Consider the following 72,089-nt stretch of genomic DNA (forward strand, 5'->3'; position numbering starts at 1 on the left):
TGGACATTATGGTAAGGGTTAAGTTGTTGCTAGGGTAACTGAGATGGTTGCTAGGTTGACATGCTGGTTGCTAGGGTAATTGAGATAGTTGCTAGGTTGTTACTATATGGTAGATATGGTGGTTGTTATGCTGATTAAAGTGGTTGCTATGCTGGTTGCTATTCCCTATGCTCGTACTTGCATAATGTGGTTCGCTCCTAAAACATAATTCAGAGCTGCATTTGCAGAAATTGGTTTGTCACTATGGTTAGAGGGGTCAAAAGGTCCTGGTTACAGAAGTTTGTCTGCCATCAGGTTTTAAGAGGAAGTTAGTTATCCTGGCCACAAGGATACATTTTGTGTCCGTCAACAGATTTCCGTATCCTCCCTTGTATGAAGTTTAAATGGACCTTAAAAGGACCCTAAACTGTTTCACAGCAAATACATCTGCTAACATAGTCTGGTTGCGTTTTTTGTCTGCTCTGGTGCATCGGACTTTCCTCCTAACACATGTGGAACACATTTGAGATTGCTACTCCTGTATGTACCAGTGCATGTGTGCAGTTTGTTTTGCCCATAAACAGTATCTTAGACAACTTACCAGCTCTGCGCAAGTCACCTCTGTAGGCTGATGCCTTATGCAAGGAGTTCGATCTTCTCAATGACACAGGAGAGGCAATGAAACACGAAAAGAACTCTGGACGGTCTTTTTAACAAAACTCCTAACCAAAAGTTAGGGCTTTGACTTTATTAAGTACAACAAATAAAAATAACGATTTCAAGCCTACGTCTCTGCGAAGTCCGAATTCAAAAGGGGCCGTTCTCTTTTTATACTTTTTCAAGTGGGCTGAACGCTCTACAGGTAGCTCGATCTTATCGCATCCTGCCATGAGCGAATTGGTTCGTTGTCCGTTGGTTTCTCATTGACCCCTTACTGGCCTACAGTTGTTTACTGCTAGTATGCCTTTTTCTTACACTTCAAAACACATTTCATTTAAACATAACACACTTTGATTCTAAAACAAAACCTTTTAAATCTAAGCAAAACACCTTATGTCTTAAGCAAACATTCTTTAAGCAAAAACACTAAGTCTGATTTTTCCCCCTCAGGTTATCTATTATTGCAGCATTCGCACATTTTTATTTGTTTTGGAGCAAGCTGTATTTAAGCAGTTACATGATTAACATGATTTTGATATTATATATGATATTACATGATTATTATACATGATTTTTTTTTGCAAACTATTAGACTTTCCACTGTTCACTTTTTCAGCCCCATCCTACACACTGTAATAATAATAAAAAGAAGCCAACAGATTACAATACAGTGCATTGCTTTACATGCACTGTAATTAGACTATGTAACGCAAAACAACAAATCCACAGGCTATTGCAATGTTTAGGCCTAGTTGTTTCCATTGATTATTTAAAACATTTCCATGAAGAACCCTGATTCCATGTTTCTAGCAGTTTGTCTTACAACCTTTTGATGTGGCAGTATAATCAGAATAAACATAATTTGGTGAAGAGAAAATCAACATTCAATTAATATTTGCGGGGGGTATGAATAATTTTGGGCTCAACTGTATTAAAAAAAAATATTATTGTATCCTCTCAAATGGCCACACTGTTGTCCACATTTGTGGGGTTCAGAAGGGTGTAGGGAAGCTCCAGACTCTTGTTACGCCCCTCAATTTCACCCGACAACTTCTCCAGCTGCTTCTGAAAATCCTTAATGTGATTGCGAGGACCATCCTCATCAAACAGATCTTCTGGGAAACTTCCAAGAGGGTACTGCAGAGAAAGTGTGACAAATATGTGTATTGTCAATGAAAACAACAGACTCAAATAGCCAAAGTGAAGTAAAATAGATACTTAAATGTTTATTTTGGATATTTTCTTTGCCCTTGTTTGAAAGAATACATGTTATTTATAGTTACATGGCTGAAACAACCCTAAAACCTGGGTTTTTCTTATGTAGACCTTCGGCATGGTACCTCTTAAGGTTGTAGTAAATCAATAATAACTAGATGTACTGCAGAGTGGTACAAAATATGGCCGCCGCCCAGTCCAGCACATTTTTTCCACAAAAAAAAATCACGCTGAAAGGCCTATATGATTCTAACTGTCTCACTAAATTGCATTACACTCAATTCTCACTGGTATCTGCTAAACAACAAGTACCAAAACATGATTAGTTCATAGATTTCACATGTAAAATTCATTTTATACAACCCCACACCCATCTTGCCTGTTCATAATTCTGAGGAATTCTTGAATTGTGTGCTAGTGTGCGTGCACACGTTTATGTTTATGTGTGTGTGTGTGTGTGTGTGTGTGTGCGTGCTTGTGTGTTTGTCTGCGTATGTGTGTTTGTGCATGTGCATCAGAGGAGGCTCCTTCATTGAGGAAAGGGAGGAACACCCTCCCTAAAATTTCAGAGAAAAATAACAAATATATAAAGTGAATTACTAATCTGATAAATTACTGTTAATATTACTATTTTTAACACTTTGAATGAACAAAATAGTTCCCCTAGATCAAAATGCCAACAGCACCCCCTATCGCAATTGAAAATTACTGTATGGAGGAGCTTCCTCCTCAAGCCCCTCATTGAAGTCCATTATAAACGCCTCGGACCCCAGCGGCTCGTGAATCACGTCGTTTTCAATGGCCAAGGGAGGAAGCTCCTCCGTACAGTAATTTTCAATTGCGATAGGGGGTGCTGTTTTTAGCGGCAACGGTTCAAGAATGTTATCTGCAGTAAAACTACGAATCTTATGTTAAACGGAAAGCTTGTTTTTTGCTCGTGAAATAAACAGTACAATGGAATCAGAGGACAATCTCAAATCTTTTATACATTCAAATGCACTGCGAATACACTGATAATGTTTATCAAAGCAGGAAGACCAGCTCCAAAAATTCATATTCCAAAACAAGATGGTAAGTGTAGGCTACTGAATGCTACATAGTCAGACAAATAGGCTACTCATGGCTAACTGGTAACGTTAGCACAGAAAACAATCAGCCATAGCCTACTGCTGGCCTGTCATATTAACAGCTTTAAAAACAATAGCATGTTACAAAGACTATGTGTGCAACTTTACCAAACAGTATAGAAGTAAACCCCCTCTCCTTGCCCCGCTCTCTCTCGCGCTCCCTCCCTCTCACTCTCCCTCCCTCTCCTGCTCAATGAACACGCGCGACTTAAATAAAACATTCACAATCGTGAAAGCAAGGACGCATAGAAGACGACTAGTTAAATTACTATTAAATCCGCTTAGCATCATTACCATGCTGCACATATTTGTTTAAAACTCTTGCATTGAAGTTGACTGATCATCTCAATACCAACGTTTCCCAAAAGGGCCTGTCCCAAGGAGAACTAGTATTACCTTGAAACTTAAACACACATGGGGAAACTGAACAGTCCAATCAGTACACTATGATAGGCTAAGCTATATGCTACTTTGTTTACAATATTTCCAGGCTTCAACCAGACAGCTGAATTAAAGAGGTAGAGTTGTAATAAAAAATAGTAGGCCTAGGCTATAGGCTAATCTGCATAAAGTGTGCTGTCATAAATATCAGTCATTCAGAAAAATATTTTTATATCAGGATATAAAATAATAGATAGATTATATTGTAATCCTCTGGTGTTCTAAGGGAGGCTATTAAAATGTTATTTAATAAAATGTTATTTAATAAAATGTCTAGCCCCCCCCCCCCAAAAAAAAAAAAAAAAAAAAGAAAAATCGAGATTCGTATCGAACCGTGGGTCAAAAATCGTGATACAAACCGAATCGTGAGGTTGGTGTATCGTTACAGCCCTAATTCAGAGGGTGTCATAATGATCCTACACTTTCAATTTCGTGCAGTTTTGACCATGTCAGCCAGGGCCCACTTCCCCGAAAGCATCTTAAGCCTAAGAGCGTCGTAAAGTCCCTCTTAAAAACGTCTTAAGATTTGCCGACTGTTTCCCGAAACCATCGTAGCTTAAGAGCATCGTGAAAACACTCGTAGATCTACGAGTGCTCCAGAGTACTCGTTACCGGCTAAGAGCGTCTTAACAGTACTTCTCACTGAGGTCACCAACAGGACATACAGAGGAATTACAACTTAGAATACATAATCAAATTTACGTTCCCATTCTTTATTGTGTTTACCTGTGATGAATCAGATTTTAGCGTGCAAAATACATTTAATGGTCATAATAATGTGATGAAAAGCGGACAAAAATGCAATCAAGTTATGAAACGAGACGTTGCCAGAATAGTTTGACATTATCTTTGCTAAGTGAAGGCTATATTTAATTAGGCCTATGAGGTAAAAAGCAGAGAAAGCAACATGTGGTTTAGTCTGTAGCCTACTGCATCAAAATCTAAGCCTACACATTTCCTCTCTTTCTTACTCGACTTCTTTCTTATCTTCAAACGTGTTCTTAAGTGACACCGCAAAAAATTATTGCATGGTGCAACAATCTAATCTTAAAATAATTACAATTATTATGTCTCTGTGTGGTATATAACCTACTTGGAATGCTTACATGCAGATGTCAAAGTGTTTCTATTTTCGTATTGATGTGAATGAATGTGTAGATCCGAAGTTTAAATGGTAGGCCTATAGCTGTGACGTGCAGTCACCTGACATCACCGTCAAATCAGAGGATATTTCAGAACTATTAACGTGGACAGCTCCCCTTAAGACCATCTTAAGAGCAGTGCACGCGCGTTCACGCTACAAGCATGTTCGGGAAACAGTCGGAAAAACCAAACGAACGATCGTAAGATGAATCGTAGAAAACCCTCTTAAGAGCGTGTCTCCGTCGTTATCGGGGAAGTGGGCCCAGAGATATTGTGATGAAAACACCTAATTTTTTGCTTTTTAATTTTTAACTAGGTGGCGCTATACATGAAATAAGTGGTAATGGAATGGGTTGACATGTCCCCTTAAGACCAACATACAAAAAAAAGGTGTACCTCCTAGGCCCTACAGTTCTCGAGATATTCACAGAAAACTGTCTCCGGCCACCTACAGGCCAGTTGGTGTATAGTAACATAAATTAATTTATTGTGTGGCCCCCCATGAGCGGAATTCCACGAAACTTGGCGTGCATTCAGAGGGTGTCATAATGATCCTACACTTCCAGTTTTGTGCAGTTTTGACTATGTTAGATCACAGATACCTGCGATTACAACACCTCATTTTTACTTTTTTGTGTTTAACTAGGTGGCGCTATACATGAAATGGCGTGGTTATGGAATGGGTTGACATGGCCGCTTGAGATCAACATACAAAAAAAATGGTCCTCCTAAACCTTACGGTTCTTGAGATATTCACAGAAAACTGTGTCTGCCCTACCCTCCTTTCGGGGGGTGCAGTCCAGCGGGGGGGCTACAGATCAAAACGAAAAACGATGGTTCCATGCTATCCATATGGGGTTACATGCCCACCAAGTTTCGTCTACCCCGGTCTTTCAGTGTCCCGGGAATCCTTGACGGAAATTTGGCAATAATGGCACATGAAAGCCATTTAGATTTTGTGTTATATTACTGCATTTTTTTTCCCACATTTTGTTTTATAACAAATGGCAGTCTTAAAACATGTGCCATGTGGAGATGCACATACTCACGTGGTCTGTTGACTTTGTGCTTAGCAGTTTCAGGACTGCCATTCCATTCACTGTTGTGCCCTTATCAGGTAAGGTCTCCAGGATGGTCTTCTCCGTGGTCTGGCCTTTCACCTTCGGAGGGGGCTTTCTGAGGGCAGTGGGAAGGTTGGGCATCCAGGCACCATAGTCAAACTGGGGGAATTTAGATACAAGGTAAAACAACTGTGTCATACATCTGGCCATGTTGTGATATTATGCAAAATTAAGACTGGCCTCTGCACTGTAACACTACAGACCAGTCTAAAATAGCTTTGTGAAACCGGTCCCTTTTCACCAATTCACCAATGTCAAAATGGGGGTGGGGGGCACGGTGACAAAATGTGTCATATGAGTCTGATTCAAAAAGAATTACAGTACATCATTATCTTAAAGAAGGGGTTTTCCATTGTGGCCTCTACTCTACAGATTGTGGATGTTGTGGAGGTTGATATAATGTCTATTTATAGAGACAATAACTGTTCAGAATGCTGTCAATGCTGTGCACGCTCGGCACAGGCCACACAGAGACCAGGGGAACATGAACAGGGCGACCTCAGTTCCCCTGTTAATAGGGTCCTGCTTATGTGTCCATACACAGCTAATGGACTATATTAGCCGGACCGCTCCGTGTTTGGCATAACATATCAGTGTTTCCCATACGTTGACTAATCTGTGGAGGGCCGCCACGAAATGAAAACTGGCCGCCACACAATAATGTTCTATGTTTTACTATTTAACTCTTTAAGTAGGGGCCTTTTTGTGTGTTGGTGTAGAAGCATAATCCTGGTCTCAAAAGTCTCTACAGTCTCTAAGAATTTTCTTTGTTGGTTCAATGGGTGTGTATAAAATGGACTATACATCTGCACAACTAATATTGGATAAAACAACATGTATATTCAATTTCTATGGATTCCTGTGAATATTTCAGTACCCAATATGCTGCATCTACTTATTGCTAGGGATACACACTGCAGCTAGAAGGTGTGTGTGTGTGTGTGTGTGTGTGTGTGTGTGTGTATGAAATAAACAACCACCTTTTGGGAATTGACATTGCATCTCTGTGCTTACCGGATGGCCAATGGCCAGTTGGAAAAAAAGAACTCATTTTATAATCTGAACCAAAGTGATTCACAGACCTTTATAAGAAATTACCTGTCCATTGTTGACAGCAGCATGTTGGACTGATGCAGTGAAAATCACCATGGTAACAAACTTGATGAGATCTTTCACTGTCTGAAAAGACTCAGGTATTCCTAAGGGGAAGAAAAACAGACATGTGAATTACAAATCTGCTAGGTTGATGATGTGTTCACATCTGTGGAACATCGGGACACAGTAAAGTGTTTCTGGCTTGATCCAGGCATGATCCATGCTAAAAAGCAGTTTGTTCATTCCTTCCTTCAATTCCTTATGAAGCTGTATTTTCCAAATGAGGGGCTCCTGCTCCTAGAGCTTTTGTGATATCGACACCGTTCCAACTCTGAAAAGTGCAGCCAGACCTATATTGACCCGTATGTCCGATGTTGAAAAATTAGGTACTGTTGTAATCCTTGGACCAAGCCAAGTTCGTTGCACCCTATTCCACTACCTGCTCCCATTGGTGAACCGCACCTCACTTTACAATTCCTCAGAAATGAATTGTAGTTATTATTTCTATGCAACATATTGACGTCAATTCCATTTTTTCATTAACAAGACTATGTGATTTAAAAAAAAAAAAAGACCTACAAATATCTACAGATATTTCAAAAATAATTGTTTCATAATGCTATGCTCTGTTTTGCCCACATATCTTGTTAAGCTAGCATCAGCCTGGCTGTCTTGTAATACCACGTTGTGCTGTTTAAACTAAAGCAAGTCAACGCAATTGTGCCGTGTGACTGCAATCAAGACACCTCAAAGCCTACAATTCCACACCAGGGATATTATTGCTGCACACACCTGTTTTTTTCCTTCCCAGGAATCCTTCGGTGAAAATCCCACTGATCCATTTCTGCAGTTCTGTGTCTTTCTGCACATCCTCGTCAGATTTGTAGTAATATTGCAAGACTCCTTCAACATACCTAAAAAATGGTCACACACACATACTGTACACACAAAAATAGACAGACAGTAGAATGTGTGATTTACAATCTGCTAGCCTGGTTAGCACGCAGACCTTCTCAATTGGAATTGAGAGTGGGTCTGGACAAGGTTCATTGACGTATGACTTCCAGCAGGGGGCTTAACTAGCAGTGAAATTAAACTTAAAGGATAATTCCGGTATTTAGCACTTTGAGTCCCTTTTCTGGTTTGTTTTGGATGAACTAGAGTGGTGGACACCGAAATTTACACGATGGGTCCTGTCTCGACTTTCTGACTGGTTTTGAATCACCTTTGACTGGCTGGTATATGGGCATGCACAAACATGTCCTTAAAACAACCCTTAACGTTCATTTTTAAAACTGTGCAACTCACCGAGTGATGTTCGTTGATGTTCCAAAACAAGTAGCGTAGCGAAATACAGTTTCTGTCGTGTTTTACAGTATTTGCCATTTTGTAAAATCCCATTGATTTCTGTTGGAAGACTTATTGCTCCTTGATATCACTGCACTACCAGAAACGGAAAGGGGGTCTGTTTACGGTTGTAGTCTTTTCCCCCGCGAGACCTTCTTTTACTGTCTATGCTTCAGACTCAAATATTGAGCGGAAGTTGTGAACGTATGTCTCATAGCTTATCTCGGCTTGTCCCCTGCACTCAGAAATCTGGCGCTAGTTAGCCAATGCTACCAACAGTTTTTCGATGGGGGTGCCTCGGGCATCGGCCTAGCCATGCAAATAAATCACTGTTTTACACCATTTACGAGGCTCAAAGTAGCTGTGGAAATGCATGGATTCCAGTTTCTTTCAGTAGCAGCAACTGGAATCCATGCATTTCCACAGAATTATTTTTGGAATCTGATCCCTTATCATACCTGTTCACTCTTACTCGTCGCTCGACTTATCGTGACTAAATTCAAGATGGCTGCAAACGCTAAACGTGAGGATACTGTCTGTATAAATCGTCTTGTAAGTAAACTACCAGTGCTTTTTCAAAGTTCTCAATGTCTCGTTTTAAGGCCCTCAGAAGCCTATGAAGTACTGTATGGAGCTACTTTGAGCCTCGTAAATGGTGTAAAACAGTGATTTATTTGCATGGTGCCCGAGGCACCCCCGAGGCACCCCCATCGAGCTATGAGACATACGTTCACACTCGGTATCATGTTTCAACACACTTTAGGTCAATATCACACCGGAATTCTCCTTTAACCCTTAGAACCCTAAGCTGTTTTTAGGGCATTTTCACTACCTTTATTCATAAGGATTTATTCTGGTCATAGTAAGTGCCACACACACATATTATATATTGTTTTTTTCAGCAGAGTCTAGGCTATCCAGATACATTTCATGTATTAGTACTAGCATTGATTTTATTTAGATTTTTAAAGAATTAAAATATAAAAAGTGTATTATAAAAATTCTTATATTTTGATCTGTATCTCACCACAGCAAGGTCATAGCTCTACATGCATTTCATGTGCGTGTAGGGCAGACTGTCCCAGTAGTATCAAATGATAGCTGTGTGTCTCCTCTTTCATCTGACATGCGTGGCATATCTATCCGATCACGGGTCCGCAAGTAATTCAAACGAGAGTAATGGGTGTGCAGCGTTGGTTTGAGTACATGGCGTTAATATTTTGCAGTCACTTCTTCTGTTTGTATAAGCCAGAGGGATCTATATACATGGTGCCAATGGATAGCCCTGTGTCTCCTCTTTCATTTGATATGCTTTCCATATCTATGAGATCACGGGTTCGTGAGTAATTCAAACCAGAGTAATGGGTGCGCTGGTGAATGCAGAGAAGTATAGACTGTAAATATGATGGAATTTGATTTAATTTCACGATTTTTTTAAATGTTCATACTTGATCGTACAGACAAGTGCGTAGTCCCACTTCTTCTCTATCATGCAATAAAGGTTTCATCTCGCTGCGATGAACAGTCGCGGAGCAATGTAACAGAGAAGAAAGGGTGTGTTTTTTGACGCACTTTGCATCAATCGGGTTCTAAGGGTTAAGGACATGTTTGTGCATGTCCATAGCCAGCCAGTCAAAGGCAATTCAAAACGAGTCAGAATGTCGAGACAGGACCCATTATGAAAATTTCAGTGTCCACCACTCTAGTTCATCCAAAACTGTAGTATATGGGGCTGGAAAGCCCATACCTGTGTCATGTTCTGACAGCCAATCACTTTGGACTAGGGGTTGTCGTGGGTGCAAGATGTGCTTGCAATAGAGAAACATGGGCACCAACGGCAGGCATCGAAATTGCGCGCGCGCCAGACCAGTGAACAGCAGGAGAAGACATGCGACAGATGTGGCAGAATGCACAAGCCCAGGAACTGTCCCGCATTCAATGTGGAATGTAGAAAATGCGGCAAGAGAAACCATTTTACAGCTGTATGCCTGTCAGCACCTGATGTTGCACCCATTGATACAGAAAGCATGGGTGTGGATGCACTGTTCATTGGTGCTGTCACACAAGCACAGGCTCGTTCTAAAGACAGTGGGTGGCACACAGCGCTCCGTGTCGGGGGGAGGCGAACGGTCAACTTCAAGCTTGACACGGGCTGAAGCCAACGTGCTGCCACACACAGACAGACACTGTACTTGTAGCCTATGGCGGCACCCGCATCAAGCCCAAGGGTATACTCACGTTGCATGTGAAGTCCCAACACAAGCAGGCCCTCCTACACTTCTATGTGACGGATACATCTGACACGCCACTGCTTGGCAGAGCTGCTTGTGTGAGTCTAGATCTCGTTAGAAAAGTGGAGACATTAATACGGCGAAATCCACCTCGGACCAAAGAGGAGCTGCTCCAGCGCTATCCCAAAGTGTTCCAGGGACTAGGTGAATTTCCAGGCATACACCACATCCATGTCGATCCGAAGGTTCCCCCTGTTGTCCATGGGTGTAGGAAAATCCCATTTGCTGTTCTGGATAGGCTGAAAGACACACTGGACATTCAAGAACAGAGAGGTGTGTGTCACAAGATAACAAAGCCAACACCATGGGTGAGCAGCCTTGTTTTAACTGAAAAGAAAAATGGTACCCTACGGGTGTGTTTGGACCCAAGGGACCTCAACAAAGCAGTGCTTCGCCAACACTACTCCATACCCACACCTGAGAATGTACAATGCAAGTTAGCAGGAAAGACTGTGTTCACAATTCTTGATGAAAAGGATGGGTATTGGCAAATAAAGCTTGATGATGAGTCAGCTGACTTGTGCACGTTCAACACCCCCTGGGGCGGTACCAGTTTATGCGCCTGCCGTTTGGAATTAAAAGTGCAAGTGAGATGTTTCAGCAAACCAATACAGACAGCTTTGGTGATATTGCTGGAGTCCACATCATTGCTGATGACATGATCATAGCAGCAGCCACCAAGGAAGAACATGACGACATCCTACAGCAGGTGATGGACAGAGCCGTCAAGCTGAACGTGAAATTCGAGATCCAGTACATGGTGAGTGATGTCAAATACATGGGGCACATCATCAGCGCAGAGGGAGTCAGACCAGATAGCGCCAAAGTGGCGGCAATCGCAGCAATGCCTCCACCTGGAGACAAAAAGGGCCTACAGAGGTTGTTGGGTATGACTCGATATCTTGCCCAGTATATCCCGCACGAAGCCACTCTGACTGCTCCGCTCAGAATGTTGCTAAAAAAAGACATGATGTGGCAATGGCAGCCAGAGCACCAAGCCGCACTTAACAGCCTGAAGGCAGCCATCGCCAACACGCCACTGTTAAAGTTTTTCAACCCACAAGAGGAAGTTAAAATACAAGCTGACTCGTCCAAAGACAGTGAGCAGTACTAATGCAGGGCAAGCGTCCTGTAGCTTTTGCATCCAGAGCCCTCTCTACAGCTGAGCAGAACTATGCTCAGATTGAAAAAGAGCTCCTGGCCATAGTGTTCGCACTGAAAACATTTCACCAATATGTTTACAGCGTCACAGTCAAAGTCCAGTCTGATCATAAGCCTTTGGAGGCTATAGTCACCAAGCCCATTGACAAGGCACCTGCCCGCCTCCAAAGAATGCTACTCCAGATACATAAGTATGACATTCACATCACCTATACCCCAGGCAAGGACATGGCGGTAGCTGACTCACTCTCCAGAGCTTTCCCACCATATGCCGGGCCGGAAGACTGTGAGCTGGGGGAAGAAAGGGTTGTATATGACATCAGTGCAATGACTCAGCTGGATGGGTCTCTCCTGGAGCAACTGAGAGCAGTGACGGAGACAGACAGCGAGATGCAGACGTTGGTGAGTCTTCACAAGCGAGGGTGGCCAGAGAGGAAGAAGTGACTTCCACTAGAGGCAAAGCCATATTGGCATGCGTGGAATGACATCTACATTGCAGATGGCTTGCTAATGGTCAGCCTCTGTATAATAATCCCCAGAGGCCTCAGGGCTGAAATGCTGAGGCGGCTGCACACTGCATATCAGGGCATCCAGCGCTCCTTGGCGCACGCCAGAGCTGTAATGTATTGGCCTGGTCTCACAGAAGATGTCAGAATGATGGTTGAATCATGCCCCTCATGCCAAGAGAATCTACCTGACCAGAAGGAGCCCCTCCTTCCTCACACAGTGCCTGATACACCATGGGCGAAGGTAGCGGCTGACATTTTTGAATTTCAAGGACGCTCCTTCTTACTCATAGTGGATTACTTCTCCAAGTATCTTGAGGTCCTGAAGCTGTCCGACAAAACATCAGGTACTGTCATAGCCAAGTTCAAGGTTTTTTTTGCTAGGCATGGTATACCCACTGAGTTGATTGCAGATCATGTACCCTTTGCCAGTGCTGAGATGGCCCAGTTTGCAAAGAAATGGGGTTTCAAGATAACGCATTCTAGCCCAGCCTACCCACAGTCAAATGGCTTGGCTGAGAGGACCATTCAGTCAGTGAAGAACATGTTGAAAGCCACGACGACACAGACGGGTATTGACCCTCACAGGGCTCTCCTGCATTTCAGAAACACGCCAGTCACGGGACTAAAATACTCAACTGAGTATTTCTCCCTGCCAGCAAGGCTGCCCTGGCACCTGCAATACCTGAGAATGTCCAGCAAAGTCTCCGACAACAGCAGCTTCGCCAAAAGCACAGCTATGACAAGACGGCGGCGCCGCTTCCTCCCTTTGAGGAGGGTGAGAGAGTGTGCATGAAGACAACAAAAGGATGGCAGCTAGAGCCCGACCGATTTATCGGCGGGCCGATATTATCGGCCAATATTAGGCATTTTCCAAACTATCGGTATTGGCATTTACCCGGACTCTTACCCGCAATTTACAGGACTACATCGGATTGGGAGTTGAGAGTGCTAGTAAGAGCGCTTAAACCTCAGGGTGCTAGCATCACTTACTAGCATGTCTCTTAAAGGTAAACTATGCAAGAATTTCACCTTAATATAACCATTATGAAATCAATTTCATAGTAAACAAACTTGTAATAGGGGAATCGTTCACCTAGCATAGCCATACAGCATAGCCTTAGCCATAGACAGTAAAAGATATGGACAGAGCCATCCCATAGACCTCGACCGAGACGGGTGAAGCAAATTTGAACCCATTTCCTGTTGTTCGACATCACTTCTCGTGCATCCTCAGTCCAGGCGAGAGAGAAACGTGGGACGTTAAGCAACGGACTGAAACACAGTAACTCGTCTGGTAGCTATGCTAAATTGATAATGTGCAGAGTGCTGCGAGATCGACGTAGTGCCAACCCATCAAAACATCACTTTATTGTTATTTCCCCCTCAATATTTTCCTAAATATCTTACCCATGGACTTTCCCCCAGACTGCCTTTGAGTTTCTTATCCAGAGAATACAGTTACATTGCTCCTGTGTGATGCTAAGTCGCATGCTCATTACATATGATTGCGTCATGATAGCATTTCTTTCGGAAAAAAAGTTTACCGTAAAACTCCAAATAATAGCCCGGGCTTTTATTTTCCCAAATCGCCAAACTGCACCGGCTAGTATTAGAGACAGGCGTCTATATGAGACAGGCCTTTAATTCCCTTTACACAAAACTTTTCCTCTGCAAAGATGGAAAATATTATCGAATTAATTATTTCAAACACACTGAATGTCTACCTATATGACTAGGCTATCTGATGACAATTACGGATCATCATTCATTTAGTGTTGAGATGTTGTTCATTGAGTGAGATACAGTAAGATCCAAATAGCTGGGATAGCCAGAACAGATGAAACACATTTTAATTAAACGTAATCTACAAAGAGATCGTATCACACTGAAAGCTCATATTTTGTCACAAGCAAATAGCCTATATCGGTCCTTTGTCAAATACAGTTGCATTATCAGCCCTGACCAAAACTGTTCAGGAATTATTTATGCAAAAGTGGAACGTGCTTAATGTTTCATTCTCCCTCCTTTTCGGCAGGAATGAAACAGCATGAGAGAGCATGAACCATACTGTTTCTCCCGTTTTGTATTTGCCAAATTTGACAACAGTCTACATTCAAATCATAGCCTACTTCCAGGCGCACGGGGACATATTTTTGACCAGGGGTGCTGAATAACAAAATAATCATGGATGTCCGACGATTTCTCCCCCAGCATAGCCTATGATTCGAATTTAGACAGCTAAATACGCCATTTCACCGCCGTGTATGAGTAGGTCTAAGAGTGAGAAGTTTTATAATGCCCTGGGCAGCCACATTCCACTGCAATTATGCGCAGCACTTGCCACTCCGACTCATCAATAAAAACTGTGCGCGCACACACCAGTCCCATAGAAGCGCACTTTACATCATTAATCTATTTCAGTAGGTAATAATAGCCAGAGAATGTCCGTAGACGGGCTCTGATATAGCCTAGTCTAAGGTAAATTCCTTTTCTGACTTCTTTCTCTTTATCGCCATGGCATTTAGAATAAAGAATAACGTTCGCGAACCGTTCTGGTTTTGTTGCTAGCATAAAAACAAGCTTACCATCGGCCTATCCGCAAATTAACACAAGGGATAAATTGAACGATGACGAAGTCGGACATATAGGCATAGTTCATATTGGAAAAAAAGTTATACAATTTGGAACTCTAGCTTTTCCCCACCGCAGTCTTTTAATGTCATCTAATCATAACGTGCGCAGTCTGCACCATACTAAGCCCAAATCACACCCAAGATTCGCAACGAGATGAGCAGCAACTTGATGCAACATTCTAAAACCTTGCAACTGTGACCAGACATGTGAATGCTTTGCGACGGCTTGTAACGACGTGCAACATCTAATTCACACTGCTGTAACCTCCTTTCTGTAACGGTTTCGTGTCATTGCGAATCTTTAAACAGACGATCTGACGGGTTTTAGAACATTAAATACAACCCGGAACTAAAAAACAGACCAGGCTTCTACTGGAGACCGGCCTTTAACCCAAACCTGTAGCCACGCCAGACGTTTAAAAGAGACAGGCGTCTCTTAGGACTCGGCGATTATTTGAAGTTTTACGGTATTACGTAAGTGAATTGCGAGGTTATGACGCCAATCGCACAATGTTGTATTTCTCCAAAAATAGTAAAGGTTTATATAAAGCCTTAAAACCCTTTCGATATAACGTTATTTGATGTCAAAGTGACGTCAAAATGAATGGGGTTCAATGGAATGCTAGCTGGAAGTGGTCAACGTCTAGCCTTAGAGCCGCCCATAGTGGCTACACTCTCCGAACGTTCACCTGCCCTCTTGACCGTAACGAGTCACTAAGGAGAGAACCAGCCATGCAACTTCAAGAATAGTCGACCCAAAGACATCCCGCGAGAATCGTGGAACTTTCCCTTGTCGGTAGATATTGCTCTTTGGAGATATTGCTCTTTGGAGTTTTTGCCTGTTGTTAATCCTTCGCCTCCACAAAAAAGCATTTTCATTGTGTACAAGCATTTTCATTGTGTAGGGCCAAGCCACGAGAAGTAGGCTATTTACAACAACAGAGTAAAATATAAATATATTGCAACTCTAGGGAGAGCTCTACAGTCACCAAAATTCCTGAAACTGCATATACCTTTACTACATAGTACCAGCTCGCAACCATTAAACATACTTGTGGAGGATGTTCCACAGTTTTATGCCGTCTTCTCTGTAGTAGTAGTTGGGAACGTCCTCCAGGCCTCTCTCGGAGATGTTGTCAGGCAGACAGAGGCAGCTGTAGGTCAGGGAGGCCGTTGCACGCCTCATCAACTTACTTAAGGCCGGACCACCAATGCCTGAAAACTAGGATTGTACATTATGATCACTAATAAAGCAGAATAATATGGTGATGCTCCAAATGAATTGGCATAAAACAACTAAATGTGTGATTATATAAAGGTCTATCAACAATGAAGGTGAAAATACATGGTAGGCATGCATCTCTACAAACTAAATACAAACACTATATTTTTACTGCGTTGTATGCTTACCATTGTTATCGCTCCATCCTCGGAAATCAGCCGATCACGTGCCAGGATGTTGATGTGTAGTGTATAACGAGTGTGGGGAATGAGGAGCTACAGTTAAAGAAAGAAAGTGAACAGCTGGTCATTACATAGTACATTGATTTTCCATAACATCTCAAATAATTAGAGTGCATGAAAATGCACTGTACTGTTCTTCCTAGGCTTCTTCTTCTTATTAGAGTGCATGAAAATGCACTCTACTGTTCTTCCTAGGCTTCTTCTTCTTCTTCTTCTTCTTCTTCTTATTAGAGTGCATGAAAATGCACTCTACTGTTCTTCCTAGGCTTCTTCTTCTTCTTCTTCTTCTTATTAGAGTGCATGAAAATGCACTCTACTGTTCTTCCTAGGCTTCTTCTTCTTATTATTCTTATTAGAGTGCATGAAAATGCACTCTACTGTTCTTCCTAGGCTTCTTCTTCTTCTTCTTCTTCTTATTACAGTGCATGAAAATGCACTGTACTGTTCTTCCTAGGCTTCTTATTAGAGTGCATGAAAATGCACTCTACTGTTCTTCCTAGGCTTCTTCTTCTTATTAGAGTGCATGAAAATGCACTCTACTGTTCTTCCTAGGCTTCTTCTTCTTCTTCTTCTTATTCTTCTTCTTCTAACGCAGTTAATGCAGCTTCAACCGTTTAACGTAGAAACTTCATTCAAACTGCGTTGCGTAGGTCTTACTTATGACATGTGGGCTTTGTATTTTTCATCTTTGTAACTTTTATACTTTTTAAACTATTAATTAAAAACTACTCAAAATTTCCCCATAGACTTAACATGGGCTGATGACATCACAATGGACTAATTAACTTGATTTGCACCTGGTATCATCTTCCAGCTGCTCATCTAGGCCCCATCAAAGAATCAGTTCAACTGATTGCACCTGTATCAACTGCTTTCTACTGAACTAGACCAACTCTCTCTGTGTCTCTACATTCTACAAGGATATAAGACACATTTCATCCAACTTTCTATCCATTCATCCTCTTCAAACCATTCACTCATCCACCCATTAAACTATCCATCAACATCCATTAAACAATCTGCCTATCAACATCCATTCAACTTTCTGTCTATCAACATCCATTACACTATCTACATTTAACTTTTAAACTATATACTCTGTCTCAGGCTTTAAGCATACAATATGGCTCTATTAAGACTGCCGTTAAGCAATTAGAATCCTAGGCCAGGTGGCCAGGCCACCTGCACCCTATCAGTTTCTCAGGCTAACCTTTTAAACTATCCAGCTATTTGACTGTTCAGTCAGTCCAACTATATTAAACCTCATCTACCTAGTTCAGTCATTCCAACTATATTAAACCTCATCTACCTAGCAAATAATTTAACCTTTTACACTATCCACCTATTTAACCGTTCAGTCATTCCAACTATATTAAACCTCATCTACCTAGTTCAGTCATTCCAACTATATTAAACCTCATCTACCTAGTTGTCATTCCAACTATATTAAACCTCATCTACCTAGCAAATCATTTAACCATTTGAATCCTATGGCAGGTGTTCGGGCCACCTGTTTCAACTGCCATTCTCAGGCTTTAAGCATACAAACTGGCCCTATTAAGACTACACATCCTGTTCAACTGCTTCCTCTGCCAGAAACTGTTTCAAAATAAAAGTCCTCACTACAATATTTCACTGTTAAACAATTTAACCCTTTAAACTACTGAACTTTTTAACTGTTCAGCCATTGTAACTGTTACTTGTCATCAACTATGACTCCTACCCACTGTAGCTAGTTAGCTAAGTTAGCTAAGTAACTTGGTTAGCATAGTTAGCATGCTAGCATGTTAGCATGCTAGCATGCTAGTTAGCATGCTAGTTAGCATTTTTAGCAAAACTACTTAAACGATTAGCTAAGTTAGCTAAGTCACATGGTTAGCATAGTTAGCATGCTAGCATGTTAGCATGCTAGTTAGCATTTTTAGCAAAACTGCTAAAAATGATTAGCTAAGTTAGCTAAGTCACGTGGTTAGCATAGTTAGCATGCTATTTAATATTTTTAACAAAACTGCTAAAAATGATTAGCTAAGTTAGCTAAGTAACTTGGTTAGCATAGTTAGCATGCTAGCGTGTTAGCATGTTAGTTAGCATTTTTAGCAAAACTGCTAAAAATGATTAGCTAAGTAACATGGTTAGCATAGTTAGCATGCTAATGTGTTAGCATGCTAATTAGCATTTTTAACAAAACTGCTAAAAATGATTAGCTAAGTCACATGGTTAGCATAGTTAGCATGCTAACATGTTAGTTAGCATAGTTAGCATAACTACTAAAAATGAAAACATTAGATAAGTTAAGTAACTTGGTTAACATTATTATCTTTGATAACATAGTTAGCATAACTGCTAGCAAACATTAGAGCCATTCCAACTGTCAGTTATCGTCAATTATCTACCTAAATAATTTAACCATTTAAATTATCCACCTATTTAACCGTTCAATCATTCCAACAATATTAAACCTTATCTACCAAGCAAATCATTTAACTATATAAACTATCCACCTATTTAACTGTTCAGTCATTCCAACTATATTAAACCTCATCTACCTAGTTCAGTCATTCCAACTACATTAAACCTCATCTACCTAGCAGCATGAGGCCAGCCGGCTTCTGATTTTCAGCCTTGTAGAGTTGGCAGATAGTACAGACCTTGACGTGATTCCAAACGTCTTTGCGAATGGATGGCCACCAGGCTACCTCAAGGATCCTCAGGAGTGTTTTCAGCCTGCCCAGATGCCCACTCAGAGGATGATCATGGAAGTAGGCCAGAAAGACAGGCACAAGACACTTTGGGACGACCAGCTGATATTTGTCCCCCCCTTCCTTCACAGGCGACCGTCGATACAGGAGGCCTTGCAACTTTGTGAAGCCTATCCTGTCTGGCCTACTAAGGGTGTCTGCCTCTTTGGTTAGGTCTGTGACCTCTGAATCCTCTTCTTGTGCCTTCCCTATTTCAGTCAGGGAAGAGGGCAGATCGGAGGAATCGAAGGCATTCGTCAAAACGCAGACTGCAGCTGAAGAGGGAGGTTTAACAGCTCGGGACAGGGCATCAGGCACGATGTTATGGAGGCCTTTCCTGTACTGGACTTTGAATTTAAACTGTTGGAGTCGCAGGATCCAGCGAGTCAGGCGAGAGGAGGTTTTCGGACAATTGAAGGCCCAGGTCAAGGCGGCATGGTCGGTGTGTATGGTGAACTCCACCCCCTCAAGGTAGTGCCTCCACTTCTCAACCGCCCAGACGACTGCAAGACACTCTTTTTCAGAGGTGGAGTAATTGCACTCTGCACCACGCAACCCCCTGGATGCGTAGGCGATCACCATCTCCCCTTCAGCTGTTTTCTGCACCAGCACAGCCCCCAAACCCACATCACTGGCATCCGTGTGGACTTCAAACGGCAGGGAGGTGTCAGGCTGCATGAGGATAGGTGCGTCCACCAGTGCCTTCTTCAGCTGATCAAAACTGTGCTGACATTCCTCTGACCAGACCCACTCCACATCCTTTCTCTTCAGCCGATTCAATGGGGCAGCCAGGTCTGCAAAATGGTCAATAAACTTGTGATACCACCCCACAAGGCCTAAGAAACGCTGGAGAGTCTTGATGTTAGTGGGTGGTGGATACATGGTCACTGCCAGAGTCTTTTCTGGATTCACCTGCACGCCCTTGTCCGAGACTACATGGCCCAAGAACTTCAACTCCTGCCGGAAAAAGGCACACTTCTTAAGGTTAAAGGGGTGGTTCAGGATTTTGGACATAGGACCTCATTTCCAAGTAAGCAAGTGTGATATTTATCAGTGGAGACCGTTTTCAACACGTTTCATCCAGTCCTTCTAATTGCAGAGTTCGCAGGTGCTAGGCTAGCGCAAGTCAACGGTATGTGCTAGCCTGCCACTAAAAACAGTCTTACCCACTCCACAGTACACCCGAGGCAAATAAATTATAACGCCAGACTATCGATGTAAATGTCTGCATTGATACTGTTATTTCTAACGTTATTCTATCCTTGCATTTCAACGATCGCATTACATTTTGAGGGACTAGTTTCTTACCACGACGGAATTATACTTGCTCCGGGTAGTAGTACTGCGCCGAAAAGTAAACAGTAAAGCGCACTCCAATGGGGATACTTATTCCTTGGTAATATCAGTCCGCTGCTGAGATGCAAAATGACAACTACCAACTTCAGGGACCAAAGTATAACTATTGCAACGCGATGCGAGGGTAGTTGTATTTCTTACACTATTCTATCAACACAGACATTTACATCGATTGTCTGGAATTTGCCTCGGGTGTACTTTGGAGTGGGTAAGACTGTCTTTAGTGGCAGGCTAGCACATACCGTTGACTTGCGCTAGCCTAGCACCTGCGAACTCTGCAATTACAAGGACTGGATGAAACGTGTTGAAAACGGTCTCCACTGATGAATATCACACTTGCTTACTTGGAAATGAGGTCTTATGTCCAAAATCCTGAACCACCCCTTTAAGGGTCAGTCCAGCCTTATGAAGCTTCCCTAGGACGGCGTGCAGATCCCAGAGATGTTGTTCAGGCGTAGGTGAAAAGACTATGACATCGTCAATGTATACACAGCAGATCTTCCCTCTAAGCTCCCCCAGGACCTTCTCCATTAGCCGCTGAAACGTGGCTCCGGCATTCATGAGCCCAAATGGCATACACCTGAACTGGTAGAGGCCCATAGGTGTTATCACGGCCGTCTTGGCCTTACTGTCTGCGGACATGGCGACCTGCCAATAGCCGGATCAGGTCAAGGGTGCTGAAGACTGCTGCACCATGCATAGACTCCAGTAGCTTGTGGATCAGAGGCATGGGGTAGGCATCTGGATGGGTTTTGGCATTGAGACGCCGAAAATCCACACAAAATCGAATGGAACCATCTGGCTTCTTGACTAAGACCACCGGAGCACCCCAGGCAGCCTGTGATGGCTCAATAATGCCATCCTTGAGCATCTGCTCCACATGGTCAGCGATGATCTGCCGCTTGAAGGGCGACACCCTGTATGCCCTGCAGCGGACAGGCACCTCGTCAGTGGTGAAGATCCGGTGTTCCTCAACTCTGGTCTTGCCTAGTGTCCCAGAGCATACCATGGGCCAGGCCTGGAACAGTTCCCTGACCTCTGGAGGGTGGTCTGGAAAAACAGGAGGCGCCACTCCCAATGATGGAAATGGACCCAATGAGCCTGGGCAGGGAACAGCTACATATAGGCTGGCATTGAAACGAGCTTCAGGCTCCTGCCTCAATGTTCCCTCTAGCGGGTGAGACAGAAAAGGATGGAAAGTATAGGCCCTGGGTCCCTTCACTCCATAGGTCTGGTCTCCCATATTGATGATGGTGGAGGTTTTGCTGAGAAAGTCCAAGCCTAGGATGATCGGGAAAGCCAGGTGGTTGTCAGCCATGATGAATGTCTCCAGAGACCATATCACCTCATGCCAGGTGTATAAAATCTGTGTCTTCCCCACAGCACCATAAGTCTTTCCATCGGCCAGGGCAAAGCTTTGGTTATCACTCGGCTTCAGTCGCTCACCGTCGCGAGCCAGCTCCAGCCAGACACTCTGCTGCATGAGTGAGTAGGTGCATCCAGTGTCGAACACAGCATGGCACTGCTTCCCCCTCACTCCAATTGGGACATGGAGGAGCACCACTGGAGGCTTCCGTCCCAGCTGCACTACTGTAACCACATCAGCAGGTTTCTTGGCATCCTTAGAAGGCCCCTTGTCCTGGGTCTTCTTTAAGCCCTTCTCCTTGGCCTTTTGCTGGTCCACCTTTACCCAGTACTCTTTAGATGAGCTGCAGTCTTTCTCCACCAGGGTGCCAATCTGAACCAGCTGGTCCACGTTTGTGACGGTGCCCCGGAGACAGCCAGCTATTCGAGGGTTGCAGTTGTTCAGGATCTTGCGCACCAACTCGGTCTCTGTGATGTCTGGTTTCCACCGCAGACAAAGAGCACAGTAGTCGTAAGCAAAATCCCTCAGACACTGATCTGGCAACTGTACCATGTCCCGTAGCTTTTCTTCTACCATGGTGAGGTAATCAGGAGGGAGGAAGGCATCCTTAAAGGCATTCTTAAACTCAGGCCAGTTGTGCACATGGTTTTTCGCCACCATCCACCAGCTATGTGCTGGCCCTTTAAGCGTGTTGGACAGGGCCCCTATCAGCTCTGCATCAGACAATGGCCGCACTGCAAAAAACGTTTCGCAGCGATCAACAAAATTAAGAACATCGGCCACTTCCCTGGACCCACTAAAAGAAGGAAACTCCATCTGTATAGCCGGCCTGGAATAAACCACAGCAGGTCTGAGGGTGGGTTGGCTACCTGAAGCACTCAAAAGAGGTGAGAGGCTCGTGCTTAGTGTAAAAGGCTGTGTAGGTGGCTGAGACAGTGCTCCCGTGAAGGGCGTCTGAAGCTGGGCACCTACCACACCATGAGCTGGTTGGCTTGGAATGAGCTCTTGAACATGAGTAGAGGGCTGCACAGCACTGTCAGAACTAGCTGCCATGTCAGGAGTGGTCATGTTGGTGAGAAGAGGAGTTATGCCACTAATAGACGGGGTCATAATAGGCCCTGCCGTGCTAAGAGAAGCATGTGTTTGTGTGAATGCACTGGAGGAACTAGGTGCCAATGGAACACCATAGGAAACTTGAGCAGGAGTGGAGCGGCTATGAGGGGGAAGAATAGTAGCTCCCGTGCGTGGATAAGGCCTCGGGAGAGCAACAAGGCTGGCGCGCTTCAGCCGTTCAATTTCTGCTTTCCATTTTTCATCATGCCTTTGTAAGCACTCCACTAATTTTTCCTCAAACTGCTTCAGTGTTGTTATCATGCATTGCTCAAGCGCCTCAACACTTTGGTCCCCATAACTCCTTATACCTGCTTCTCTGTTCAAGGCACTATTAACAGAATCTCTGAAGTCAGTCTCAAGAGTATTTAGTCTGTGCATGACTGACCCTAAGTCGGTGGTAATGGTTGTGAGAGCAGGAAGTGTGAGGTAAGATGTGTTTCCCTCATCTCCAATGCTTTGTTCATTCTCTTCTGGGTCTGATAGGTAAAGTGAACTAATTAGTGATGTTACTTCCCCCACAGGATTTCTTCTAGTGACCCATGCATCTCCCCTTGGTTCATGGTGAGGTTCACTAGGCCCATGCCCTGATGCAGGTGTAGAAGCCCTGGTGCCATGCTCAGAAATTTCGTCCTGGGATTCGTCAAGCTCAATTAGAGCCGGACCACTGGCGTGATACATATCTCCCCTTTTCCGTAAACAGTACTTAAATTCAATGCAAAGCAGTGTTGTGTGTTCAGCAAGATACAGGATATAATTACAATTTAACAACAGCAGCCAATATTCACAGCACTATAGTAACAATAAAGCAAAGTCAAAAAAATTACACTTCATTCCCCGTACGGGCCACCATCTGTAACAATCAGCCCTTTACGTCCTTTTTAAACAGCTGTGTTACTATAAACGCACAAGGGGTTCTTGGGAATGAAAGTAGTAATCGACAATAACAAAACCCTTCAATGCTGTCACAAATACTTTTTGCCTTATTACACAAACACATATGCATAAGAGCAGGTATACTGCCGTTAATAAAGCACACAGCAACCAACAAATATTCAGACGGCGCTGAACAAACAAGAAAAGACGCACCAAACAGTTGAATTGAATGACGCGCTTAGCGCAGTATATTATTATCGCACCAATTATCCCGTGCAACCACACAATACTTGAATCCCCCCCCCCCTTTGTCCCAGTCCACAAAATTAAACTAAAAGTCCAAACTAAAGGAAAACTTCAGGTCTTTCCCAGGATCGCGCTATAGTCTTTATATTCCAACCAGGAAACAGGTAGGCCGCGAAAATAATCCTCTGTCGGAACGCAGCGAAAAATAAATAATCCACAACAAAAAAGCCAAAAGGTCAAGCGCTGATTCAGTGGTATACCACGCCAAAAAATACTCAAACGAGATAGATCTCACCAGATCCGGTGAACGTCGGGCAACGTTAACACGCGAAGTTGAAATTTGGTGTCCGGGCACGTCCTCTTGCTGGAGACGCGCGTATGAGTTACAGTCTATGCAGTTGCACAATGTTCACTCTCCTCCATTAAAGCAGTCTCTTAAGACGTGTTTGAAGAGCTCTCAAACCCAAGGGAACTAGCTTTATATCTATGTAGCTGCAGCAAACAATACTGGCGCCACGCATTCAAACACCCCTGCACTTGCTGAATCTCTCCACGGCCCCCTTCACACACCCAACGCACCCACCTAAGTAAGCTTGGGTGCGCGGTCATAGGAATCACGGGCAGCCGAAGCCTTAAAGAGACACCCCACATTTTTACCAAAACCACAGTGGACAATAAATATATTACACAGGTATACATGTGAATATCATTCCTCATACATAAACATTATATGAAATCAAGGTAATGTTCTGTGCAATAATAAATGTTAAGGAACACTTAAATTAATGTGACGGTGTCACAATGTCACTGAAAAGACAATCGACATCATGCATTTATTTGCCTATGTTTTGTAGGTATAGGCTTAGCTTAGGGACCGTTCGTTATTTATAAACGGGGTCACCGGAGGGATTTAGAGTGCTTCAATCAAAAGTTGCATGACCCTCCCCTGCCTGTAAGAAAATTTTCAACGACCCTCCAGCAGTCTTTTCAAAAAAGACATGACCCTCCCCAGCCAATTGTCGATACTTTCCGCCCACGCTATAGAGCGTTATGAAAAGTTGAACACATAGACTTAAGCAATCATTCGAAACTCACCCTCTGCTTTCTGATCTTACACATCACACTTCACCAAGAATGTGGCCATTTCAGTAGATTTACTCACTAACATTGTTGTGGAAACACAATAAGCATGGAAACTAAATGCACACTTCCTGCAACTGCATTAGCCTACTTGAAATAATTTACTCCTCTAGTAAGTATTCACATGAAATAAAACAATAAAACATTGAGACCATTCAACAAAGCACACTGGGTAATAACAAATTCAACACATGAACTTGTTGCTATGGACTCGTCTCTAGGCTTCCTCAGTCATTGTAAAGCTGCCGAAGCTGAACATTATCCAACTCAATTTCTCAGACGAGCGTCAATTTGGGAGCTTGCTACACTCCTTCCTTCTCAAATGACTTGAAAAGGCCGTTTGCACAATTTCACAAATAATCACAGGGGCCGAAAAATACCTAACATGCCAACTTTTTCTGGGTTTAGGCATATCATTTTAACTTTTCCCCGCTGTCTTGCCGTTTTAATATTTTCCCGTAGAATATCCCATATTACTGTAATACTCTCATAACATTAGTCCTGCATTCTGGCCTGTCTCTGTGTTGTCCTGTTGTTACCCCTTGCCCTTCCAGAGAAACGGATGTATTCAAATCATCGTTTTGCTTGCTTGAATGCAAACTCAGAGTGATGTTAACCTACAGTAGGCCTATTTAAGTTAACGACGTGGTTGTCGTGAGCACGATTCATTGGCGCTTGCAGTGTTCGGCCGTAGGCTAGGCTATGTCTACGTGCGCACCTGCCAATAAGAGCCAAAGAAATCCCCCTATATATTCACTCCAAGTTGGCCTACCATAACTTACCAACTCTAGCCTACACTGTAGACCATAAACTGGCTATTTATATGACCAATGTATTTATATTCTGTATTCTGTATTCTGCTTTATGAAGCAGAATTACGCACTGCTACTTGGAACGTATCACATTTTTGTTGGCAGGAGAGAGAATGACAGTGATTAACAAATTGCACTTGTTGCTGGTTACCAATAAATAGGGCCTAGGCTACTATATATTTTTTTGCAAACAACAAAAACAGAAAGGATGGAGACAGCAAAGCTAGAGATGGGCAGGAACAAGGTTAAATTGTAGAAAATGCTTGTCAAAACGTTAGGAGCTGGATGTGTGGATGAATGAAGCACAAGTATGCTTTATAAGCATGCACACTGTTTAAAGTTAGGCTAGGCTACACGGTAAACTACAAGCTTTTTAGCTTTTTTAGGGCTGGATATAAAGTTGACCAAATGGATATATGCTGTTAGGCGTAAATAAAGTGGGATACTTTGTTGCTCCAACCCTTCCAACGTTAATGGGGACGGATGTTGACATTTTCCGTATTTTGCGTGAGAAACCCATATATTCATTGTTCAATGTTGACAGAGCTATGGAACGAAAGAGAGCGTTATATGGCGACAGAAATCAACAATCAAACAAGCCACTTTGATTTTTTGCTGTTTTCATTAATACAAAAGATGGGTGACCCCCCCTCCTAGACAAAAAAAAGTTAGGTGACCCTCCCCTCAACAAAGAATAAAAAGACATGACCCTCCCCTATTTTCCTCCGGTGACCCCGTTTATAAATAACGAACGGTCCCTTAACAGTTTAAACTGCAAAAAAAATTGTATGATGCTCCTGACCCAATAAATGTACTGATTTGAACCTTGTTGCCTCAGTTGTTACAATATGAATATAAATATATAAATTAGTTGTATGTCACTTTGAACAGAAGCATCTGCGAAATACCATTATCATAACCATAACCAAATAGCCTACGTCCTTGGTCAGCTGGCTACTATGCTTCCTTAGGCCTTATCACGTGCACCCGCCCCAATCCTGAATTTCCCCTTGGGGATCAATAAAGTATTTATCTATCTATCTATCTATCTATGCAAGGACAGCTCATTCTCGATTCTTTTTCCATTACTATTCTCCTTTACCAACATAATTCAGGCAATGATAGGCTAGTCGCGCATACAGAACAACAGAGGAGCCCAAATGCATATTGTTGTCAGATTTGTTCCAGCTCTGCGTTCTACGGCTTCCACTCCCCTTGCTCCTAGTTGATAGGCTACAACGTAACTGACATTTCTGCGTAAGTTAGCTTGTTTACAAACATGTCTCTAATTAAAACGTTGTTTCAATGTAGGACAGCCTAGCGGGGATAGGCCAAATGAAAAATTGAGGAAAGTGCCGATTTCACATTGTTGTGCGGATTTTGGATTTCGGTCGTGGGGATACAAAGTTTAATATCCAAAACAAAAACACGAGGGAATTTCCTATTTTGTTTTTAAAAAATACATATATACGGTCGTTTTTCGATTTTCAATTTTCGTTTCTAATTTGAAAATCAAATGAACAGAAGGTACACAGACCTACACGGACCTCCCAACACTTTATCCCGTAGCTGTGTTTGAACAATTTCAAATGAAACATGGGAAATTTCCGATTGTGGTTTCCCCAATTCTGCGAAGTACATGGACAGCCAATGCACTACATGTTATATGTTTGTTTTAATTGTAGGCCAGGGCTAAACCAAGTCATCCTTGTCAGATTCCATACCTTGAAAAGGGGGTGTATGGAGGGGAGTTCCCTTAACATTGCCACGGTAAACACCTCAGCAAGCAAGTGAGTTCTCAGCAGGTGAAAGTCGACCTCGTGCACGCTGAACTCCGCGGCCCTCACATAGATCTTAGCCAGCAGCCAGTCATGCTCGTCAGTGGGCAGAAAGATGGGGTTCTCATGTCCAGGGGTTTGCTTCAACTGTGGAGAAACATAATGTAGAACTGACACCAGTATGTACTCACATGCATAATATGTTATGTGTCTACCATTTTGCCTGCGTTGGAAGGGATGACTGGCCAATCAATCCACATTTGGTGAAATTACCATTTTCTGCCTCATTGCTGTATTTAGTTGCCTGTGGTTAAAACCACACTTGGTGAATAGAGTCTGGGGACTCACGATTGAAAAATGTTTCCAACACTAGCATGGTGATGGGTGTAGACATAGTGTTGACTTTGAAAACATTGGTCCAGCCTAACCAATCACATTGATCAGGGATTCCTAACAAACAATAAACCGACAAACTGACAATAAACAGCATTGGCAGTCAGGAAACAAATAAATAAACTAGACTGCATTTCCGGCGGGAACTGCAAAAGTGTGCTTGCCCTGGTCCGGTCACCAACGTGAGCAGACAGTGGCATACGCTATGCTGAACCTGGCTTGATCCAAGCATTCTAACAGTGCCTTTCAGTGTTGGAGCAGTGGCAATACCGCAAAAGCTCTAGGAGAGGGCTATTCAACTATTGGCTTGCGGGGTGAATGCGGTTCGTTGGATTTTACCTGTGGCCTGCCTTTGAACTTAGCTTCTATGACTAAGATCAAATCAATAAAATAAAAAAACAGTAGTGATTGGCTGCAAAAATAAATAATGTCACGCGTCTTGCACCTCTCAAACTGGGCTATCAGGTAACCTAGAAGAATTGAAATTATGAAATATGACTAAGGAATTCAAATGCTGCTTGTTTGTCAGGATACTTTTTCACTGATTTATTTAAAAAATATGAGCTATGAGTGTGAATGTTATATATTCCATCCCCTAATTCTGTTTTACTGGTTTATTTGACAAATAATCTATATGGATTTGCTCTATAAAGACCTTATGTCTGTTTAGGATTGTTTTGAGAGCCTATTGATTTATCTCAGAATAAAGTAATGTCCACAACATTAGTGATGTTTTTTTTTTTGTGTGTGAATGTATTTTACTTAACTCATTAAATGTAGCTGAATACTCATGAACGCATGTCTCTAATAGCCACAATAGGAGTAATTTTAGCAACACCGTATTTTGTGTGGCCCATAACGACCCAGTGGATCATGAAAACGTGCCAAAATTCACATTCCTTGCTTGATGTTGGTAAATTAATCCCATTCAGATTGCCACTTATCTGTGATGTAAGAGTTCAGTATAGGTTTAAGGTCTGGGGCACGGATTTGACATTCTGTGACTTCTTCATTGAGGGCTTGCTTAGCAGCACTGTCCGCTTTCTCATTTCCCCTCAGACCAACATGGCCTGGGACCCAGCAAAAAACCACTGAAGTTCTGGTTCTTTAGACGTTGTAGTTGATCAAGCTCAGCTTTGGTTGTACTTTTTGTGTGACATTAAAGCCTACTGGAAAGATTTTTAATTGCAATTTAATTTAATGCAATTTACTTTTACGATTAAATAAAATTAATTTATCCCTCTCACCCATAGTTTTCTATTTATTTACAAATGTACATAGGCCTACTGTAATTACATTTATACATAGTTATTCTACTGATCTTCATACTATTCATCCTGCACATAGACTTATTCTTACTACTCTTATGATGTTGTTTCTGCACTACAATGACACTGTTTCCACACTGCACATAGCTGTATGTTATGTACATATCTGTTACATATTTGTCATATTGAATATCCATAATTATTCTGTTTTATTATATTCTGTTAATACACTGCATATATCTATATTATTATTTCTACTATTATACTGTTACTTACTGCTACATCTACATAGATTATTCTACTTATTGTATGAGGTAACTGCTAATACACTGCACATATTTATATTTAATTCATATTACTCTAAACCACCTTCTGTAAATCAACTGTATACTACTGCCTACATTGCACTATATTTCTTGACCTGTCTCTGTATATTTCATCACCTTTCTATACTTTGCATCACATTGCATGCATACTGTAGCTACATGAATCACAGCTAGATCCTTGGTTGCTATGAAGGCCAGTCGTTCTAAATGGATGGTTGCTATGGCCAAAGGCCAGTTCTATCTCTGCCGTTGTCAAGCGGGCATATCCTAACCTTATCTTATTTGAAGCATCTCTATTTTACTTAGCCTACTTCCATACAGTGAGTCCCATTAAGAAGTGGCCACTTCATTCACACTTACCGTGATCCACGCAGCAACATTATTAAATTAATCTGTCACCATATGCATATGCCAACGTTTGCAAGGAGAACATTTTAATTTGATTCACAATGAAACGTTACATTTAATGTACATGTTGACAATGAGTAGGCTAGTTTTGGTTGTTGTTGGTGGGATTACTGCATCCCTTAGTTATGCCTACAATGCAAAATTGTTCCCTCGCGATTGTTAGCTCCTGCAGACGCATTTCAAAACATCGCGACGTGAAATGCCACCACAAAAAATTGTTCGGTCTTAGTGAGTTAGGAGTCTTCGCGACTTCTTTTAAGCTGTCACAGACTCAGGCGCTACTTTTAGGGCTAAAATGCTTCCTGAATTACTCTTAGTAAAAAAAAAATAGGAGTCCTAAAGTTACGAGTACAAGCATCTCATATCAAATGACCATGGCATCACGCTAAGCAACATACATCCCATACAGCAACATCTCCTCCCTAGCTTCTAGCCACACAAGAAATGAATAATGTTAAATCTCTGCTTAGCATGCTTCTCCGCTTAGCATTCTAATAACAGAAGGGGCACATTTATGTTGACCACTATCATATGACTCATTATATCTGTAACTGTATAAAACACTTACTTTCATAAAGGACGCACACCATCCAGCACATACACATGGAAACCGATATTTTAGGCACTTCGCCACGAACTCAAAACGTGTCTCTCTGAAGCTCTGTTCTAGAATCTTTGCTCTGTTGTTCCCAGAGTTGCTAGGCAACAACAAATAAACGAAATGACAGTCTTTGATGCCAATGGTATCAAAAGTGTACGAGTAATTACGAATGGATGTGTGTGGTTTGCAATTAGAATAAACAAGAAATAACATTTCCAATAATTTTCCATGATAAATTACATATTTGCACCTTCCTTACTTATGAACCTCACTAATGCCACCGTATTTAGTAAAATGTAATACAACGTTGCCACCTAGCGTTCAGATGTATTTAAAGGTGCGATTTGTAGGATTGTTACCGAATGTTCTGTAGGCCAAAATCAAAACACTGGTGAACGTTCTCAAGACTACCAGACGCGAGCCTCTTCTGGGTTGCCAGATGTAATGAAGACTTAGCTAATGTTAGTTGACCTGCATCTGCTTTAACGTTTCTCCAACCATGACCCAGCTACACATACGGAAACAGTGAAAACAAAAAATACCTCTCTAACCAACGTAACATATTTAGCTGAAGTTAGCGATGCAGATGAAGTTTAGCCTAGGCTACCTGTTGTGGAGAAATATGGCTAGCTCTGCGTCAGACTTGATATTCTTCCCCGTAACTCATTTTTTTTCATGGGTTTTACGGGGTTTTACGGGTTAGAATAATGTTGTCAAATAAGCCATTACTTCAATTCATCGTGTTTCCTTACTCTCTGACAACATATGATGATCATTTTTGGAATGGTTACAGTTTATTTTCCATTATTTCCTACATACTGGACCTTTAACATTAACGTGACATTGCTTGCTTATTCTTTCGTCAACTCCATGCTTTTAGGAAAACAATCTTTTTATCATAGTCCCCTCTTCAATGAGCGATTACCAGCTCGTTTTTGTAACAGAGATAGCTGTTTATTGTCCCTAGGTTTACAGAAACACCTATTCATATTAGAACGTAGCCTATGGAGTGCTGCCGACCACTGTTCATTACGGCCCAGAATGCCTTGCATGTCTTTTCAACAAAACAACACAGTAAAACCAGAGAATGTCTAATAAGGGGAGAACTGCCTCTCTCGGAAAACTTCCGGTTTCTGAACTGGTTGCAGTTCCTTCTGTGGTTCCACATGAGGGCGCTCGTCCACGAGTGCAGAATGCATGGAAGTCTATGGAGCTGTACCCCTCAAAATCCACTTTTCTCGGGATATAATTTTTTTTCAAGTAATTTGAGTATTGTATTCGAAAGGGGAGGCAAAGAAAATACACTTGGTTGAGTATTATATTTTTTAAAGTCACTTAATTGTTCTAAAAAGCCTTTCAAATGTGTCAATGATGTCATTCATTAGCACAATGCTAGCGTGTTATGTGCAACAACGACCCAACCTGTAAGAAATCAAAAGGACATAAGTACTCGTTCATTCAACTTTTGACCTATAACCCATGTTGAAGTTATACAAACTACAATCAAATCTGAGATTTGTCAATGACAATCAGGTGAAAGAGACAAATTTAGCCGTCTAGCTCCATTGACTCCCATTTATTCTGCACTCATGGCGACCGCCCCCAGTGGAACTCTGGTGGAACTGCATCCAAAATTCGGTACAATGGGACTTAATACGGAGTGGCAAGGCTCTCCGTAGACGGGCTCTGGTAAAACCTTAATGCCCGTAAACATATGCATTTGCATACTTGTAACATTTTTAATAATACTCTCCCATCATGATATTTAACAATAATGAAAAATGTAATTTGAATACCGTCAATGTGAAAATAACTGTACTATGTCAGCAATAAATAGCTAATGTTCACCTTGCCATTTCAGTTCGTAAGTCCATACTATCCCATGGCTGAGCAAGGATTTCATGGTTGGGCAAGGCTGCCCATAGACATTGTGCATACTTGGAAGGCATTGTGATAGAAGGTGAATGGTGAAAAGGTGAATGGTGAGAGTTACCAAATACCTGTGGGTGGTTTGCGAAATGATGGGAACTTTTGGAATATTTCTCTTTTTTTTAGCTTATGCACCCTCACATTGGAGTCCCGAGTTCAAATACAAAATGTGGTATCGATATGTGACAGTGTTCCTGAGATATAGACGACTTCCTGTTTCGGAGCTTCACCGCCGATTTTGTTTGGCTGTGACGGGCAAACGCTTTCGAAAATCAAAAATCCTTCTGGTAACTTTTGTGAGGCTTGGTCCAAGGATAATGTACGTCAAGTTTCGTGGCGTTCGGACCAAATTTGTGACCTGTGAAAATTTAGTTTAGCTTTCTGTTCAATTCAATATGGCGGACGAACGACACGCCCACCTGACGTCATCTTCGCGACCAACTTACACCGGTACTGACCGGACGTTTTAAAGTTGGAACGGTGTCTCTGTCTCAAAGGGCCTAGGCGCTAGAGCTGACAAAAAATTAGGGAGACGGGAATAATAATAATAAAACTTAAGAAGAACAATACGTGTGCTGCTTTGCAAGCACACTTAATAAAACTTAAGAAGAACAATAAGTGTGCTTGCAAGCACACTTAATAACTTTACACTTTCTTGTAAAGTTATTACAAGACTGCAATTTTTGATGTTTGCAGGCGTTGCTACAACCGTTTACCACAGTCACTTCCGATTTCAAAACTATAGCGTCATTCCCTCTCGTCACTGATTGGGCAAGCAATCTGCCAACCGATGGGATTTCCCATCCTCCTGGTCTTGATATCCCTCTACTTAATTATTTTTAATTGATTAATGCTACCTCATATAAGTCCTGCAACGTGACAGTCTAACAGTCTAATAAATAATAATCTGACATCGCTCGTGCACTCGTGCTGCTGACAGTGGCTGCGTAATGACTGTTCATCATATTGGCCTATATGGCAACTGTGTAACCCATTATAAATGGGTAGTTTCAGTGGAAAAGCTAGCTGAACAAATGAAAGGAAACAAGAAGTATTCATTGCAGCATATCGTGAATATTTTTAGAACCCTAAAAATCTTAGAACTGATGCTACTGAGCTGGTAGCCCAGGATGGAGGACAACTCCACGTAGAGGAGAAGAGGTTGTCCGAAGCAACTTAAATTAAGTGAGATTTTTTGCTGAATGTTACAAAAAGTGTTAAAATGTTTTTTGTGTATAAAAACATCAGATCTTTATGCAAATCGCACCCTGGCTACCATTACACATGCTTCATTCACTTATGCTACTATGCTTATCCAGATACAGTATCTACATACTGTGAATGGTCCACTTGTCTCACCAAACCCCATCCCTAATAGAAAAAAAGCGAGGGGGGGCATTTCCTTGTAGCTGGCCAGTGAGGAGAGGAGGCCAACTAAGGGAAACTAAGATGGAATAACATTTTTAATATGAGTTAAGACTTCCCTTTCCGTTCCCCCAAATTTTCTATTAATTACCATTTTTGTGGTGCACAGCACTATATCTCCTTTTGTTCCCTGTTCTTAATGTTTTTTTTTAGATGTGATTACCTGTATGGCGATGGGCAGCATCTTGCCATGATGGTTGAGATGGAGCAGCACCAGAGGAGCGGTGAGAAACTGCTGTTGATCATTCACCTCATTTCCTATGAGTCCATCCAGCATCTTGTAGTCACACAGGAAGATGTTCCCTTTCTGGATGGATTAGGTGTAGTTAAAGGCAAAACAACAAATAAACTAATTGAGTGTCTTGAAAGGCTCTTTAAAAATACAATGTAACATATTATTATTATTATCATGCTGCTAGACTGTTGACTGTTGCTAGGTTACGGGGACGCTGGCGAGACACGCCGCTCCGTCTGGCATCATGTTTTTGTTTGTTTTTATGTAATGTTCGTAATTTTATGTAATGTCACGTTTAATTTTGTATTGATTTGTCTAGTTAAATGTTTTCTCTCTTTATTTCTGTTATTTTTGATAGTTTTCGTGTTATTCTCTTAGTCCTTTTTACTGCTTTCAAGTCGGCTGATTCTGTCCATTGGGAGCTTGCTATGGCTAGCTTTTGCCCTGGGCCTCTTACATCCTTCCCATTCATCTGTGAGCCGGTGCTGCACTTCACTGTCTGGTCGAGGGGATTTCTCGGGACAACAGCTGGAGCTACTCTGAGAAAGATCTGCTGAGGCTGCCGAGCTGTTTCTGACCAGTGAGCTGCCATGCCAACTGCCTGGAGTCTGGATTGAGCAGACTACGTTAACGTTAACGTTAAAGCATTACGGACCAACAAACGGTCGCTGTTAAACGTCCACCGAGTTGCTGATCTACAAGTTCGCCCATGACTTCGGACTGTTATGCTTCCAGTGACTTCGGACTGTTATGCTTCCAGACTGCCAGTGAGTGTAAAGAACTTTGTTGGCGTTGCATGCATCGGTTGTGGAGACACAGCTGTGCGCAGTTTCACGCAAGTCATCATTGCCCTTGGACATTTTCAGCCGGTTGGAAATTGGACTAATTTTATTTTTAATTTGTATTTATTTTATTTATTAATTTCTTTGTTGTTTGTCTTGTATGTCTTGGTGTCACGGCCCACACAGCAGTAGACTCCTAGGCGGATCCGCCTTCAAGTCGCCAAACCCGCGTGACTGTCGCATTCGTTTTGGTGCCGCACAGAGGATCAGCTCCGCCTCCAGGCGGCTCCGTAAATTCTACTGTCAAACAGCGGGTCCTGAGTGGACCCATGTCGGATCCGCGGGCGCGGACGCGCCTGTACTGTAACGGTTGAATATGACTGTACATCAAGAGCCGAGAAGAGTCATACTAACGTTAGTGGATATTTTCTTTGCTGGGACACGGTTGCGCTGAACCCTCTCGAGTAAGTGATATTTATTAATATATTGCGACATTCACAATAGCTAAACATTGGCCTTTGTGGTTTTATACTTATCATGTTTATTGATTGTAATTACGTTGTTTGATATTAGTGCAGACGTTTGTAATTTTGAGCAACAGGCTAAGTTAACGTTATTGTTAGCTGTGATGCTCATATGAGTCTGTAGCCTATTTGATTTAAAATGGGTTAGCAATTTCGGCAGAATATGTTATGGTAGTGTGATTTAAAAAACACACATTGTTATTTAACGTTAGTCTGGTCTTGTCTGTTAATGTGTTGCTGTTGTCCATAGTCCATTAGTGCTACTATGCTAGCGGCATACAGCTGCTATCGATAGCTAGCATGCTGCTAAGCGCAATTGCATAAGTTATTGCTAATGTCTATTATACATATATATGTTTGAGATCACGTTTGCGATGCAATCCTTGATTAAGCTGATACATTGGCACTGGTATTTCAGTCAATGAAGTCAGTGAAGCACTCGTCTGCTATGAAAGCTACCTACAACTTTAGCATGTTGACTCACTGATAATGGTTTAGCCCTAGCTTCTAGCTAGCTGTGCATTAACGTTTGCATTTTGCCAAGTTTGGTCTCATACGTAACTTTAGTGTCGTCATCTGCCATCTTTGTAATGAAAGCCTCGGCATTTTAATCACTGTTTAAGTCAGTTCAGACAACTAATGAGTATTGGCGTCTGTTTGTGATTTATTATGCTAACGTAACTTAACTGTATGGAACTTGGTCCCCATCTTCTATTTTGTTTGTTCTGCAGCGTCAACTTTTATCTAACGTTATGATTGCCTCTGTTGGGTTCGCTTGATGAAGATACTTTCTGGGTTGTTAAAATGTAATGTGAACACATTCCCGTAGCATTCCAAAATAGACCAGAGATGCTTGTACTATATGTATATTTGGAAATTTTGGGATTGCAATAACCATAATGATATCGTTATTTAACAGCCATCGTTTCGGGGACTCTGATGAGAGTGAAGAAGAGCCAGTAAATGGTGACTTTGCATCTCTGAGGTACCTTCCAACTCGCCTGGTATATCAGTTGAAGCCTCAAGCCCAAGCCAATTGCACTGGCAAAGTAAGTAATAATCTCTTAACATTGAAATAACTAAATCATTATATTAATATTAGAGATATGGTTAACATTCTTAGTGCTAAAGACATTCCCCTCTCCTTGTATCTATTCCTCCAGCTCCACCATCTTGCCGAGTGCCAGGCAGCCGAGTCACTACCCCTCAACCTGGAGAAAACTGTTAAGGTAAAGACTGATCTCTGAAATAAAATTGAATACAGTGGCCCCATCTATATTAACACAGCAGTAGTCACTCTATTTCAAATCAACAGATTGCATCTGCATTACCATCTCAGATTTTCTGCATACTTCATACATTACTTTCAAAATCTCAGCCAAATATTTTGTCAGTTAAAACATCTGCATTCATGCAATATTGCCTGAAAAGTTCATTCATTATTATCAGATTGTATTGAAACACATTGATTTCAATGTTAATCCATTCATGGAGTTGATATAGATAGTGCATACCAAAATGTTGAAACATACAAATTCATGTCCAGTATGACCAGAGATTTGTTTTTGTTTGCCATTGTTTGGCCCTGTAGCTCTCAGCCTACCATGGTTAACAGATCACAACCATTTATCTCCCTTAGCACCTCACCATGGGGCAGGACCGCAACACTCTTCACCACCTCAACTCCCTGCACCTGCACCCGCATTTAACATACGGAGAGTTACTCAAGGTAGGGACTGATCTCTGAAATATTAGTGAATAGAAAGGCCCCATGTGTATTATCAATGATGACTACCATTTAATACATTTTTTCCCCCTCTCGCACACCGCCCACCTCACTATGGGCCAGGAATGGCAGTCCCTCCTCAACTCCCTCCACCCCCACACCAGCCCTCAACGTGCAGCGAACAGAGGAGCTTTGTAAGTCATGTTTCTTTTTAAATTTAATCTCCTTAATACCTATCTCATATATTGTATTGTGTAAGCATACTTGGCTTTGGATGCTACATACCATAAACATAAACATATCTGTCTGTTTGATTACAGGTGCTGTGAGGAAAAACATGGTGACACGGTCAGCCACGGACGCTGAGGTCACCAAGCACGCAATTAGGTGTTTCAACTGGCGGTGGATCGGGCAACTAGGAGACATGTTCCGCCTCCATCCACACAAATGGATTAGTAGGAGAAATAAGCATTAAACAATCTTTTTATTGAACTTCTTGTCATTCACCAGTTATTCATTTTCTGATATTTTAGATGTGCATAGCGCAGCATTTCATTGAAGTTGTAGCCTATTAGATAAAATATTTCATGTCTGCACTGACCTAGGCTGATAAAGCACTAAATTAGGTTTTGACCTCAAAATTAATGTAGAGTAGCCTAGGCAACGTAGGCTACTTAACAAAAACAGAATAGCTTATAACCTGTAACTTTCCATAAATGTCCATTTTATATTTCCATTGAGTAGTGATCACGTTTGTACAGTAAATTGATGTCTTGACTTAAACCTTTTCTGTTTATTGACAGTATTGTTAAGTTAAAAATACGAGGCGATGCTAATCGTAGGCCTATCTTGCTGTAGTAGCCTAGGCTAGGCCTAGTGATAGTTTTACTTTTATCCTATAGTTTATCCTATTTAATCCTACAGCAAAAACATTTTGAATTTGAAAATGAGATAAACGGGTCCGAAACGGACCCGGGCCAGATGAGCCTTTATGAGTCCGTTGCGGGTCCGCGGCGGGTGTATGTATCAATTTACGGGTCCCAAACGGACCCGCCGCGGAGGTAAGGTTTTAATCGCGGATGCGGGGCGGATGCAGCGCGGAGCCACGGCGGGTCCGCGATCCGCCTTCGTAGCGGATCCGTTCCTGAGAGCATCTGGACTCCGATACGGGTCCGTTTCGCGGGTCCGTTCCGGATGCCGTCATACATCCGCGGCGGATCCGCCGCGGAGTCCTTTTGCTGTGTGGGGGGGTACGCTGGCGACTACGCCGCTCCGTCCGGCATCTTTTGCGTTTGTTATTTCTTAAATAATGTAGTTCTATGTCTTGGTGTCATGGGTACGCTGGCGACTACGCCGCTCCGTCCGCTATTGTCTTTGTTAGTCTATGTGTCAATGACAATGTCTTAGCCTATATGTGGAGCGCTTTGGGTGGCACTCTGTGCACGTTAAATGCGCTATACAAATAAAACTGACTTGACTTGACTTAACTTGACTGAATGAGAAGCCTACTTTTATCTCTGCCGTCAAGGTGCTTTTTCCAAGACTGTTTTTGACCATCTCCTCTGTGACTGGGAAGTTCTCAGGCAACTTTGAGCAGCGTTGGATCACCATGGGGTTGTGGCCATTCAGAAACTGGTAGCCAAAGAACTCGTCCTTGTCCCAGTGCCACATAACATATCCTGCAAAGGATGGCAAGTCAGAAGAACGTACAGTATGCTCAGATATACTGGTCAGCCATTTTGATTTTTAATACAGTAATTCTAGAAAGCTCATTGAGGTTAAGCTCATTGAAGTTGTTTAAGATGAGTACTCAAGGTATCATTTCTGGTTCCGCAAAGGAGCGCCTCCAGTTGGTAGATGCTTTCCCACGAATCTTTGCAATTAGCTAATCCTGTTAGCTTCAGAGGAGCTAACCTTAACACAAAGAATTGGTAGATAGTCCATTAATAAGAATAAAAGGTAAAAATATGTAAACATTAAAAAAGGTAAAAATATGATAAAGTAATGTAATGTTGATTTGTTTTTTAGGACTTTCTCCACAATAGCATAGAAGTGAACTGATATTGTTAGCAGCACATGAGTTATTATAAGATGAAAAGCACACACAACATTTAAGGGTACACACTCATGCATACATACATACATACATACATACATACATACATACATACAGACATACAAATCACCGTCCACTAGGGGTGTAATGGTACATGTATTCGTATTGAACCGAAACGGTACGGGCGTCATGGTTCGGTGCATGAATTTACACAGAGAATATGCGGTATGAAAATAAATAAAACTTGCGCGCAAATTAATTAATGCAATGCAGAACTACTTCATTAGGGACACCTAATCTGTAGTCCCGCTTTAGCTCTGTGAAGCTCTCATTGGCGCATAGGTAGCCGAGGTCCGCCTACGTAAGTTACAGTTTTTTGTCAGGTCGACGGTCGAGTGAGTCAGTCAGAGATAGCAGCAGCACTAAGGATGGGTATGGCGAGTGGTGGCGACCCACCAGACATGGGCAGTATTTCAATTATATGTATTTGAAATATGTATTTAATTACTTTAGCTATTTTGTCATTTGTATTTTGCAGGATTGGAAAAACTCAAATGTAAAATTCTTTGAGGGATTGTATTTGAGTATTTCAGCTACTTAAATACTTCTCAAATAAGCCAAAATGTCAGCACTCAATTACATATACTACCCGGCCTGCTATAACCATGACAATAGGCAATGCTTATCATAAAGGCAAAGGCCAGAATCTTGGTGAATCTGGTTTTAAGAATAGGCTGGGTGCCTGAAGATATCCTTTGGGCAATTCCCTATATTCAACTGTAAAGTTGACCTAAACATTTCATTACCTTTTTGGAAGAAAAGCATGAAATGTTTACCCATTTTCCATCTTTCTTGCTGTGGTATGCCACATTGTGACCAACTTAAAAGTGTTAGGCCTATTTCTGCTTCAATCTGTGCAAAAACTATGGCCTGCATCGCTTCCGCGTCATTACAAATGCACGTCTTTGTGTTTCTCGCGTGTAATACAAGTATTTCCTGAAAACTTTGTGCAGCGATTTTGGGTTGGAATCAAGCTCTGGATGTCTAGCAAATAGTGGAGGAGAGTACAAATGAGATTTGTCACCGTACTTGAATCTATCGTCTATTTTAATCAGTATCGTTGTTTGTCGCAATTAAAAATACCCCCAAGGGCCGGATTACATTATTATTTTGACATAGGTCGTGGGCTGGAATTGGGCCGGAGTTTGAGACCCCTGAGTTAAAGGCTTTAGTATAGGCTAAATTGTTTTAATAGTGTTCATAGCATTTCAGTGAAGAACTTGAGTAAGTGTACATGTTAAAATGGGTTTCATTTTGACAGTAGTATGAAACTGAAAGATAAACAAAATAATATGTTAATAAGATGAAAATCCATTGTTATGTTCTGATAGCATTTTAACTGTTGGTAATTGATCGCCCCCTACTGGCGAATGGAATATACATGCAAGTGGTTTGATTCAGTAAACAACCTAACCTGCATACGGCCTGCGTTTCTTCATTATTATAATATCACGGATATAACAATTACTGTATACACACTGAAAAATATTGAGGCAAACTGTATACCCTTCCATATACAACCAAACACGGATGTTGAAAGTCTCTAAATGGATGAAAGTGAAAGTCATAAATAAGAGATGCTGTAGGCCTATTTTCAGTTTTATAGCTGATTGCCTTATCTTGTTTGCAAGTTACAGATTGAGTCTGTAGATGATGTGGGGTACTTGTTTACTGTTTACAACTTACTTTGCACACTTCAGGATGTTGCAGCTACACTGTAGCTCAGGGGAGAGATTTTATAGTAGGCCCTACAGCCTACAGACATTCACAATAAAAAAAATTGCCTTCTGCACTTTTGATTTGCTTTTCCCTCCATTGTACTTAACTCGTACCGAACCGTGACTTCTGTGTACCGTTCCACCCCTACTGTCCACATATTATATAAGGGCACACATACATACATACATACATACATACATATAAATGACTATCCACTGTGTAATTTTTTCCTGTTCTCTTTATTATTATTATTATTATTATTATTATTATTATTATTATTATTATTATTATTTGATTATTATAATTATTATTATTTAATGATGTAGGCACTTACTGCTTTCCTGCTGTGTAGACAAACTCAATATTCTTTGTGTAAGAGAACCGGAGTTCAGCAGGCAGAGCAAGGGCAGAATCATAATTGATAATGTGGGGGGTGCCCTCAGCGTACACACTCCACCTGTGAGAAGAATATACAGACAGATTGGAAAAAGATTTTACTTAACTAAATTTAATATTTGATTTGCTGTCCCCAAACCTAAATGCATCCTGTCGATTTTCTAGCTGCCTTCTCCTTTCTCGAAGGGCTACTTGGTTGGTCTCCTTCAACACAAGCAAAGCTGAAATGGAAGTATATTAAAGAACACCATTAATTGGCAATCTGAATATGTTGTATATGTTTATTGTAATATAGCCCAAAGCAAAACTTGTGTGTGTGTGTGTGTGTGTGTGTGCGGCTGTGTCTGTGTGTTTGTAAGACATCACAAATGAATGAAAAGACTAGTGAAGTCTACCCTGAGTGCCTACCTTTAGCAGGTCTTAAAACAAGCTTTTCATTACAGGCCAGCCAGCGGTAGCAAGGAAACAAAATCTCATCACCTTCAGGTGTTGTAATCAAGATCTTATCGCAAAACCACTGGTTGTCAAGACCCAGAAAGGCCTTGGACTGGATTTTGACAAGTATGAGCTCCCCCAGGGACTCTTTACAGTGTACCTCAAATTTCAGCTCCTGTAAAGATATGAAAAGCGATTTTAAGGCACTATGTGGAGTTCTTTTGTTTGTTTGTTTTAAAGGGCATTGTATTTAATACAGCAGTCAACTGTGGTACAATGTGGCACTAGATGGTTTACATGCTAACTTCAGTGGATATCTGGACAACATGCATAGGCGTTGTGTGTGTGTGTGTGTGTGTGTCACACACACACACACACACACACACACACACAACTGTTTTGATGCGATGTCAAAAACGTCTATGCTCCATGTTGTGCAGATATCCAACTGAAGTTAGCATGTAAACCATCTAGTGCAGGTCGGCAACCCGCGGCTCCGGAGCCACATGCGGCTCTTTGATACCTCTGATGCGGCACCTCACTTGACTCCGTAACCGTAGCCTGCACAATATTGTTACATTTGCGGTTCGTTGCCATGTCAATATCAAACGAAATTGGATTGGATATATGACAGTTTTGCATGGAGTTGCCCTTAAATGATGACAGCTGATGTTACTTTGCATACCAAAGGACACTGGGAAAATAGGGGGTGGTGCTTAGCCTACATGGGAAGCCTAAGGCCTATACTTCTGTCATTCCACTTTACATTTCAAGTTACTTGCACATTACTTTTAAAACTAGTAGAATATGTATCCTCTGTTGAATAAAAGTAACTGTACGTTAAATATCCAAACTTTTTCTTGTAACCATCTTTATGTAGCTCTTCTGAGATTAAAAAATAAATAAATTTGGTAAAAGTGGCTCTCCAGGCAAAAAAGGTTCCCGACCCCTGATCTAGTGCCACATTGTACCACAGTTGACTGCTGTATTAAATACAATGCAAGTCAATTAAGAATTGGGAGAGTGAGGTGTGGCTGGCTGCATTCAAGACACCCAACACCTTTAAACATCCAACACTTGACACAGAATAACAACAGAATGTGAGGAAATAACATTCTGATTTGACGTGTAGTCCTGATATCCACTGAAGGTAACATGCAAACCAGCTACTGTATAGCACCTGCTTGAATCTCTTGTAATGCCACGTTGAACCACATATGGGCGCTGTAATATACACAATGTAAGTAAATGGAAGAGTGTCATGTGGCTGCATTCAAAACAATAGGCTCTGTGCAGTAGCATAGTGACAAACTTCCGTTTTTGTCTAGAGGTCAGCATATCCGTTTCCTGTTTGCGGTCATCGCTGTCAACAAATACCTGAAGATGAGTGTTTCAGTTACACCAAAACATGTGCTCAGTCACCGAAAATCCTGTCCTCCTTATTTTGTGCAGCCATTGTGCACGACGGCTGTCGTTTTTATGAAAAAAGGTGGAAGTTCAAATCGCTGTTATATCGACTTGAAGCCGATCAGAGTGGCACACGGCAGTGCTCCATAGAGTCGCCCACGGTTTTAAGAAACTGTACATTGTATTTCTTACATTTTGGTACAACTAAGGCATTCATCTTTCGGTGTCTGTTGACAGCATTGACAGCAAACGTAACTCCTTTTAAAAAAACATACCTTTCTGCATTTGTTTATCATTCCTCCCTTACAATGTTTACAGATTCATATTCAAAGATGCATTCCTCCCTTACAATGTTTATAGATATATATTTAAAGATGCATTGCGCAGTTTAACATAAAACCAGCAAGTAAGTCTATCAGCTAACAGCTTCCTGCAATCAGGATGGGGATTTTGAAATATAATAGGTAACAGACTAGTTATTAGTAAACAATTGGTGGCACAAATTCAAACAAGATGACCCATCAAAATGTCAACACATTTTGTCACACTTTTTCACTTTCTCATAACTTACACACACTGGCAACCAAGTCTAATCTACCAAGCTGTTGTCTAGTCTACCTAGTCTACCAAGCTGTTGCTTTAAAATGAGTGCACTTACTGATCCTGCACTAAAGCCCGTAGCGTAAATGCTCCCATTTAGAGGAATACTATCACTCTCCTCCTCGGGACCTTGAAATTGGATGGAGACATAGCTAGTTGTGCCAGCTAAGGCCCTGTTTCCAGTGTATACCGTCACTGTGTAGATCACCATGGTTATTCTGAAAAGTAATGGAATTGATTAATTATGCAATTGTTTTTATAAAATAAATCATTTGATTACTGTTGAAAGGCTATAGTCGCACATGTGTCCACTAAATAAGGAACTGACAAGGATAACTATTGAAGGACAACTATACCAATTGCAAAACATATTTACAAATTGCATGATCAAAATGCATAATTTGCAATTACATGAAATGTCAACAAATCCATAAAAAGATCAAAATGATTCTCACTATCAAGTTCAACTAGAGAATGTAATTCCTGGGAATTACGAGTGCATGAAAATGGAAAAATGGCTGCTGAATAAAATATTGTTGAATATTGTTTAAAATCTAATTAAGTAAAAAGATGGAGGTAAGATAGAGAAAAACGTTTGGTGGGGAGTTGTAGTTGATGACAACTGACAGTTGGAATAGTTGAACATTTAAAAAGTTGGATAGTGAAAATGGTTAGGTTATTTAATAGGGAATTATTGTAGTGAGTACTTTTATTTTGAAACAGTTGTGGGCAGAGGAAAAAGTTGACGGGAGTCAAAGTTGATGACAACTGACTGTTGCTAAAGTAGTAGAGTAGTAAGGTGGTTGCTATGCTGGTTGCTAGGTTAATGATGTTGGTTGCTAGGTTTTAACTGTGAATGTGGTTGCTAGGTTGTTGCTAGGGTGTCCATGGTGGCTACTATCAGAAATAAAGGAGTTACTACAGTGGTTTGCTAGTATAATCATGTTGGTTGCTATGGAAACTGACATAGATGCTTAATTTCAATGGTTGCTAAATTGGTTGCTAGGTAGGTGGTGGTTTAATATAGTAGGCTAGGCATAGTTGATGATAACTGACAGTTGGAATAGTTGAACAGTTAAATAGTTGGATAGTTTAAATGGTTAAATTATTTAATAGGGAATTATTGTAGTGGAGACTTTTATTTTGAAACAGTTGTGGGCAGAGGAAACAGTTGAATGGAATGACTGAACAGTTAAAGGGACACCAGGCAAGCCTGATGCTTTTTCTCTACGAAACTCCCCCTCGCTCGGTCTGAAGCTCTTTTCCTTTTCTTTGCATCTTCCGTCAAGGGTTTTCGCTGCTTCTTCGCTGGCTCTGCCATTATACACACGTTTGCAACAATCTCTAGCGTTTCGTTAGCCTGCCTCTGTGCTGTAAACTGATCCTGCTTCGGTCGGCGGGTAGAATACACCGAACTTGCAAGTGGGATATTCTTCCTACAGACAGTAAGGGCGGGCGAGAGAGCCTTCATTGAGTCATTTAACCATATACCGACTTACGAAGATGATTAATTAACACGAAAATGTTGCCTGGTGTCCCTTTAAATAGGTGGATAATTTAAAAGGTTAAGTTGTTTGCTAGGTAGATGAGGTTTAATATAGTTGGAATGACTGGGCAGTTAAATAGGTGGATAGTTTAAATGGTTAAATTATTTGCTAGGTAGATGAGTTTTAATATAGTTGGAATGACTGAACAGTTAAATAGGTGGATAATTTAAATGGTTAAATTATTTAATAGGGAATTATTGTAGTGAGGACTTTTATTTTGAAACAGTTGTGGACAGAGGAAACAGTTGAACAGAATGTGTAGTCTTAATAGATGATGATGATACTGTATGCTTAAAGCCTGAGAAACTGACAGTTGATCCAGGTGGCTAGCAATGCTAACATGCTAAGATGCTAACTATGCTAACCATGCTAACTAGCTACAGTGGGTAGGAGTCATAGTTGATGACAAGTAACAGTTACAATGGCTGAACAGTTAAAAAGTTCAGTAGTTTAAAGGGTTAAATTGTTTAACAGTGAAATATTGTAGTGAGGACTTTTATTTTGAAACAGTTTTTGGCAGAGGAAGCAGTTGAACAGGATGTGTAGTCTTAATAGAGCCAGTTTGTATGCTTAAAGCCTGAGGCTGCAGGTGGCCTGAACACCTGGCATAGGATTATAATTGCTTAATCGGCAATGTTAAGTCTATGGGGATTTTTAAAGTTTTTCTTTAATAGTTTCAAAAGTTTCAAAGTTGAAAAGACATAGCAACCTGGTCCGTTTGAAGACCTACGTTACAAAGTTTGAATGAAGTTTCTAAGTCAGCGGTCCCCAACCACCGGTACCGGGCCACAGGACATTCCTAACCGGGCCGTAGCCTACGACATGAGTTTTTTTTTTTAAATGCATGCAAACTAAACTAAATTTAATTCGCAATAATGTCACGTTTTTACATGGCATAGGCCTATATGCAGTTGTTTGATTGCACGCATTTTTGCATTTTGCAAGGTCTATTTTCTTACGTCTGTCTGTCCCGCCTTCACATACACTTTTACATACAGTATTGCCTTCAGCGCTGCGCAGCCTCAGGTCAGCTGACTTCACTTGATCAGTTCTTGGCGAACGGTAGTGTCACACGAAGTTAGCTAAACTGCTAGAATGAGCAATAAAAAACAAGCATCTTTAGCAGGTCACTGGCCAGAGTGTTTGAGTTGCGAGAGCCGCTGCAGAGATGACCCATGATTATAAAAGTAACGACTGGCGTAGCCTATGTAGTAGCAGAGGTAAATGTTCTACAGATTTACAGCAGCTTCTGGTGAGATTACAATTTACATGAGTAAACGAGACGAGGGGTATGTGGCCTCAACCAGAGCCTGTCTAGAAGAGTTTACTTTCATTGTATCGAACCTGGTTGCAGTTTACTCATTGTTCCTCTAGGGGCCGCCGCTAGCTAGTGCAGAATGAATGGGAGTCTATGGGGCTAGACGGGTAAAATGTATCTTTATTATCGTCTTAAGCTTAGTTTTCTCTAGACTCAACCATAAATACATGCCTGTCAGTTGGAACAACCCAAAAAACTAGATAATTGCTTGAGATTTTGACGATTTATGGTGATTTTATTTTCGCTAGATCTTTGCCCAGATTGACGCTAATGCATTATAGAGGAGTGGATCACTGAAGCAAGATGGCGTCTCGATTGACGCATTCGTTCCAATGAACAGCAGTAGTCAAGGCGACATCTAGTGTATATGTCTATGGTCGGCTAAACCTAGCGTTCACGGGCTTCGGAAAAACCTTTCTCCGAGTGAAAACATCATCATTCCGCGTCATTCACGTCACTTAATGTGTGAGTCAGAGGTCGGAAACTGGGGCTAGATTTTGCTAACAGAGTTGCCCAGTTAGGGGCTCGTCATCACTTTTGTCGTCACGTTGTAGTTCGTTTGTAGTGCATGTGGCCTTTCATGTCCAACAGTTTTAATGTGAACTTGGGAATTTGCCCTTTTTTTTTATCACTTGAAAAGCTGCATATCTTTCTTTCACGAGCATCTTACACTATATTTTAAGCAAATACAGTTGTTTGTTTAGGATTAGTGAGTGTATGTTTTAACCTTTGTTGTGGCATCCGTGTTTGTCACACATTCCATGGCAAAGCACTTGAACACTTGCTGTCGGAAAAACAAAGTAGCCATGGGGGCGGTCCTTGTCATTCCGAGGTGCTCTGAATGCACCCATACTCAGGCGCAAAGCTCATGCGTAATCAGACTCTCCGAAGCAGTGGTTTGGAAGTTTGTTACTAAACAAGCAAGAGACATGTTTTTGAAGGTTTTTGTTCGTAAAACATGCCAAAGAGACAAAAAAAAGACAAAACATGTCGAAGAACCCGAGGACATTGAAGATCTGGAGGACATCGATGAAGGAGAAGAACAATTTTTCGGAATGCGATTCCGAGGAAGAGCAGAACTTTTTAGCTGGGAAGGACCCTGATTTTGAGCTGTGAGTAGACTACTTATATCCATATACAGTTACAGATACAGTTTAGTTTGCTTTTGTAATGTTTAGTGCATAGTTTTTCATTTAGCTTTGTTTTATAGTGTGACCTGGGGGAGGTGTGAACAGTGTTCTGGTACCTGGGGGGAGGGGAGTTAGGTGAGAATGCAGTGTGGGTTTGTGTGTGTGTGTGTGTGTGTGTGTGTGTGTGTGTGTGTGTGTGTGTAAAAGAGAGAGCAGGGGGAGGTGTGACCTGAGTACACACATTTATATCATTTGTGTAAGTTGTTGTGAAGGGTTTTCATATACTTTAGTGGGTCTGAGCCTAACTTCCACCTGTACAATTGTTTCAGTGACAGCGATGAAGACTGGGCCCCGCCAAGCAAAAAAACAAGAGCTGAGGATCCTGTGTCTGAGGAAGAGGAGCCGGTGGCCGAGACCAGTGGGACAAGAAAAGGAAAGGGTGCTGCAAGAAGCAGGGGGAGAGGCAGAGGAAGAGGGAGAGGCCAAGGCAGGGGAAGAGGGTGCTCCCGCAGCAGACAGGAGAGCGGAGATGCAGAACCATGGCTTAGGACGGACATCCAGGACACCATACCACCACAGCCCACGTTTCACCCTATGAGGACTCCTGGCCCCCAGCGTATCTCTGCACAGTACACAATATTAGAACTATTTCAGTTGTTCATAACACGCTCCATTTTGTTGACCGTGGTTGCCAACACAAATAAATTTGTATTGCATTGAATATGAATCATTTGATGTTTCGTTTGCCAGGGTATTGTTATTTTTTGAATTTTTGCACTGCATTTCATTTTTTACCTTTTATATTTATAATATTTACTATTTTTTTACCTTTGTTTCATTTTATAATACAAATGTTCACTGCATTACCTTGTTTGTCCTTTTTTCATGGAAATCTCAAAGGCGTAGGAGCAAAAGTAAGAGTTTCAGGTCAGATAATGCTTCTCTGGACTCATGGCACAGCCACGGCAAAGCACTCCAGGTACAAGCAACATGACACAGAGTGTAACCTTTCATTTGTCACCAAGATCATGGTTCTACATAAAGGGGTTCTTGTATAGGAAGAGTTTTTTTTTTTGTCAGTATGTGTTTTGGGTAACCAAAGGTCCTTTTGGAGTCTCCAAAGCAAAACGCGTGTGTATGCCCACACAAATATGGGTCCCACACAGTCATACTTCATCCTATAGGCAGTGTTCGAATTACCATAGGGCCCGGTAGTGCCCAGCCCCCTTAGTTCTGGCCAGGGCACTACTAGTTCTGCTCGAAATCACTGTCAGAGGGGGCCCAGTCATTCATTGTCAAGTTACCAACCCGTAACTATGATAATCTACATTTTCCCCGTTGGTTGCAATGTGTATTTCCCCCCCCCAGACTGCAGGGGCACTGCTCCGCATAATAGCCCCCTGTTCTGTCCGATCTCACCCTCCTCTAAATCGAGTTGTTATTAATTTTGCTAGAGCGTTGTTAGCGATTGAGCAATTAGCAGCAGTGGAAAAAGTTAAAAGGAATGTATAATTATGACCGCCGCGCAGCGAAGTCTGATTTAGTTAGATTAGTTAGTTTAGTTTAGTTTAGTCAGATTTTTTTATTTTATTTTATTTTTTTTAATTTATTATTATTATTTTTTTTTTTTCGCATGTCCAAATTTCTGTCAATGATTCCCGGGACACTGAAAGACCTGGGTAGACGAAACTTGGTGGGCATGTAACCCCATATGGATAGCATGGAACCATCGTTTTTCGTTTTGATCTGTAGCCCCCCCGCTGGACTGCACCCCCCGAAAGGAGGGTAGGGCAGACACAGTTTTCTGTGAATATCTCGAGAACCGTAAGGTTTAGGAGGACCATTTTTTTTTTGTATGTTGATCTCAAGGGGCCATGTCAACCCATTCCATAACCACTCATTTCATGTATAGCGCCACCTAGTTAAACACAAAAAAGTAAAAATGAGGTGTTGTAATCGCAGGTATCTGTGACCTAACATAGTCAAAACTGCACGAAATTGGAAGTGTAGGATCATTATGACACCCTCTGAATGCACGCCAAGTTTCGTGGAATTCCGTTCATGGGGGGCCACACAATAAATTAATTTATGTTACTATACACCAACTGGCCTGTAGGTGGCCGGAGACAGTTTTCTGTGAATATCTCGAGAACCGTAGGGCCTAGGAGGTCCACCTTTTTTTGTATGTTGATCTCAAGGGGCCATGTCAACCCATCCCATTACCACTTATTTCATGTATAGCGCCACCTAGTTAAAAATTAAAAAGCAAAGAATTAGGTGTTTTCATCACAATATCTCTGGCTGACATGGTCAAAACTGCACGAAATTGAAAGTGTAGGATCATTATGACACCCTCCGAATGCATGCCAAGTTTTGTGTACTTTCGTTCATGGGGGGCCTTACAATAAAACAATTTATGTGTACATTTAGTGACGTACACCAACAAGGATTCCCGGGACACTGAAATACCAGGGTACACAAAACTTGGTGGGCATGTACCCCCACATGGATAGCATGGAACTGTCATTTTTCGTTTTGATCTGTAGCCCCCCCGCTGGACTGGACCCCCTGAAAGGAGGGTAGGCCAGACACAGTTCTATGTGAATATCTTGAGAACTGTAGGGCCTAGGATGACCATTTTTTCCGTATATTTGTCATTTTCACATGAACTGGGTCATGTTAACCCAGTTCATGTGCACACATGTGCACAAACAGATACACACACACACACACATTCACAGTAATCATACGTATGACCAGGGCCGGCCCGAGGCATAAGCGAACTAAGCGGTTTCGAGTTTCTTTTTTTTTTTTTTACATAATAAATAACGTAAACAAGTGACATCAATGAATGAATAAATGAAACAATTATCATTCAAATCAAGAAAATTATGATTTCATGATCAATATGCCTGCCTACTGCTACTGTGTCTGCCAGCCTTTGAGTCACTCGCATAAAGTAGACACCTCGGGTGCATATACAATTCGTGCAGACACTGCATCAAGTTCAACAATCGGAAGAGACGGTAATGTTAAGACAAGTCACAAAAAAGGACGTATCTCTCTGGTGCCGAAAACAGAACGAAGAAAATGACAGAGGAGGAGAAAAACGAGCAAGATACAGGTATGTTTTGCATGATTATTTACAGTATGTTTTGTGCTTGAGGTAGCTAGCTAGCTGTCATGATCTAATATAAGCCATCACCAGAGCTAAATCTCCGCCATCAACAGAGAAATGTCTCCCATTAATATATATTTATCTAGATGTATTTCAGATGTCAAGGATATTGGGATTGTTTTGGATGTTCAATCAAGCATGTACCCTTGCTCTAGGTGGGCTTATTATGTCGTAAATTAAAGTTAGCTAGCTGACTGAAGTGGACATTAGCACTACAGTAGCTACATGAAAACGTAGCTGAAGGCAAATTTACAACAGAGGGATTGTTTCTGATTTCGTACCTGAAAGTGTTGATAGTTTATTACTGCTCTATAATATGTGACATAGTGGTAAGTCTGATAGCAACAACAGACTAAGCCCAGGCTCCCAGTCCCAACCCAACCCACTGACTAGCGCGACTCTGGGCATCGGTAACGTTCCAGCTTCATAGGCAAAGATGGAACAGCAGTGCGCTCTGCTCTAAGGTCTTTGGAGAGAGATGGTAGTGTTTGAGAAAATATACCATGTTGGGTGGGGAGACTTCTGTGATGAAAATAAACTTACATTTGATTAAGATAGTGGCAAGTGATGTAGCGGTGCTACCCTAATATTTAGGCTGCAGTAGATCACCATGTTAAGCGTTCACCATACTGCAATTAAGTATACTCTTTTGATTATGCCTCATTTGCCAATAGAATATTAATTGTTACATGTGGAATTGCTTGTTATTTGAGTGTAAGTAATGATAGCAAAATAAACTCATTCTGCTCGATCAACTATGCACTTATGCAATATTTTTTTTTTTCAGAGACACTGTTGAAGTCCTTTGGAGCACATCTCTACCTCTACCTAACTCTACCTACCAGAAGGTGAGGTTTTCTTGATGGCAAATGGTTACATAGCCTGTTAATATGACACGACACATTTAACATCGTTTTTTTTTTTATTTATTTATGTATTTATTTAATCATTGCAGGTTCGTCCACTGCAGAGTTGCAGATGCCTAAAAACCAGGAACGAAGTAGGAATAATTATCTATTTTTTGGGACATTTTATTTTTGATTATTAATGTTTGTCTATTTTGTTTTTATTTTGTAGTTGAAAATTGCTCATTTAATGCACATTTGCGGATTTGTTCAGCAAATCTGTTGAAAAACAAGTCATTAAACTGATGTACTTGTTTACAACAAATACAAATGCTGTTGTATTTTGTTATTTGTCAATTCAACTTCAGTAAACCACCCTTAGTGCTTCACTTTGAATATGAATGTTTCAAATAAATCTGTGATTTTAGTACCCTCTAAGATTAAAAGGTGACAGGGTTGGTGTAAATAACAACTATATTAATACATTGGTTTACCAAGCACATGGGGCCAGAAGTCTAGATTGGAGCCCCAAAACATTTTTGGCATGTGAGCAAGGATGGATTACTGAATGAGCCTACCGAGCCCAAGAGGTCAAGGGACCCTGAACCCCAAGTAGTTGTGTGAATTCACTACCAATAAGTCAAAAAGCAAAAGGCTATGAATCTGAACAAATTTAGGTACTGCCCTTCTCCAGCTGACCATCCCAAAAATGCACCAGAATACAGGAAATCACATCTAACCCCCCCCCCCCCCCCCCCCCCCCCACACACACACACACCCACCCGTTTGTACCCACATTTGCACAAACAGGGTAGGGGGAGAGGGTCCTTATGCATCTGTGTCCAGGGGGACAGTAGTTCATAATCAGTCGCTGTATTAATACATAACCTCACTGTATTAATTTATAATATGACATTATAGTGTGAAGTTGTCAATTATCGCCAAGCACAGGTGACTGCGTTGTGGGAGGGGGCCCCCAAATCAAATTCTGCTTAGGGCCCCCAAAAGGCTTGGGCCGGCACTGCGTATGACACATACTCACACAGTAGACATATGTACGCTTCCATGCACAGGCACATACGCAGGCACGCACACACACACACACACACACACACACACACACACACACACTCACACACACACACACACACACCCACACACATAACATAAACATAACACAAACAATCAAGAATTTCTCATAATTATGAACAGGCAAGATGGAGGTGGGGTTGTATAAAATGAATTTTACATGTGAAATCTATGAACTAATCATGTTTTGGTACTTGTTGTCTAGCAGATACCAGTGAGAATTGAGTGTGGATAATGCAATTTAGTGAGACAGTTAGAATCATATAGGCCTTTCAGCGTGATTTCTTTTTGTGGAAAAAATGTGCTGGACTGGGCGGCGGTCATATTTTGTACCGCTCTGCGGTACATCTAGTTTAATTAGAATTAGATATTAGAAAATTGTTACAACACGTTTTTACCTACTTCGGCAGAATGCGAGAGAGGATTCTCTGTGCTTAATGACATTGATGACAAAGCCAGAAATCGTTTAAGGGAGCGCAGCTTAAATGCGCTTCTTTTTCTGAGCATCAATGCGCCTCCCCTGGTCCAGTTCAACCCTAAGCCATTCGTGAAATCATGGCTCAAGGCTGGGCATCGTCTATCAACTGCATGGAAAACGGGAAAAAATGCCCAGAAAGAGACCAATAGGCCACTTTGGGACTATCTCCAGTAGGCTTAGCCGAGATGTGATAACTTAGCTGTTTTGTGTTAACTTTCATTTTTTTCAGTTGTGCGATGTTCAGTTGTGCACATAAAATATTTGACAATTAGCTCTGCTCAGATTTATTTTTGACAATAGCCTTTGTTATTAGGCTGAATTTCATAATGTCATAGATTTAATTTTAATAAACTGGCTACCCTGCTTATTATAATCTATTGGATGTTGAACCCCCCCCAAGTGGGCCCCCCCGGAAACGACGGGGTAATTCGAACACTGCCTATAGGGATCTACTTTGAGATACAGATTCACAAGACCTGGTAGTGGGCCTCAGTGGTGTTTTCAAGACAATACAAGTGACCAAGAGGGCAGAATGTGGTCATTTCTAGAGATGTACATAACCGCCTATAAGAAAAACTATCATTCTACCCTTTGCCACTCTCTGATAGTTCATCACACAGTCAATCTATTGGTACCAAAAAATTCTACAAGGCCTTAGCTTTCCAAAGAGGTCAGGCACTTGATTGTAAGTCAAAGTATGTGGCAACAGGGCCATTGTAAGTAGGCGGTGTGCAATTTCGAGGAAAAACTCAAAATAGGGGGGGAAATGTAAAATGAATGACCTCAACCTGTCACTCCAGGGGAGAATGACTACTGTCTTTAAACTGGCAGATAAAGTCGCTGCATTTAAAGCCAAGCTTGATTTGTGGGGACGACGAGTGGACCGGGGTGTATTTGATATGTTCCAAACAGTAGTGCGGGTTTTGGGAGAGACTGAGGCAGGGCCCTTTCTCTCGCAGCTGGTGCGCGATCACCTTGTTGCGCTTTCAAATGAGTTTGAGCGTTACTTCCCATCCTCCAAAGATCCACGGCAAACCAATGAGTGGGTCCGCAACCCATTTGTCAATATCCCGAATAGTCCTAACTTTTCAGCGCAGGAGGAAGAGCAGTTGATCGAAATTGCAAATGACAGTGGTCTTAAGAGTGTGTATAAGGAAACCTCTGGCGGGTTTTTGGATCAGAACCAAAGCAGAATATCCCGATAGTAAAAGCGCTGAAAACGTTTCCCACCACGTATCTATGCGAGGCCGGGTTTTCGGCAATGACTGCAACTAAGACCAAATTGCGCAATCGACTGGACATTTCAAACACACTGAGGGTGTCACTGTCTTCCATCACCGCCAGATGGAAGCTTCTTGTTGCAGGGAAACAAGCAGGGCTCCCACTGATTATATTCGTAATGCACGTTTAGTTCCCATGTTTTTCCCGCTGTTGTTGCAGGTAGTTAGTGTGTGCTTCACCTCACTGTGTGCTGAGTGTGTTTCACTAATTCACGGATTGGGATAAATGCAGAGACCAAATTTCCCTCACGGGATCAAAAGAGTATATATACTTATACTTTTATTTTGCGAGAGAGACGCTCATGGCTTTCTCCAATGCAACACACAGGCGCTTAGGACGCATTCAAAGTTTTGACGTTCAATCCAAGGGCGACATATCGGATGCTTTCAGTACAATTTGCTTTTGTTTTAAATTATCCAGTAACCTTCATTTAAACGTGAATATGTGCTTGGTAGGCCTAATCAAAAAGACAATAATATGTGACATGCCCTTGCCATCTATTGCCCGCTTAGAGGAGTTTATTGGCCGTTTTCAACACCTTTATCGTGCGAGAGGGACGCTCATGGCTTTCTCCAATGCGCCCACAGGCGTTTCACATGACGCATTTGGTACGTGTCCATAATCGTGGCAAAGCCCACCGCGGCGCACATAGCCCATGTTTTGTTCCCATATTTTGTTAAAGGACAATTCCGGCGCAAAATGAACCTAGGGGTTAATAACACATTTGTACGAGTTCGACCATTCGCTGGGCTTTATTTTCATGCTAGTCGAATGTGACCAGTTTTATTGCAAACCGCTCATTAGCGTTTAACGCTAGCCTTCGGGGCACACGTCCAGTAGAAAGAAATCGCTATTTCTATACCACTAACAAGGCTCAAAATAGCACCACACTTACATAGTAGCATAATGAGGGTCTCTACATGTAAACCGAAGCATTGAGAACTTTGTAAGTGTACAGGCAGTTTATTAAAAAGAAACACATTACCGTTCAAGTCTGGTTCACATACAGGCAGGCGCCTTGGGAAAACGAAACTCTGGGATGTGAAGTGAATCTCGTGTGAAAAGTTGTTGCTGAAAGAAAGGACTGTACAAAAGAGAAGCACTGAACGCAACAGGAGACGTAAGAGATGGCAGGCTATTTGAACGAATTTGAAGACATCGAGGATGAACCCTTATTGGACGTCGGAATATAGCCTACCAACGAAGAGCTGCGGAGCTCCGTGAAAGGGCTATGAGAGAGAGAGAGCTACCTGTAGTCAATGCTGCACACAGCCTCGCACTTCTGGAAACTCTAGGCTACCTGCGGACATTGTGAAGCTATAGCCACCGAAGAGGAGTGCCTGTGTTGCATGGAGTGGGACCTGTTGCGTCGCGATCCCCAAGAGACGCAGTGTTTTGTAGAGTATGAAGATTTCCCCTCATTTATAAACAGGGCTGTAGTTGAAACTTTTTTCCATGTCCCGAAAAGAAATTGGAGGCGGCGATCCATACCAGAGAGACCAGATGGACATCCACTAAGTAAGTACACTATACAAGTTATGTTACATCGGAGCTATTACTTCTGATAGGCATATATTGAGCAAATTACGTTTGATTTTAGTTCACATCGCCTGCCTGTATATGTGAACAACCAGACGTGAACGGTAATGTGTTTCTTTTTAATAAACTGCCTGTACACTTACAAAGTTCTCAATGCTTCGGTTTACATGTAGAGACCATCATTATGCTACTGTGTAAGTGTGGTGCTATTTTGAGCCTTGTTAGTGGTATAGAAATAGCGATTTCTTTCTACTGGACGTGTGCCCCGAAGGCTAGCGTTAAACGCTAATTAGCGGTTTGCAATAAAACTGGTCACATTCGACTAGCATGAAAATAAATCCCAGCGAACGGTCGAACTCGTACAAATGTGTTATTAACCCCTAGGTTCATTTTGCGCCGGAATTGTCCTTTAAGCATGTTCACACTTATAGATGTAGCTTCAAGTTGTTCAATATTCATAGTTCATATTGTTCAATTTTCACTTCTTCAAGTTCACGTTTTTCACAAGAGATCGTTACCTTCACTGTTCATACATAACTGGAGCTAGTTCTTTTCAAGTAATGCATGCACAACACATATGGAACATGGAACCCCCCCCCCCCCCCCCCCGTCCGTCCGTGAAAAAAAAATAGGAATCAAACCGGTCCATGGTACATAAAAGGTTGGGGACCCCTGTTCTAAGTTAAACTGTTCAAGAGAAATTGCGTACGGAAAATTTGGTAAGCGGGATATTAATAAGAAGTTGCCTAGGAAGAACAGTACAGTGCATTTTCATGCACTGTAATAAGAAGAAATCGGATAACAGTAGATTGCATTTTCATGCACTCTAATTAGGTCAAAATCGGTTGTTTAACTATACGTCATTTGCAAGTCTATCTAGTCCACCCTTCTTTAATTAAGGTGTGAAGCACACCTAAATCATTTGACTGCTGTTAAAAGGCTATAGTCGCACATGTGTCCACTGAATAAGGAAGACCCTTTCGAATTGCCAATTGCAAAACATATTAACAAATTGCATTATCAAATTGCATACTGAATTTGCAATTACATGAATTGTCAACAAATCATAAAAAATCCATAAAAACCTCAAAATTATTCTCACTATCAAGTTCAATGAGGTCAAACTCCATGAAATTGCAAATCGGTTCTTTAACTAAGTTACGACATTTCCAAGTCTATCTAGTCCACCCTTCTTTAATTAAGGTGTAAAGCACTTACCAAAGTCAAAAGTCGTCCACAAACAGAGTTTTCCTTGTTGCTGAGGTATCTACAGTACAATGAATTTAAAGAACACCGAGTCAGTGAAGCCTCTGTATTGCACTGCTCTTGTATCAGGTCAAATCCAGTACATCCAACTATCCATGTATATCCAACTATCAACAATGTGTCTATAGCTGTAGATTAGCCCCCAATTGTTATGTCTACTGTTTGAATGCATCAACTAAGAGGGGGGAGAATGTGGAATAATGTTGAACTAAATGTACTGAATTATTACTATATTTTTTATTATTATTAATATACTAAATTATTATTGTTATACTAAATATATACTACTATTATTATTATCATTATTATTATTATTTTAGAAAATAAGCAACAAAGGAAATGCTGGCCATGAATGCTTACCAAAATATTCTGAACAGGAGAGTCGGCAGGACTAGCTTTCTCACAAGACAGCACTGGTTTACATCCAGGTCTCCAAGACAAGGAAGGGATGAGTGGCCTTGCTTTTAAAAGCACAGGTACGCCTACGCACAAGAGCATACCTGTTGTGGTGGTTGGTTAAACAACCACCCTGAGGCAACTACCCTCAGTCATAACACATGATGCCTGAGAGTAGGATTGGGGACCATGACAACCATGACATTATACATTTTAATATGCAGACTGCAAATTGAAAACTGAGTCAGACTCATGCAAGTTCAGGATCAGAATGCCTATCTACTGTATATTGTTGACATTGTCGCATGTATTTTGCACGTGACCAAATTTCCATCACGGGATCAAAAGAGTATATATACTTACTTATACTTAGCCTAAATCAGGGGTCTCAAACTCCCAGCCCGCAGGCCACATCCGGCCCGCGCCCGGCCCAATTCCGGCCTGTGACCTAATGTCAAAATAATAATGTAATTCGGCCCTTGAGGGTATTTTTAAACAATGGCACTGATTAAAATAGACGATAGATACTCCTCCTCTAGTTGCTAGACATCTAGCGCTTTGATTCAAGCCCAAATTCGCTGCACAAAGTTTTCAGGAAATACTTATTACACGCGAGAAACACGAAGACGTACATTTGTTTAATGACGCGGAAGCGATGCAGGCCATAGTTTTGCACAAATTGAAGCAGAAATATAGGCCTACACCAAATGTTGAAAAAAAGTTACGTGTGATGAAGTCTTGGGTAGGCTATGTTATTCACCTATTCAAATTCTGAAGGAGAATACAGTATCTGCCTTTTGGAGATGATGATCGATCATGACAATTTGACAGTGATAGTCACGGTGCGTCTGTGAATGGAGGTGCGTCTTTGCGTATACAACGGTGTCCACTAAGCATGCCATGCTTATTACCCTCTGCCCAACATAGCTGGAGGTGACAGTGCTAATCGTGATGATAGTGTCCGTAATGGACATGGTACAGACAGAAGGGCTAGTAGAAATAGGGCTCTGAAGAGCTACAAAGTCACCCGCGATAGGAACTGATTTGACCAGGATACTTTATTGTGGGCCTATAAGGTTTGTGGTTATTATGACCGCCGCTTCGCTGCGCGGCGGTCATATAGGTTTAGTCAGATTATTTTTTTTTCTTTCTTTTTCGCATGCCCAAATTTCCGTCAATGATTCCCGGGACACTGAAAGACCGGGGTACACGAAACTTGGTGGGCATGTAACCCCACATGGATAGCATGGAACCATCGTTTTTCGTTTTGATCTGTAGCCCCCCCGCTGGACTGGACCCCCCGAAAGGAGGGTAGGGCAGACACAGTTTTCTGTGAATATCTCGAAAACCGTAGGGTCTAGGAGGTCCACCTTTTTTTATGTATGTTGGTCTTAAGGGGGCATGTCAACCCATCCCATTACCACTTATTTCATGTATAGCGCCACCTAGTGAAAAATTAAAAAGCAAAAAATTAGGTGTTTTCATCACAATATCTCTGGCTGACAAGGTCAAAACTGCACGAAATTAAAAGTGTAGGATCATTATGACACCCTCCGAATGCATGCCAAGTTTTGTGTGCTTTCGTTCATGGAGGGCCTTACAATAAAATAATTTATGTGTACATTTAGTGACGTACACCAACAAGGATTCCCGGGACACTGAAAGACCGGGGTACACAAAACTTGGTGGGCATGTACCCCCACATGGATAGCATGGAACAGTCATTTTTTGTTTTGATCTGTAGCCCCCCCGCTGGACTGGACCCCCGAAAGGAGGGTAGGGCAGACTCAGTTCTCTGTGAATATCTTGAGAACTGTAGGGCCTAGGATGACCATTTTTTTCCGTATGATTGCCTCCAGGGGTCATGTTAACCCATTTCATGTGCACACATGGGCACAAACAGATACACACACACACACATACATTCACAGTAATCGTACGTATGACACATACTCACACAGTAGACATATGTACGCTTGCATGCACAGGCACATACGCAGGCACACACACAAGCACACACTTACACACACACACACACACACACACACACACATAACATAAACATAACACAAACAATCAAGAATTTCTCAGAATTATGAACAGGCAAGATGGAGGTGGGGTTGTATAAAATGAATTTTACATGTGAAATCTATGAACTAATCATGTTTTGGTACTTGTTGTCTAGCAGATACCAGTGAGAATGTGGATAATGCAATTTAGTGAGAGTTAGAATCATATAGGCCTTTCAGCGTGATATCTTTTTGTGGAAAAAATGTGCTGGACTGGGCGGCGGTCATATTTTGTACCACTCTGCGGTAGATCTAGTTAGTAATAGTTTACTATTGTTGGTTTACATCTTAGGCCTACTGTTTTCCTGTTAATTTGTTATATGGGTAATATGACAAAAAGAAAGTAAACCTGCTCAAATATGTTCCAGTATTTACTGAAAGGTGCATAATTTGAGGTGCTTGCCATCCAGTAGCAGATTAGATGGGTAAATGTACCCCCTCCATTAAACTTTTGATTATACTCAAAGATTTTTACATTTACAGTAGAACTTTATCTCTGACCATTTTCAAGCCATAGCCTTATGAAATATTGATATAAGTTATGAGAGGAAAATATTTTTGTTTGGTGTGAAACACACACATACCTGTTGCTTTTTAGAGTGCATGAAAATGCAATCTACTGTTATCCGATTTCTTCTTATTACAGTGCATGAAAATGCACTGTACTGTTCTTCCTAGGCTTCTTCTTATTACAGTGCATGAAAATGCACTGTACTGTTCTTCCTAGGCTTCTTCTTATTACAGTGCATGAAAATGCACTGTACTGTTATTCCAACTTTTCTTATTACAGTGCATGAAAATGCACTGTACTGTTCTTCCTAGGCTTCTTCTTCTTCTTATTACAGTGCATGAAAATGCACTGTACTGTTCTTCTAAAACTTTTTATTCTTATTTTTCTTCTTCTAACGCAGTTAACGCAGCTTCAACCGTTTAACGTAGAAACTTCATTCAAACTTTGTTACGTAGGTCTTACTTATGACATCCAGGCTTTGTATTTTTCATCTTTCTAACTTTTATACTTTTTAAACTATTAATTATTAAAGCGATGGTTCGGAGTAATTTTACCCTAAGGTCCTTTGCACCATGACCCCGAGCCAAACACCCTCCCAGAACCTTTTTTCCCTTGGTCGAACCCTGGTCGAGTAGCGCTGTCAGAAACTAATGACGTTCTGCAGTCGTGATGGAACCAACTTTTATCTCGTAAATTACCCCACTAATAATGCCCTGAATGGTACGAAACTTCTGCAGTAGTACAACTATGACCTTTAGTCCAATAACGAGGCATTAGAAAGTTTGTAAGTGCACCAGGAGTTTATTTAAATAAGACTTGCCTGATTATCTGCTACTATACCGCTACGTCACCGTTTCTTCCTGCTTTAATTATCCTTTTTAAAGTCCTTATTAAATTTCCTAGCACTAATCCTAAAGAGTTTTACAACCATCAGTCTACCTGCCGTTATTAGGCGTCCATCGGCATCCCCGTCGGTCTGGCACCGGACAGACATAACGACGTACGCAACTTTTATTTTGACACTTTCCCCCGTCTCCCAACTTCCTTGTTTCAATTTTAATTTTCCAAGTTGAGAATGGCACAAGGTGACGATTCCGTGCGCTCAGTTTCATTTCACGTATTTGAACAATGATATAACAAAACACCCCGAAAATGGGTTTTCCCATTGTTGAATATGAATCGTGCACATGAATTATACTTCGGTCACTGACCCAAAATGAGTTTTTCATTTTAATTTCACTGTTTTCATTTTAATTTTATTAATGGCAGGAAAAACCCCCCATAGTATGCGGGCAACATAACCGCCAGCCAAACTGCAATACACGTGTCTCGGTTGTTACTCTAGGGTAGACCAACTTACTTTCTGGAGGTATACTGCCCCCATCTTTTATGGAATGTGGAGTATGAATTGATTTTTTGCCGGACATTACATATGGCACCTTTAATAGTATCTGGGGAGATTGTAGGCTAAAGTGTGTAAATGCTCAACATAGGAAATAATTACAGGACTCATTTTATTCAGTCAGATTTAAAACATGCATAATAATAGTAGCCTATAGATTTTGTGCACAACCTCGTCCTTGCTGGTTTGGAGGTGGTCACTCTAGTGGGTGTGTATGTGTGTTTGTGTTTTAGCCTTTGTTTTCAAATAATGCCATGAGTAGACTCGATGTCCAACTTAAAGTGTTATTTTAGCTTGCCATAAAGTTATAGTTTGCAGGTGTTACAGCTTACAGTTATTATTATCATGTAATATTAGTGAAACATTGCTTTCCCGAAATGGATGATAAATGTGCGCTTATATCCTCTATGTCGCGTGCCTCAGCATATCGTATAAATAATCATGGTGGGCCGACATGGCCAAAAATGCCCGGGCCATTTTTTGGTCCCAGTCCAGCCCTGAAGGGAACGTGCCAGAACCACAATACAATATCAGCATTGTTCAGAGAAGTGCCTTGTGTATCATCAGCTTTGGAGGACACATACACATCACAGTCTAAGTTGTTCCAAAGTTCTACCAAAAACAGCCAAACTTACAGTATAAGTGTGGGTGAGCAAGTAACCATGTGGTTGAGTAAGTGGGTTGGTGTCAGAGAGGGAGTGTATTGTGGGTGTGTGTGTGTGTGTGTGTGTGTGAGTAACCTGTACATTGAAAACTGCAGTCTCAAGCGCTTGTTCTCAAGAAGTCTTTAATGGACCATGTTTTTAACAGACATACACGTTTTGGCCACAATATGACCTGATGCTATGGATATGGTTAACAACTGTGACTACTAGAAACCTTCAAGTTCTCTACACAGCCCATTTGAGGATGCATATTGTCAGGGATGGGCAAAAATACATCAAAATGTATTTTTAAATAAAATATCAAATACCCTAATTTTAAATGTATCAAAATACACTAGAAAATATAGAAGCCACACCATGTATCAAAATAAAATTTTATTAGGCAGGCTAACACATACTGATAACTTGCGCTAGCCTAGCACCTGCGAACTCTGCAACTAGAAGGACTGAAAGGATGAAACGTGTTGAAAACGGTCTCCACTGATAAATATCACACTTGCTAACTTTGAGGTGAGGTCCTATGTCCAAAATCCTGAACTACCCCTTTAAATGTAAATTAAACGAAAATGAGTTAAAGGTGCCATGTGTAATGTCCGCCAAAAATCAATTCATACTCCACATTCCATAAAAGATGGGGGCAGTATACCTCCAGAAAGTGAGTTGGTCTACCCTAGAGTAACAACCAAGAAACGTGTATTGCAGTCTCTATTGCAGCCTCGTTCGCCACACCACTAACACCCTGCTAACTTCCCGATGAACACTCTGAACCCGTGAAACATTATTCCCACCAGTGACATTGGGCAAACGATTCAACGTTTGTGCTTGGTGTAAGCTAAACTATGGAGTAAACTCTGAAACGCATCTGAAGCCTCACTAAACGAATCACCGTCATTTTCTGAAGGCAGATATTCCCCTTCAGAATCAGGGTCCGCGAATAGAAGACCCAACACTTCATTTCAGGTAAACTTTTTTGATGCCATTAGACGATAATCTTATGCAAATACTCGCTGACGTTGACAATATCGCTCTGACAAAGTGGCTCACACGCACACTAGCTCCGGTATTTCACGCACTGATTCAGTGCGCTGTAGCTAGAAAGTTTTGTTTAAAGAGTGCCCTTTTTTCGACTCGGGGATGACGTATGACATGTCTGCCATCTAGTGGAGTGGAGGTCGAACGAAATATGACACCCTATTTGACTAAATCGGCCGTTTTATTCAGTACCGCATCTTGTCGACTGTGGCGCCTAGAGGGTTAACAGAGGTATTTTTCTTGTCTCGCTGGATTGAAGGCAGAATGTGGGCTGTTGCGCAAATAGAAAGTTTTGCTAACATTTTCTCCATTATTATCGTAAAATATGTCTCCATGCAGGGCAGAGCTGGTTCTAACCTAGGCTAGGCTACTATATTTGGGTGGGCTGGTAGAAATTTTGGGTGGGCAACATAGCAAAGCTTTCAAATTGGATCAAAACTAACATAAACACAAAACAAACACAAAACAATCAGTACTACCTAGCTTGAGTTGCTTGAGGAATAGGCAGTATGTCTGATAAATGTATGTAAAATACAAAATAGTATGTTTTATTTTATTTAGTTGGAGAAAAATGGCATCATATTTTCTTTCAAAATACTTTATAGGTTTGTAGTTTAAAAATAGTGTCAAATTCTTTTGGTAAAACCAATAACCTACTTTTGGTGATGTGATTATAAAAGTGCAAAACAATGAATGCAGCACTGGTGCAGACTTGTAATTTGCCCAGAGTTGTTGTGATCAGAATATTGAGATTCAGGCAGATAAGTTTCTTGAGAACTTCAGTCATCCAATTCAAACACATGGAAGTCATCAAATTCAAACACATGGACCCGATATGTGGTTGCCCTGCAAGAAGTTGCACCATGTGCAACGTGCACAATGTTTGCTCACATACACAATACACTCCTTCATACCAACCTCAAGTTTCTTGAGAACTTTAAAGTTCTCAAGAAACTGATGATTAATCATCTAATCGGAAAACATGGAACCGGTTATGGTTGCCCTGCAACAAGTTACCCCATGTGAAAATGTAATTAATAATTTGCCCAGACTTGTTGTGATTATAATATTGAGGTTCAGGAAGATGAAATTGCTCACATACACAATACACTCCTTCATACCAAATTCAAAGTTTCTTGAGAAAATAAACAAATAGACAAAAAAGCAGGTCAAATTATTGTAACAGCTTCGTTTACAGTACTATAATAAAATTGATTATATTTTAATGTCCCCATGATGGAATTTGTTTTAGAACAGCATAGCCCAGTGACGGACAACTTAGATAATTAACTTTAATATGTTTGTGTTACATTTTATTCAAATACAAAGACATTTTATGTGAGAGTAAGGTATTTGTGTTTTTTTGTCCTTCAATTTATGAGTATGGTGTTTGCATCTGGTTTCCCTAATGTATTTGTGCTAATTTCACATCTTTAGCCTGTTTCTGTTTATCTGGATGTTTTGCCTCATGCCACCCTTGAATTAATCAGTGCCTCACTGTAAAAAATAACAGCTTGATTCAACTTAACATTTAAGTTACTCTGCTGCCTCAAAATGATAAGTACAATTGACTTAGATTTGCAAATTATTTCAACTCATTGTTTAAGTTGAGTTAAGTTGATACAACTTAACCTGTTGAGGAGTGAATTCTTTAAGACAATGCCGTCCCCAATGTCCGGAGGTCTAAGCCCACTCTGCTCCCAGTTACCATTGAGGGGGTCAATGTGGAGGTGCCGTTCCCCAGAGAGTTTTCCTGGCTCCTTCTAGAATTCTACGCGAACGTTCTATAGTTTTAGTGTTCTTAAAATTGTTTAATGGCAGAAAAGTCCCTGAGGGTTATTGTTGCGTCATGTTATATAGAACCTTTTTCAAAAACGTTCTAATCACATATTTGTGATCGTACTCCCAGGGGCCCAGCTGCATCTGATCACATATTTGTGACCGTACTCCTCAACAGGTTAAATATATTTTGTTGTCTTAAATTTATACAGTAGTATAATTGAATTAGATTTGTAAGTCATTTCAACTCATTGCTTTAAGTTGTGTTAAGTTGATCCAACTTAATTATATATGTTGTCTCAACTTGACAAATTAAGTGTAAAAAAAATATGACTCATGAAATGCATTGTGCTGACTAATATTAATAAGCAAAGTTAACATATGCATGTAAGTTCAATTAAGCTTTTCACATAACTTCTCAAGTTAATATTATATAAAAATATGAATTCTTTTAACTTATTACTTTAGTTATAGTCAAGAATAAATTAACCACTTATAAAGTAAAACCATTTATTCAGTTACACAATCAGTACATATAACACAGGACAGCATACATCATATTTAAGTAAAACACATGTTTAAAAGTAAAAACACATGTATAAGAGTAAAATGCATGCTTCTGAGGTAAGCCGTACATACACAGTGTTCCTATACGATTAATAAGCAAATTTAACGTAACTTCTCAAGTAAATATTATATACAAATATGAATTCTTTTAACTTATTACTTTAGTTTTAGTCAAGAATAAACCACTAAATACAGTAAAACCATGTATTTAGTTAGACAATCGGTACATATAACACAGGACAGCATACACATCATATTTAAGTAAAACACATGTTTAAAAGTAACAACACATGTATAAAATGCATCCTTCTGAGCTTCTGAGTGTAAAATGCATGCTTCTGAGGTGAGGTGTAGTGTACATACACAGTATATCTAAGGAGCATATTTTTCAAACCATTAACTTTGTAATTTTTAAACAATTAACTTTCGGAGAAGCGGAGAAACACACGTTGCCCTAATTATGACATGCCCCAGCTGAAGCAACAACACAGGTAAGTGTGTACATGCACATAGCAGGCCTTCACATCACACACCCTGCCTGATTCAACAGCAGGCAACGAGAGGGAGGGAGTAAGTGAGAGAGAGAGAGAGAGCGAGCGTGTGTGCATGAGTGAGAGAGAATGTGTGTGTGTGTGTGAGAGAGAATGTTTGAGTGAGTGAGCAAGTGTGAGTGAGTTAGTGTGAGTGAGTGAGCGAGTGTGAGTGCATGCATGAGTGAGAGAATGTGCGAGTGTGTGTGAGTGAGCGTGAGAGTGTGTGTGAGTAAGTGAGCGAGCGTGGGTGCATCAGTGAGAGAGAATGTGTGTGTGAGTGAGTGATCGAGTGAGTGAGAGTGTGTGTGTGCGTGAGTGAGAGAGAGTGTGTGTGTAAGTGAGTGAGCGTGCCTGAGTGAGAATGTGTGTGTGTTTGAGAGAGTGTGTGTGTGAGTAAGTGAGCGAGTGTGGGTGCATCAGTGAGAGAGAATGTGTGTGTGAGAGTGAGTGAGTGAGAGTGTGTGTGTGCGAGCGTGCGTGTGTGAAAGAGACAAACAGAGAGGAAAGACTGGTTCAAAGGTCAGCTGGCAGTGTAGGTCCGTTCCTCTCTGCTGACCAGGAAATGCATAAACGTCACCTTGACAGCCTCTGACCTGGATACTAGTAGTAAAAACAAGTAATGGTAGCAGATTGTAACGTGTGTGTGTGCAGACCAACCCAACCTACCACACTAAACCAGACTAAACGTTGTCCTCGAATGAACGAATCCTCAGATTTAGGGTTATAATGACCGCTGATGGCAAGTGTGCAAACTCTAACCTTAACAATAACTCTGTACTGGGCAAGTTTACAAAACAGATAAAAGCAACCTTCCCCTCAGCGATCCTCTATAGCAAAACCAGCGTTTCCATATAAAAGAATAAAACAAAGTGTATAGCTATGGTGTACATAGCATCATTTTAAAATGAGGTGCACATACTTTATATAGTGTTCCTGAGAAGCTTGTTTCTTAAACCATTAACCTTCGGAGAAGCCTCCTCTGGATGGATGTTGAGGATGACCCTCTGCATGAATTCGAAAGAATACTTCATGGCTTTAGGGCAGGGGTCTCAAACACCCGGCCCGCGGGCCAAATCCGGCCCGCGTCCGGCCCAATTCCGGCCCGCGACGTATGTCAAAATAATAACGTAATCCGGCCCTTGATACTTTTTAATTGCGGCAAACAACGATACTGATTAAAATAGACGATAGTTCCAAGTACGGTGACAAATCTCATTTGTACTCTGCTCCACTATGTGCTAGACATCCAGAGCTTCATTCAAACCCAAAATCGCTGCGCAAAGTTTTCAGGAAATACTTGTATTACACGCGAGAAACACAAAGACGTGCATTTGTAATGACGCGGAAGCGATGCAGGCCATATGTGCTGCATAAATTGAAGCAGAAATTAAGCAGAAATAGGCCTACACCAAATGTTGAAAAACGTTTACGTGTGATGAAGTCTTAGGTAGGCTATGTTATTCACCTATTCTAAATCTGAAGGAGAAGATCCTTTTGGAGATATGGTCGATCGTCTATTGAATGGAGGTGCGTCTGCGTGTACGACGGTGTCCACTAAGCATACCATGCTTATTTCGACCCTCTGCCCAACATAGCTTGGAGGTTGCAGTGGTAATCGTGATGATAGTGTCCGTAATGGACGTGGTACAGACAGCAGGGCTAGTAGAAATAGGGCTCTAAACTACAAAGTCACCCGCAATATGATGCAAACTTCTGGGTAGCCTACTCAGATTACCCGCGATAGGAACTGATTTGACCAGAATACTTTATTGTAGGCCTTGTGGTTTAGAAACCATATACATCTTAGGGGTTGGTATACATCTAAGGTGTTTTCCTGTTAATTTGTTATGTGGGTAATATGAAAAAAGGAAAGTAAACCTGCTCAAACATGTTCATCCAGTATTTACTGAAAGGTGCATAATTTGAGGTGCTTGCCATCCAGTGGCAAATTAGATGGGTAAATTTACCCCCTTCATAAACTTTTGTTTTACTCAAAGATTTTTACATTTACAGTAGGACTTTATCTCTCACCACTTTCAAGCCATGGCCTTTTGAAATTTTGAAAATCCAATGGTGTTGCTTTCTTAACCCTGACGCCTATAGTTTGCCAGGTTTAAAAAAGTTATGAGATGAAACACACACATACCTGTTTTTATGCTTTTTTATTTGTTTTATAATTTGTATTAATATTTATTTTATCATTATTTTATTTAGAAGCTAAGGTTGCTAGTGTCTAAAACTAGATAAAAACACTACTTTCTGTTTGCAGTTTTGTGTGGTATTTGAAAAAAAGAACATTGCATTTTCAAAAATAGCCGGCCCTCCAATGAGATGACGTTGGCAGAATTGGCCCCCAGCTCATTTGAGTTTGAGACCCCTGCTTTAGGGTATTCTAGTTCACACAATATATGACACCCATCAGCATGGCCATGGCAGATGGCACATCATCAAAATTGTGCATGACCGGTGTTTCCTCCACAACAATAGCCACGTTAAATATGTTCAAATGGAATCCATTCTGATGAGCACCTTCATATCCAATAAGCAGGCCGACGTCCATCCCCTGCATGGCAGCCGCCATTGTACCGTGATATACCTTGAAAAGTTAGAACAATATTATCTATCACAATATTATAAGACTTATATTATAAAACTTTGAAAGGTTTATGCCGACTTAAAGGCAACTGCATTGTGTCGACGCAGAAGCATAAATTCTATTCACCAGCACATCAGTGAGGGTGTTTAGATCGTATGCATCCACGCACAAATGTATGGGCGTCCAAATAGCAGTCGCTTTCAAAATAAAAGCAACGATATTGATTTGCGTGCATTATCTCTATGCTAGGCTCTTGACTATTGTTCTTTCACGGACCTTACGCGGGCCGGTCAGGGAAAGCCCACGGGCCTGATGTGGCCCGCGGGCCGTATGTTGCCCATGTATGACCTAGACTATTATTACAGTGCATGAAAATGCACTGTACTGTTCTTCCTAGGCTTCTTCTTCTTCTTATTAGAGTGCATAAAAATAAACTCTACTGTTCTTCCTAGGCTTCTTCTTCTTATTAGAGTGCATGAAAATGCACTCTACTGTTCTTCCTAGGCTTCTTCTTCTTATTAGAGTGCATGAAAATGCACTCTACTGTTATCCGATTTATTACAGTGCATGAAAATGCACTGTACTGTTCTTCCTAGGCTTCTTCTTCTTCTTCTTCTAACGCAGTTAATGCAGCTTCAACCGTTTAACGTAGAAACTTCATTCAAACTGCGTTGCGTAGGTCTTACTTAGGACATGTGGGCTTTGTATTTTTCATCTTTGTAACTTTTATACTTTTTAAACTATTAATTAAAAACTACTCAAAATTTCCCCATTGACTTAACATGGGCTGATGACATCACAATAGAGCCGTTAAGCAATTAGAATCCTATGGCAGGTGTTCGGGCCACCTGCCTCAACTGCCAGTCTCAGGCTTTAAGCATACAAACTGGCCCTATTAAGACTACACATCCTGTTCAACTGCTTCCTCTGCCAAAAACTGTTTCAAAATAAAAGTCCTCACTACAATATTTCACTGTTAAACAATTTAACCCTTTAAACTACTGAACTTTTTAACTGTTCAGCCATTGTAACTGTTACTTGTCATCAACTATGACTCCTACCCACTGTAGCTAGTTAGCTAAGTTAGCTAAGTAACTTGGTTAGCATAGTTAGCATGCTAGCATGTTAGCATGCTAGTTAGGAAGCTAGTTAGCATTTTTAGCAAAACTGTTAAAAATGATTAGCTAAGTTAGCTAAGTCACATGGTTAGCATAGTTAGCATGCTAGCATGCTAGTTAGCATTTTTAGCAAAACTGCTAAAAATGATTAGCTAAGTCACGTGGTTAGCATAGTTAGCATGCTAGCATGTTAACATGCTAGTTAGCATTTTTAACAAAACTGCTAAAAATAATTAGCTAAGTTAGCTAAGTAACGTGGTTAGCATAGTTAGCATGCTAACGTGTTAGCATACTAGTTAGCATTTTTAGCAAAACTGCTAAAAACAATTAGCTAAGTTAGCTTAGTAACATGGTTAGCATAGTTAGCATGCTAGCATGCTAATTAGCATTTTTAGCAAAACTGCTAAAAATGATTAGCTAAGTCACATGGTTAGCATAGTTAGCATGCTAACATGTTAGTTAGCATAGTTAGCATAACTACTAAAAATGAAAACATTAGATAAGTTAAGTAACTTGGTTAACATTATTATCTTTGATAACATAGTTAGCATAACTGCTAGCAAACATTAGAGCCATTCCAACTGTCAGTTATCGTCAATTATCTACCTAAATAATTTAACCATTTAAATTATCCACCTATTTAACCGTTCAATCATTCCAACAATATTAAACCTTATCTACCAAGCAAATTTTTAACTATATAAACTATCCACCTATTTAACTGTTCAGTCATTCCAACTATATTAAACCTCATCTACCTAGTTCAGTCATTCCAACTACATTAAACCTCATCTACCTAGCAAATAATTTAACCATATGAACTCATCATATTTTTGCATTTTCATGCACTGTATTTCCTTGAGGAAATGCTTTTCTAGTTATTCTTCTTCTTCTAACGTAGTTAATGCAGCTTCAACCGTTTAACGTAGAAACTTCATTCAAACTGCGTTGCGTAGGTCTTACTTATGACATGTGGGCTTTGTATTTTTCATCTTTGTAACTTTTATACTTTTTAAACTATTCATTAAAAACTGCTCAAAATTTCCCCATAGACTTAACATGGGCTGATGACATCACAATGGACTAATTAACTTGATTTGCACCTGGTATCATCTTCCAGCTGCTCATCTAGGCCCCATCAAAGAATCAGTTCAACTGATTGCACCTGTATCAACTGCTTTCTACTGAACTAGACCAACTCTCTCTGTGTCTCTACATTCTACAAGGATATAAGACACATTTCATCCAACTTTCTATCCATTCATCCTCTTCAAACCATTCACTCATCCACCCATTAAACTATCCATCAACATCCATTAAACAATCTGCCTATCAACATCCATTCAACTTTCTGTCTATCAACATCCATTACACTATCTACATTTAACTTTTAAACTATATACTCTGTCTCAGGCTTTAAGCATACAATATGGCTCTATTAACCCTTAAAGGAGTACCGTCACACCAGTGTGACGGGAATGTTGAGAAATGAACGTTCTAAAGAATATCTGGGTTCATTGAATTCAACATAGAATTTTAGAACCTTCAATTGTTGCGGAACTTAGAACGTTCAAAAACCTACACCTTTAAGGGTTAAGACTGCCGTTAAGCAATTAGAATCCTATGGCAGGTGTTCGGGCCAGCTGCATCAACTGCCAGTCTCAGGCTTTAAGCATACAAACTGGCCCTATTAAGACTACACATCCTGTTAAACTGCTTCCTCTGCCAAAAACTGTTTCAAAATAAAAGTCCTCACTACAATATTTCACTGTTAAACAATTTAACCCTTTAAACTACTGAACTTTTTAACTGTTCAGCCATTGTAACTGTTACTTGTCATCAACTATGACTC

General features: G+C 41.1%; 1 protein-coding gene and 1 long non-coding RNA gene across 4 annotated transcripts; one reads left to right on the top strand and one right to left on the bottom strand.

Annotated features, from left to right (window-relative positions):
- Positions 1 to 683: 683 nt before the first annotated feature.
- On the bottom strand, positions 684 to 57,998 carry LOC143131313 (polyunsaturated fatty acid lipoxygenase ALOX15B-like). 2 transcript variants are annotated; one of them, XM_076290857.1, is made up of 16 exons: positions 57,930 to 57,998; positions 57,522 to 57,570; positions 43,957 to 44,116; positions 41,865 to 42,066; positions 41,596 to 41,677; positions 41,395 to 41,517; positions 39,036 to 39,139; positions 38,735 to 38,904; positions 34,122 to 34,265; positions 27,555 to 27,755; positions 16,133 to 16,219; positions 15,775 to 15,944; positions 7,574 to 7,695; positions 6,785 to 6,885; positions 5,615 to 5,785; positions 684 to 1,776 (listed from the first exon to the last, which is right to left on the bottom strand). In XM_076290857.1, the coding sequence occupies exons 3-16, from the start codon at positions 44,107 to 44,109 to the stop codon at positions 1,597 to 1,599; spliced, it is 2,010 nt and encodes a 669-aa protein (XP_076146972.1). In that variant the 5' UTR covers positions 44,110 to 44,116; positions 57,522 to 57,570; positions 57,930 to 57,998; the 3' UTR covers positions 684 to 1,596. The 2 variants fall into 2 exon arrangements, with proteins under 2 accessions (XP_076146972.1, XP_076146962.1); XM_076290847.1 differs by having other exon boundaries at positions 57,522 to 57,561; positions 57,930 to 57,997.
- Positions 35,182 to 37,664, top strand: LOC143106650 (uncharacterized). 2 transcript variants are annotated; one of them, XR_012983718.1, is made up of 6 exons: positions 35,182 to 35,439; positions 36,419 to 36,548; positions 36,663 to 36,728; positions 37,139 to 37,228; positions 37,349 to 37,419; positions 37,546 to 37,664. It is a non-coding gene; the product is annotated as an uncharacterized LOC143106650 (long non-coding RNA). The 2 variants fall into 2 exon arrangements; XR_012983717.1 differs by lacking the exon at positions 35,182 to 35,439 and adding an exon at positions 36,141 to 36,305.
- Positions 57,999 to 72,089: the final 14,091 nt, after the last annotated feature.

Source organism: Alosa pseudoharengus, unplaced genomic scaffold (genome assembly GCF_046254945.1).
Source record: "Alosa pseudoharengus isolate Yale_2024_CS ecotype anadromous, Long Island Sound unplaced genomic scaffold, YU_APseudo_1.1 YU_APseudo_1.1_scf_1, whole genome shotgun sequence".
In the NCBI taxonomy this organism is placed as follows: domain Eukaryota; kingdom Metazoa; phylum Chordata; class Actinopteri; order Clupeiformes; family Clupeidae; genus Alosa; species Alosa pseudoharengus.

Coding starts and splice junctions, on each gene's coding strand:
- LOC143131313 (XM_076290857.1), bottom strand. CDS start 44,109: ATGGTGATCTACACAGTGACGGTATACACTGGAAACAGGGCCTTAGCT. Junction 42,067..43,956: donor CGGGCTTTAGTGCAGGATCA/GTAAGTGCACTC, acceptor ATATCTTTACAG/GAGCTGAAATTTGAGGTACA. Junction 39,140..41,394: donor GTCTACACAGCAGGAAAGCA/GTAAGTGCCTAC, acceptor CTTTGTGTTAAG/GTTAGCTCCTCTGAAGCTAA.